The sequence below is a fragment of the Saccopteryx bilineata genome, chromosome 7 (assembly GCF_036850765.1).
Source record: "Saccopteryx bilineata isolate mSacBil1 chromosome 7, mSacBil1_pri_phased_curated, whole genome shotgun sequence".
Classification (NCBI taxonomy): domain Eukaryota; kingdom Metazoa; phylum Chordata; class Mammalia; order Chiroptera; family Emballonuridae; genus Saccopteryx; species Saccopteryx bilineata.
The window spans coordinates 102240490-102312578 of NC_089496.1; the positions used below are offsets into that span (position 1 = coordinate 102240490).

Sequence of the window (72089 nt, forward strand, 5' to 3'; positions counted from 1 at the left end):
GTCAACCTAGTCCCTACTGCCCACTAATAGGTATTTCAGCTTTCATTGTGGGCGGTAGCAGAGCAACCAAATGACACCGCCATGAAAGCTGGAATGCCCACTAGTGGGCGGTAAGGACTAGGCTGACCAGCATTGCAAAAGTGGGCAGTTTTTTTTTAATTTTTTTATTTTTTACAGAGACAGAGAGAGTCAGAGAGAGGGATAGACAGGGACAGACAGACAGGAACAGAGAGAGATGAGAAGCATCAATCATCAGTTTTTCGTTGCAACACCTTAGTTGTTCATTGATTGCTTTCTCATATGTGCCTTGACCGCGGGCCTTCAGCAGACCGACTAACCCCTTGCTCAAGCCAGCAACCTTGGGTCCAAGCTGGTGAGCTTTTGCTCAAACCAGATGAGCCTGTGCTCAAGCTGACAACCTTGGGGTCTCGAACCTGGGTCCTTGGCATCCCAGTTCGATGCTCTATCTATCCGCTGTGCCACCACCTGGTCAGGCAAGTGGGCGGTTTTTATAAAAAGTTTGACTATCCCTGGAAAGCATCTCAATTTTAATAGTCCTTTGTTGCTAAACACATTCTTCATGCCAGAGCTTTTGGGTCCTAGGATTTAATTCACTCACTCCCAACTATGGAAGGACACAACAGCAGCCTTGCTTCTAGTAAATACCATTGCATACCCCCTCCTCCCACCTTTGCTGGGCACCTTCCTCAAAGTCACACTTCTTGTGAATGCCATCGATGCCCAAAACAGAAAAGGCAGCAGTGTGGGACCATGGCCAATAACTGCATCCCTGAAGCTTGAACATCAAGCCACAAGAATCCATCATATCCCGCCTGTGTGCTCAGCATTCTGCCAGCCACCGTGGGGAATTCAGGGAACCGGGAGAGGTCACTCCCCAGTCTCTCCTGCTGGATATAGAAACAGCAGAGTGATTACAATCACTTAGGTTGCATTTTTCAAGATTCTCAAAGCTGAGGCTCCTCCGGGCACAAGAGACATTGTCTCACCTGGGGAATAGGAGAATTGCATCATTGCGGTTTAGAGAAAAAAGAGGCTGTCAAAGCATGGGCTTCCCAGTTCTCTGAGTAGAAGACGTGGAAGTCAAGCCATTTCCATAGTTCTAGTCTCCTGGTAAGCCAAGGGACGTGCTAATGAACTATCTGTACAACATTTGAAGTGTATTTTCCAAGGCGGGTGAGTGTATGTTGGAAAGGGGGATCTCTATATTTTATCAATACTTGTTCCTATCAGAACGCCTCCCAGTGAAAGAGAAAATAAGATGGCAGCTGCAGAAAGCTTGGATAGCATCTTGTTTCTATGACAACAGTATCTGCTCTGCTCCCAAGCTCCATCTGGTATTTTCAGGCTTAACAGCCAGGTAGCATCTAAAAGCCTAATGTAAAAAAAAAAAAAAAAAGGCATCGATGGAGATTCTTCAGATCAGGCACAAATGAACACAGCATCCCCACACCCTTGCTAAGGAAAAGAGTGAATCACTTCACCAGCAATGGGGCGTTAGGAAGACAGTCCACTTAGTGTAGAGAACGCGCTGTGTTTTATGGGCCAAACCAGCACAACATGCACATAAGATGACAGGAGCTGTGGGGGCTGATGGGGGTGGGGGTGGGGGCTTTTTCCTAACGGCAATCTAACGAGGCTCCCATGGGGTGATTCCCTCCTTCCTTAACTGCTCTCTTTCCTGGTCCTGCTTTGTGGAGCGGTGTGCGCTTTAGGTAATGTGGATGCAGCGGCTCTTACCTGACCTTCCCTTCAGATTTTATCCTTGCTGATTACCAGCAGCTCTGCAGAATTTATGACAAGCTGCATTTCAGCCCTCCTCCGTGGGCACTGGCTCACAGAAAAGCATGCTTTCAAAACAGCACAATACAGCACCGTCGGCTGTCACCTTCCCCTACCTCCTTTTAGAACACAATCTAGTGATAGCACTTCCTCTTTTCATCCCTGATAACGCCAACATCGAGAATATAACATCTACAAAGGTATGATTTATCTAAAATACGATGCAGTGTGACCTTATAGCTAGGTTGTCATGCAATATTTGGGACAACACTTACGGTATACTAAACAATTATTCATTGTTTATCTGACATTTAGCTTTAAACTGGGCAGCCTGTGTTTTTAGTTGCTAAATCTGGCAACCCTATTTATACACAGAAATACAGGCCTTTTCAATTCGATTGATCACTTAGACTTCGATACAGTATCGTGAAAGGTCAGTACTTTGAATTGAGTATCGGTTTTCAGCATTTTCTGGTTATTAAGGAAAATTTACCTGTTCATTGTTTATATTTAAAAATGGTTGTTTACATCAAATCTTTGCATACATTCATTTTTCCTTTCATTCACCACTGTTCTAGGAGCCGGTAATCAACGGGTACACAAGACCACGAGGCGTCCCTCACGGAGCCAACAATCTGTTGTGGCTCCTGGATTTTATTTCAGGACGTTTGCCTACAAGCACTTTCATAGACACAGACCCATCAGACATGGTCCTGCCCTCTAAGAGCAAACACACTGTTCCAGATTAGTTGTCCTTTACCCATTGTAAAATGTCCCCAAACCTCATTCAATCAGTCCCAAATAGTTTCACGGGTGTTCCACTCAGAGAGGAAATCCAAATTGTCATTTTTCACTTCCTTTGTCCCTGACAACTGACCCTGAAAGAGTGGCACATTAGCTGGTTCCACCCCGCCACAGTTTCTGAAATTGCCTGGTGCCCTCGCTGAATTCATCCACGTGAGGCTCTTTACTCTGCCCTCTTCCCTCCTCAGCCCTCGAGACTTGGACATGAGTGGTATGTACATTCTTTCTCTCTCTTTCTCTCTCTTTCTTTCCTTACTGTCCCAATTCTTTTGTCCTTTTGACTATTTCATCTTTTTGATACCAATAACTTCTAAACCAGAGGAGAAAATTAAAGGTCTACAGAAAGTTCTTGAGAAATGGATCTATTTTAAATTTTTTCTATATGACTCAGATTTTTTTCCCCCTCACATCGCACCTTTTTGACTATGACATGCTCGGTTTTATTTTATGAGAATTCTAGGTACCTTACACACACACACACTCATACACACACACACACACACACACACACACACGGGTATGATATTGAAAATATAGTACCACTGTGGCAGACAGAGTAATGGCCCCCCAAATCTCTGCATCCTAACCCCTGATACCTGGACTATGTCATCTTAAATGGCAAAGGGGACTTTGAAGATGTGATTTAAATTAAGGATCTTGATAATGGTGATACCATCTTGATTTATCGAGGTGGGCCCAATATAATTACAAGGATCCTTAAAAGAGAGCGACAAGGATATCAGAGGGGAGAGATTGGAGGATGCTGCATAGCTGGCTTGAAGATGGAGAAAGGACCAGAGCCAAGGGAGGCAGGTAACTTGTACAAGCTGCAAAAGACGGGAAATGAATGATCTCCTAACAGGTGTCCCCAAACTATGGCCCGCGGGCCGCATGCGGCCCCCTGAGGCCATTTATCCAGCCCCCGCTGCACTTCCGAAGGGGCACCTCTTTCATTGAGAGGAGCACTGTATGTGGCGGTCCTCCAACGGTTTGAGGGACAGTGAACTGGCCCCCTGTGTAAAAAGTTTGGGGACCTCTGTCATCTCCAGAAGGACAGCTAAGTCTTTGTTTTTAGACCAGACTCCTTTTGGACTGCTGACCTCTAGAACTGTAAGGTAACAAATTTATATTGTTTTTAGCCACCAAATTTGTGGTGATTTGCTCCAGTGGCAATAAGACAATACACCTATAGGCCCAGGAAGTGAGAAATCAGCTTGGACCCTGAGCAGGTATTAACCCTTAGTTGTCAGATTGGGGAAGATCTGCGTAGTCAGGAGTTGAAACAGCCCCGTGGTTGGCCCTGGGGGGCTGGAGTCAAGGTTACTTACCACTCACTGTGGGAATAGTTCAGTGTTTTTACAGTGGGTGTACCAGTGAGGTTCTGCTGTGTGCACACTTGTGTGCAACTAAATCTAAAGGCTGTTGAGTGGATTCTGGCATGGATCTTGAATTTTTCTTCCTGAAGGCCCCAATATTAACTTATAACCACAATGGCCAATGCAATCAGTTTAGTAGATTTCTAGCTCTTTTATTATGTGTCCTATCTACATTAGGCTTCTCCAGATTGTGAACTGGGGTGACTCCTTTTCCCTTAAGGGCTTTTATTACTGATTTTGTAGTTGTTTGTTTATTTCAATTTACTAACTGAACTTTTCATCAGTAAGTACTGAGTATTATTTTTTCCCATATTTTATTTTCCCCTTTATTTTACTCTGCCTCGCTTATCCTCATTTGAAAATAAGTAAAATATGAAGAAAAGCGAGTCAGCGACTTGTTCAAGGTCCCACAGCTAATTATCAACCGAATGGAGCCTTAGACCTGGGTCAGCACCCTCCATCTCGATTCAGGGATGTGAAGTCACTTCTCCACCAAGAAAACAGTGCCCGTGGCCATCGTATTATCCTTAAAATGCAATCATTCCCCTACAGAACTGTCTTATGGCCTTCTGCTGCATTTTGAATAAAATCTGAACTCCTTCCATTGCTTTCAAGGCCCTGCATGATTGGCCCTGAACATTTCATCAACCCCATCTGTGCAACAATCCCACTGGCTTCCTCTCTGTTCTTCAGACGTCAGATCTGCCCAGCCTGAGGGACTTAGTGGAAGCATAAATGTGTTGTCCACATTGCCTGTGGCATGTCTCTGCCCCACACTGCTAGATTTTACACCAACACTTACCCACGTGTACTGAATCAATGAGTGTGTTTGTTTCCTGTTCCCCTGAAGGCCTCATGAATACAGAGGGCCTTCGTCTTATTTTTGTGGCAGAACCCGGTACACAGTAGTTCTTCATTGCCCACTTAGTGAACGATGTTCATGGGCATTCCTCAGGACCTCATCTTAAAGGCATATCACCATTGGCGAGGCCCAGAATTCCTAGTTCATCCTGTAAACCACCAAGACAGGCAGCCAATCAGAGGCTGGGACTGAATAACGGAAAGACAAGTTGGCTGGTCCCTTACTTCAAACAGCATCGCGGGAGCTTAGAGGGAGTAGAGACTAGCTTTCTGATCTCTGCGGTGATCAGCTTACACTGGGAAGCAGGAGATTTGAATCCCTTTATTCACTTCTAGATGAGAGTATTATGTCTCATTTACAGTTACAGCCTTCTGGACTGAAATATCATATTCTATGAAAAATAGCATCTGTAAGTAAGATAAAAGACATCACAGAAGAAAACGAAAGCATTTAAAATACAACAATCACCGAAATAAAATCATCTTTAGGACATTCTTCTGACAAGTTCTCTTCGGTTTTATTAATTTCTGGCCTACGAATATCACCATGAGTCTTTTTTATGAGTGTTTGGATCCTGTGTACATGATCCTTGCATTCGCTCACTGGAGGCTAAGACACAATGAAGTGCAGGAGTTCGGCTGCTCCTGCCTCTCTGGGTTCACACCTTGAGAAAGGCAAAGGCAAAGCTAGATTATCAAAGGGCTGAGGAAACCCTGCATGGACACATTTATTATAAGTAGAATGATGAGGTATAATAGGCACAGAATGACAAGACTGCCAAATTTCAAATGATGATATATACATGACTTCAGTAATTCTAATATTTTTGTGATATTTACTTCTTTGTTTTCAGATGTTGAAATTCCTTTTACTCTCTTTATTTACTCCTTTAAATTTCATTCCAAAATTGCTTACGATTGCCTATGGAATAATCAGCTTATTCTCTGTTTGAAATAGTTCTTGGTGAGCTCTTTTATTTAAATGCTAATTGTTTTCTTTAACCATCTTACAGATTTTCCATATTCTATTATCAACACACCTGCAATGTCAAATAAAAGATAAAGTTTATGAGCCATGTAAACTATGATAAAACATTTTGAATTGTCTATGGCATTGTAAAGGGAAAATGATGGCACTGTCTGACTTTCATAATATAATACTGTTGTCCTAAGGCCACTAAAGTCATTTTAAACATTGAAAGCATCAAGTAGTTTTATCTTGATAAATGAGCAATTTTTAAAATTGTGGTAAGAATAAATAGGATTTATGGTTCACTCTGCCTATACACGTATTTGTACATATGCTCATACAATTTTTTTTCAAACTTTCCAGAGTCACTGTGACTCAGAGATAGTAATAGAAATATTGATATTTATTCCAGATTTCCAAATAGCCACTATGAGTAATTCACTCAGACTAATACAAATCTTCATAGAAATTTAGAGAATTAATATATTAATATATAATATTAATTGATATTAATATTAATATATCTATATATTACCATGTTTTCCACTCCATAAGATGCACTTCCCCCCCCCAAAAAAAAGTGGAAGGGAAAATGCCCGTGTGTCTTATGGAGCAAAAAATATGGTATCTTATTAAATTTTTTTTTTTTTTCATTTTTCTGAAGCTGGAAACAGGGAGAGGCAGTCAGACAGACTCCCACATGTGCCCGACCGGGATGATGCTCTGCCCATCCTGGGCGTCGCCATGTTGCGACCAGAGCCACTCTAGCGCCTGAGGCAGAGACCACAGAGCCATCCCCAGCCCCCGGGCCATCCTTGCTCCAACGGAGCCTCGGCTGCGGGAGGGGAAGAGAGAGACAGAGAGGAAAGCACGGCGGAGGGGTGGAGAAGCAAATGGGCGCTTCTCCTGTGTGCCCTGGCCGGGAATCGAACCCCGGTCCTCCGCACGCTAGGCCGACGCTCTACCGCTGAGCCAACCGGCCAGGGCCTTATTAAATATTTTAACACACAATTTAGTTCAAAATACTTTTTTTCTTATTTTCCTCCTTAAAACCCTAGGTGTGTTTTATGGTCAGGTGCGTCTTATAGAGCAAAATATACAGTAATACTTGGGTTTAAATTTAGACTTCTTCAACAACTGAAGACTCATTTATCTACTAAGTAACCATGTACTTATTAGTTAGGCAAGAATACTATAATGACTAAAATAAGTAACTGGTAAGAAAAAAAACACCTTAAATTTCTCTTTTAATTCTTTCTGTCCTTCTAAACCATTTAAATTTATTGTCATGGAAACTACAACTTGACACAACCTGATTTCAAGCCCCTTATTTTCTTCATTTTTGTAATCCCAAATTCTAACGGATTATAATACAAGGTGGAGAACAGTGGTTTTTAAGTTTTGTTTTCTTTTTGTTTCCTGGGAGGACAGACTAATCTTCTAGGCAGAGCAGCTGGGCAGTCTTCCTCAGCCTCAAGCAGGGCTCTGGGCTCCGACAGTGTGGAAATCCAAGTACACCAGCAGCGCTACATCTCTTCTTCCAAAGATTTTGAGTTTTAATGACTCCTAATGTGTTAATAAAATTTCTTTGTGCGATATATCTCACAACTAAAAAAGTTTGGTTTCCTTAATCCATAATTAAGAATTGACAGTTTACTTAAATTTCTATTGTAGAAGCATAAAAGTGAAAATAAAATTGATACTTTAGGCAGTTATATCAATACTTGCATATAAATGACTTTACATATGTGAATCATATATATGTGAATCTAGATATGTATATGTATATAGGTAAGCATGTTTTCTCTTTACACATCACTCTGTTTCTGTCTGTCTCTGTCTCTCTGTCTCTGTCTCTCTCCCTAACTTTATGTATGTATGTATGTATGTATGTATCTATCTATCTATCTATCTACCTATTATCTAGCCATCTAACCTCCTTAATGGAGAAGAACTCCTTCAGGTGAATTGCCCCAGGCCAGCTCTGTATCCTAGCTGTTATATTCATTCTTCAAAATCTTACTAGAGAATTCAATATAGTAAAATTATAAAAGACATTTTTTTGTGACAGAGATCAAGAAAGGGACAGACAGACAGGAAGGGAGAGAAATGAGAAGCATCAATTCCTCACTGTAGCACCTTAGTTGTTCATTGATTGCTTTTTCATATGTGCCTTGACTGGGGGTGGGGGGGGTTACAGCAGACCGAGTGATCCCTTGCTCAAGCCAGCCACCTTGGTCTGGTGAACCTTGCTCAAACCAGATGAGCCTGCCCTCAAGCTGGTTACCTCAGGGTTTCTTTTTTTTTTTAATAATTTTATTTTTTCTGAAGTTGGAAACAGAGAGGCAGTCAGACAGACTCCCACATGCACCCGACCGGGATCCACCCGGTATGCCCACCAGGGGGCGATGCTCTGCCCATCTGGAGCATTGCTCTGTTGCAACCAGAGCCATTCTAACGCCTGAGGCAGAGGCCCATAGAGCCATCCTCAGCGCCCAGGCCAACTTTGCTCCAATGGAGCCTTGGCTGTGGGAGGGGAAGAGAGAGACAGAGAAGAAGGAGAAGGGGAGGGGTGGAGAAGCAGATGGGCGCCTCTCCTGTGTGCCTTGGCTGGGAATCAAACCCAGGACTCCTGCACACTAGGCCGATGCTCTACCACTGAGCCAACCAGCCAGGGCCAACCTCAGGGTTTCAAACCTGAGTCCTCTGCATTCCAGTCTGACACTCTATCCATTGCGCCACCGCCTAGTCAGGCAAGAGAAGTTGTTTTAACTGAAGTCATTGAAAGACGATAAACAAAAAAGATCATTCAGGAGGAATTAGGAGGGAATTCTAGACCTAGCTTGGCATTAATTGCCTGCGTAATGTTGAGGAAGGCCATCAACCTCCACAGCCTCAGTGTTAACGTCTGTAAAATAAAAATATTGTCAAGATGTTTTGTCTAAAGTCCATTAAATGATTAAAAATAATTTGATTATAATAGAAACAAATCAGTCATTAATTGTTTTTAAATTCATAACTATTTCCTATAAGTTAACTTTTTAGGTTAACTTATGGGTTTGGTACATGGGTTGAATTATGTCTTCAAAAAGATATATGGAAGTCCTAACCCCCTAAGAGCTCATAATTTGACCTTATTTGGAAACAGGGTTGTTGCAGATGTAGTTAGTTAAGATAAGGTCGTATCTTTCTCCCTTTGCTATGTTCACATAGCACAAAGGTGAGACTCTTACACACATCCTGCCTAGGAGTTACTTGGGCATGCCGTGTTCCCTTTTGATTGACAGGTAATGACCTCCAGGAGGGTGAGGCCTGTACCTGTCAATTTTGTATTCCCCACAGTACCTAACAAAGATTTTACACTTAGTAGACACTCAATAAATGGTTGTTAAACTTGATTGAACCCACATTTTTTTTTTCTTTTTGGCATGTGCCGTAAGAAAAACATACGATAAATGAATTACTTTTCTTCTTTTCATTGCAATATATGTGCCCTGGGCTAGTGGGTATTTGCAAGCCTGGTTCAGAATTTAGGGAAGTCATCAATCTACAAAAGAAGAGGCAATGCATTTTAAATCACAAGAGCTATATAGCCTTATATAAGGCCTTCTAGCAAAGCAATTTTGGATGGCTCAATTACCCAGGTGCTAGTGTTATTATGAACAAAAGTTTGAGGTTGAGAGACAATGAGTGATCTTAACTTTTGTACTCCATAGGTATGCAATTCAATGAAACACATACAGATGGAAAGTTTAGATCTGAGAATTATATGTGGGTATCATAATGCAAATAATTGGCTTTCTTTCTAAAGAACATCTGTTGAAACATCTGAAAGCAGTTGTTTATACTGCTGCCAAAATGCTGAAAAATATAATAATTCTCCAATGAGGTTAGAAATATCCAGGGGAAGAAAAATACTTTTTATGTACTTCTGTCTTTATTAAATCCTGTTGTTGTTTCTCTAATACGGCTCATAGGAAATGCCCAATAATATTTGTTGAATGAATGTTGAGTGAATAGCAGAGACTCATTAAACAGTTGTTGAATGAATCATTCCTTTAAATTTTTTTTTAGATTTATAAGATATATTTTCGCAAAATAGTATGTCCTAGTTTTACCATGTCATATATCATTTTTATCTGGCATAAATTAAAGTAATGCAACACTTGGTCTGATGTGTATCTATAAGGAAAAATATCTTAACTCTATAGAAAAATGTATGAATAAAACTAGACATAGAATAGCAACATTTTAATATCTTAATGGGTTACTTTTACTCATTATTATGAGACACTTAAAATTTTGAATTGTGAGCTTGCATAATCATGTTTATTTTAATAAATAAAAATAAAACAAAAAAAACCCCTGCTAATGTCTCTAGTTGTGGTTGCTCCAAAAAGACTAGAACTTAAGGTTTAATAACACCAAAATATTCTTGGATTGGAAGAAGACGGCCAAAGATGAAGAAGCTATTTCTCCCCATACCCCTTCCCAGATTTTCCAACAGCTCTCTCTTCCCTATTCCTGTGTGAATGAGGCAACTGGGCTCCCTAAACGCTGTCCACCTTTCCCTCCGCCAGCTTGCAGTACAGAAAGCGCATGTTAAATAATAAATGTGAGTTTGAGTGTCACTAATAAAATTAGAATGTTAAAGAGCAGCATGCTTTTGAAAATCAGCCTCCTTAGGAGGATCCTCCCTGTGCAAGTCCGTGGGAAATAACTTTGAAAGGAGCGATATTAATTAGTAATACAATTTATCTTCCGGAAGCCCGATGCTTTGATGACCGCCGTGGCATAGTTCATAAGCCTCTAAACGAGTGCTCAAAGAAAATGGTTCAAACCACAAATTCAGCTTTGTTTTCTATCCTTGAACAGATAAAAGAGTCAAATTGATTTCAGTAGATCTAAATTTTATGTGGGCATCTATGTGATGGAGGATTATGAAGTTGTAAAAAATGCATTTGTGAAAAGTTTTCAATGAAATGCTAACTAAAATGCTTGTGATGTAAAAAAGGGGAAAGGTGCAAAATCCAAAATTAAATTCATGGCCTCGGATCTCAGCTTTCTTGATGTCTGAGTTTGCTCTGTCATGTACTAGATATGCAAATTTGGTAAGATACCTGTTCTGTGGCTCCTGTGTTTCCTCAACTCTAAATTGAAGGCAATAGTTAAAAATTACTGCAGAATAGAGAGTGGTCTAGAATAGTGCCTGGCAAACACTCTATAAAGAATAATAATTACTATTACTTATTTTCTAGTTTGTAAAAAAATAATGCAAGGTGAGGAAGATTACCTGGAAGGCAGTAACCCAAATATTGTTACTGTTTGCTTCTGAACAATATGTTTGTGGGCAATTCTTTCCTGCTTCATTGCACTTTGCAATATGTATTCTTTCATAATAAAGTTTAAAAATTAAGTTTTATGCATACATGGCTTGATGGAAATGAAGGTGGACATCTGAAATAGGTTAAAATTTATAACCAATTTTACTACTGCATTAATGAAATATTAATTAAGTCTATTATACAGATGGTGTGCCAGGAATTACATTTACCTTCTTTTACTTAATTCTAAATACGTTCTAACTAGAAATTACTTTCTCAAGTTTAGCCAATGTCAATTTAGCATTCCGGAAGAAAGTCAAATGTTTATTGTAATCTTACTATTTTGACCTACTAAAATTAAAAAATATTTTATTTTTTAATTAAAAGAAAATTCCATGCGAAAGCCCCAAAGATGCCTTTCGTTTTTAAACTTTAATTAGCATCCACTTTGGTCTCTGACACATATTGCTTAGATATGGAAGTGTTAATAGCATGGCCGCTTGATTACAAAAGGCAATGATTAATTTTATAGCAGACAAAAAGGGTATGCCCTGATTACAAAGGAATGATTAAGGCGGAATGTCAGACATTGCCCATTTATAGCAATCTTTGTCATCGTCAAAGGATAAGACTCTGTAAAAGTTTATATTTAGAAACACAGATACTTTGTACTTGACACAGTCGGGAGTTTGTGCCTGCTGGATGAATCACCCAAGTCCAGGAAAGGCCTGAGACCTTCGCGGGCCACGTGGTCATGGCCAAACACCCTAATGCAGAGTGGGCCTACGGGGCCACCGTAGTCTCCATCCTCCTTTCGCTGCGAGTCAGAGCACTTGGAGGGCCTCTTCTCTCTAAAGAAAGAGGTGAGAGCGGAGGACGGGAAGCCAAGGGCGGGAAAGGGCAGTCTGGTGCCATTGTCACACGTGCAGCAAGGGCGGGTGGTGGGTGCGGGGAAGCGGGCGTGTGTCCTGGAGCAGGGGAGCCGGCCGGGAGAGCGCTGCGGGCCCGGCCGGGAGCACCCCTCGGATCCTCCTCCTCCTCCGTCACCTGCTCTCCAGGATCCTCAGGACTCGGCGATAAAATATTTAAGAGCAAACTCTGGATCTGGGAGCCGGGGCAAGATGAGCTTAGAATCCCTGTTTGAGCACATCCTCTTCTCCGAGCATCGGGCCGAGGAGGGCCGCCGCCTGATGCGGGAAGGTCCGCGGGGGCCCCAGGGGTCGGGCGTGGGGCCAGTGTCTTCTCCATGGGGGGGCGGTGTCTCGGGGCAGGAGGAAGGCCCCAAAGCAGCGGTCCCGGCTGTTCCAGGAGGGAAGGACAGCTGAGAGGGGCCTCGCAGCACAGGCTACAGAAATGGGGACTGCAGAGGAGATTGGGATGTGCTGAACGATTCCATGTCTTACAGTCAGGTCGGAAATAAACAGATGTCGTGAAAAAATTAAGACAGCAACCGAGGAGCTGAATGAAGAGAAAACCAAGCTGGAATCTAAGGTATTTGCAGGGAGAGCATGCGCATTAATACTTGAAAAGGCGTGTTAACTTGACTTTCTGAAGGTATTTTACTAAGTTAATTGCTGAACCTTCAAGTAGGAAGCAGGCTAGTAGGCTGGTTAGCTAGTTCCATGTTGCCTGGGGGTATTTCAAGTTGTGAATCCAGTGACGCCTTCCAGTCTCATATAATGTCTTAAATAAAACTAGCCTAAGTAATAAAGACTCTATTGTCCATATTGCGTGGTTGTTAAAGTTTTTAAGAGTACAATGTCTTCGGAAAAAATAATTGTTCCATAAGTAGTTGGTGTGGCATATACATTTTGAATCATGAATAATTTAAGAAGTGTACTATGTTGATGTAACAATTGAAGGTAACTTTCAAACAAATCTCTGCCTTTTTGTTTTTCAATTCTTTGCTACATTTTGGACATACCTTTCATCCAAAAATATGTTTTCCACTAACCTTTCTCTCTTATCTGCAGTATTGGTAAAGTTTGGTTGTGTTTTGTGGTGGTTGTTGTTGTTATGCGTATCCAGGGGTCTCAAACTCGTGACATGCGGCCCGCCCACCAATTTTTGTGCGGCCCGCAGACTGGCCCGCAGATTAATCGACGAAGTTTGATTAGTCTGCGGGCCGCACAATTAGTCTGCGGGCCGCACAAAATTGGTGGGCGGGCCGCTGGGCCGCGAGTTTGAGACCTCTGATAGACAATTTTAACAGGGTGACATTGATCAACTAGAGTACAGTGGTATCTTGAGATACGAGTTTAATTCATTCTGTAACTGAGCTCGTAAGTCAGTCAACAAATATATCAAACAAATTTCTCCCACTTAAAATAACTGAAATAGATTTAATCCATTCCAGCCCTGTGAAACATCCCCAAACCATCCTAAATTATGAAAAAAGACATGTTTTTAATTAAGAAACACACATGTATACTTTACCAGTGCATAACAAAATATATGAAATAAAAGAAAAAGGTGTTATTTAGTACTGTATTCTTACCTTGGAGACAGATGAGTGTGGCTAACGGAGATGAATGGCGGGGGAGGAGGGAGGGAGAAAGGGATGCAGGCACTGTAGACACGTAAACTAAAACTAAACTTTCTTAACACTAAATGTAAACTAAAACTGCATTTTCTTTAAACAAAACTAAAACTGCACTTTCTTTACTTAAAATGAAACCACAAAAGCTTGATTGTAAAAAAAAATGCACTTTCTTAACTTTAAACTTAACCTAAGCTTAACATTACATATTTTTCATTTAATCATCACCTGCTTTTGCCTTTCTGGCTGCACTTTCAGTACTTTCACTTGCAGGACTTTTGAATAAAAATCTATCCAAAGAGGTTTGCTTTTGCCTGCCTTTTAAAATGTTACAGAAATGTGACAAACAAGTGTCATTAAAAAGTGCTGAAGCACAACCAGTAGGAACTTTTTCTGGCTGTTTCTTTTCAATGAAACTTAAAAGCTTCTCCCACATTGCCAGCATGTCTTTAATTTCACTTGTAGAAATCACTTCCTTGGACTCTGCCTCCTCCTCACTACTAATCTCTTGCAGAAGCTCCGTATGTTGCATCATCTGTAGCTCCTTCAACTCCTCAGTTGAGAGTTCCTCCTCATGTTCCTCGACGAGCTTGTTTACGTCACCCTCATCTACCTCCAGACCCATCAACTTTCCGAGGGACACAATCTCTTCCAGCGCTTCTACCTTGGTCTTGGTCTTTGGTTTGAATACTTCGAAGTCCCTGTCTGCAACAACATCAGGCCATAACTTTTTCCATGCCGAGTTCAAGGTTCTTCTTGTAACCTTTTGCCATGCCAAGTCAATAATGTGTAAACGATGTTGTAGTGATCTTTCCAAAACTCTCAAAGGGTTAGAATTGTATTCTCAGTCATCTCAGAGCAGCGGTGGAACGAGTGCTTTGTGTAAAGCTTTTTAAAGTTGGAAATGACCTGCTGAGCCATAGGTTGCAAGATTGAAGTCATGCTGGGTAGGAGGTAGAGGACTTTCACAAATTTGAACTCATCGAGAATGTCATCTTCAAGACCAGGTAGGTGGGCTGGAGCATTATCAAGGATTAGTAATGCTTTCATCAGGAATTTATTTTCTTGAAGATATTTCTTCACTGCAGGATGAAAGACGAGATTTACCCATTCAATAAAAAACTGCCACATAACCCATGCCCTAGCATTGGCACGCCACATAACCTGCAGTTTTTCTTTAGGAATCTTGTGAGTCTTAATGGCTTGAGGATTTTCGGAATAATACACTAGCAGTGGCTTTACAGTCACTGCTAGCATTTGCACACAACGCAAGGTCAGACGGTCCTTCATGGGTTTATGGCCTGGCAGCTTCTTCTCCTCTGTGGTGATGAAAGTCCTCTGGGGCATTTTTTCCCAAAACAATCCTGTTTTGTCACAGTTGAACACTTGTTGGGGGATGTAGCCTTCCTTTGTGATAAGCACAGCAAAACGTGCGATGTACTCCTCAGCTGCCTTAACGTCAGCACTCGCAGCTTCACCATGCCTCACCACCGAGTGGATGCCAGATCTCTTCTTGAAATTTTCAAACCAGCGTGACTTGCCTTAAACGTATGTTCTGCTACCTCTTTTGAGGTTGATGGTTCTTTCTTCTTCAAGTTACCATAAATAATACGTGCTTTTTCGCATATTACAGTCTCCATCACTGTATCTCCTGCCAGCTCTTTCTCTTTCACCCACGCCAGCAGAAGCTTCTCCATTTCTTCATGGATATTTGTCCTTAATTAGGACAGAATTGAAGTTCCTTTCACTGGATTTGCGCTTTTGATGGCATCCTTTTGTTTAAGGAGGTACAAATTGTAGATGTATTGCGGTCATACAGCCTTGCCAATTTAATCACTCGTACACCACGCTCATGTTTTTCTATTATTTCTTGCTTTACTTCTATCTATTCATTTTAGAGAGGAGAGAGAGAAGGAGAGAGAGACAGAGAGAGAGAGAGAGAGGAGCTGAAAGCATCAACTCCCATATGTGCCTTGACCAGGCAAGCCCAGGGTTTTGAACCGGCAACCTCAGCATTTGCAGGTTGACGTTTTATCCACTGCGCCACCACAGGTCAGGCGCTTTACTTCTATCAACATCATTCTCTTCTTCTCACCACTGTCCTTTACACTTACTTTCTTCGGCTCCATAATAATACACAAAAAAGTTAGTAAGAAATTCAAAAATGATGCAAGAACGAGTACAGCGCATGAGATTCGACTTGATTCTGCGGGTAACATGTGAGAAAGAACAAGATGGTGGTGTTGTGCTGCTGATACTGGACCCATGTGCCAACATGCCAACTAGAGGCAGCTTCCCGAATCACTACTCGTATCTCAGAATTTCGCTGGGATCTTGAACAAAAATACAGACTGAGTCGCAGCTCGTATCTTTAAAAAAAAAAAAATCATATGTTGGTTTTCTCGTATCTCAAGGCACCACTGTATACATAGTTTAAGTTTGGTTGTTTTAAATAGAAGCGAGGGATTCTGATGGCTTCTTGAAGAGGATTTGGCAGGGTGGGTAGACTTTGGGAGAGAAGCATCTGGGGCCAGGGAGGGCCTGAACAAAAGGAGACATACCCATAATTGGGAGAAAAATCTCCCAAAGCAGAGGGACGTCTGGGAGTAGGGGAGGAGTAAACTGTAGCGTGTTGATTGGGGAGCTGTGGTATTCAAGTCATTTTCAGATGTCTCTGAGCTATGGGAGGGAGGAAGCTAAGGATATCATCAAGTGGATCACAATGAAGGCCTTGCTGTGGACAGGGGCAGATGGTCATGAAAAGTGTTTGTTCAACTCCTAAAGATACACTATGCAAGCAGTGTGCGATGGGAAATCTGTTTGAGGAAGTCTGTTTTCTTACGCTGTGAGGAATTCCCAGTTCTCTTTTTGAGTAAAGTAATCATAGAGCCTTGTTCCACCTGGAGAGTTGGGGCTCTTCCTTCCAAGTCTTGCTCAAACATCACCTTTGAAGCTCCACCTTGGATATGTTGGAAAAGGTTTTTTTTATAACATTCAGTTCACCACTTTACAATTAAACAATGCATTCTTGTGTTTGTGTTTGGATCCTTCACTATTTTCTGAATAATGTATCTGGAATTTTTTTCTTACCTCATTTTTTATTCCCACAGCCTATATCCAATGCCTCACACAGAAAACATGAGTGTTTTAAATGAATTAATGAGTACCGATAATGAGATAATAGGGAGAATAGTGCTGTCTTTTAAAATAAAATTTGGAACTATTACTTGGTGAAACCCTGGGTCCTGTCTTGTCTGTGAAGAGCAGATCAATGAACTAACAACAGTGGCCAAAGCTGATGGGATGGGCAGAGCATTAAGAATGTTGTGATGGAGCTCGCTTTTTCTTAAAAAGAATTAAGATACTTTCAGGATTAGTAACTAGAAGCTATTAGAAGTAATAGGCAAAACATATACAATTAGGAAATGTATAGCTAACACTGAGCACTTTCTATATGCTGGGTAGTGTTCTAAATGTTGCAACTGTTAACGCCTTTAATTCTGGCAGTAAAATCCTGTGATGGAGCATCATCAGTTTTTAAATTTTATTTTATTTATTGATTTTAAAGAGAAGGAAAGAGAGAGAGAGAGAGAAACATTGATTTGTTGTTCCACTTATTTATGCATTCATTGGTTGATTCTTGTATGTGCCCTGACCAAGGATTGAACCCACAACCTTGGGATCTCAGCACAGAGTGATGCTCTAACCTACTGAGCTACCTAGCACCATGATTAATTCCCCTATCTAGGGAAAGAAACCAAGAGGTTAAATAACTTGTCTGAAGCATATAACTTAAACTACCACAATGAAATTGCGACATATTTTATTAAAACAGGTTTTCTGAGCTCATCTTAAACATTTTTTTCACATATAATAATGTATCTGAAGCTTTTGCATCTAGTTTAGGGCAATGTTTTTAAAAGGTCACTTGTGTAAGTTTTTGTACAAAATGTATTTTTCCTGGATTCATGAAGCTATTGATCTGATAGATAACAAATGTTAAAAAAAATTACTCAGAATATTTCTTTGGAAAAAAAATTAGGCTTACTTCTTGTAACATTTTCTTTGTTAGCAGCCTGTTTTGCTGGAAAATGGAAATGTAATTTGTTGATAGTGTACACACACATAAAAAATGTTGACTCAAATATTTATACTTGAGATAAGAGAGAACATCCCTAATATTGTTTAGAAACATTTTTTGAAATTACTAATTAATATAGTCTCACAAATGTGCATTGCTTTTTTTTTTTTTTTTTTGGTGACAGAGACAGACAGAGAGAGGGACAGATAGAGACAGATAGACAGGAAGGGAGAGAGATAAGCATCAATTCTTCGTTGCGGCACCTTAGTTGTTCATTGACTGCTTTCTTATATGTGCCTTGACGGGGGGGGGGGGAGGGGGGGGCTACAGCAGACTGAGTGACGCCTTGCTCAAGCCAGCAACCTTGGGCTCAAGTTGGTGAGCCTTGCTCAAACCAGATGAGCTTGCTCAAACCAGATGAGCTTGCACTCAAGCTGGCGCCTTGGGTCCTCTGCATCCCAATCTGACGCTCTATCTACTGCGCCACCACCTGGTCAGGCACTTTATAATCTGGTCATATATGTGGGTAATAATACCATTGTATCTTACTAATAAAATTAACATATGAGGGTCACAGTTCATATAATACTAATTTGTAATTGAAATAATTTGAATTATAATATAGTGAAATGGTTTAAGTGTATATATATGTGTGTATAAAGGTTTTAAAAGTGGAACCACAATTATAATGTAAATGACTAATGGGAAGAACTGAAGAAGTAATCATAAATTGATTTCTTGTTTCTTTTATTCTCAGAGTTAATTATATGTCTGCCAATAACAATGAAAATATATTTGCTGGCATATTTGACTTGGCAGTTATTGGCCAATTTATCAAGTAGAAGCAGCACAAAAAGAAACTAGAACATCATTTGAATAGGCCAGTACTTGAGCTATTTGTACAGTGAAACATGCAGAAAATAGTCTGGGCATTTGTTTTAGAAGTTGCTTGTGGTCAAAGAAATGTATTTAGGAAGTACAGGATTCACTTTTCTTCTGTTCTGTAAAACCCAGGTAGCATGTAATTAGAACTTGAATAATAGCATTTGCCTTTCAGGGCTCGATGAGTTCTTTAAATATGTGGTTGCAAAAGTCTCAGATTATACAGTATGAGTCCGTTGTGAATTGGACAGCTATGGTATGCCTGGTTAGGTTTGGTAATGTGAAAACAGAAAGACAGGAACATGCCCTGGGTTTGCGTTAATGCTTACCAATATACCTAGAGCTGCTGAGTGTCAGAGAGGTTTTATCGTATTGTTGACAGCAAATCAAAATTAAGGACTCACAGAATATTTGTAGTTTCTTTTAAGCACCTATAAGAGTTTTTGTATGTTTAAAAAATAGTGTATGGCTAAAACTGGGGCATTTATTCTTTCAAAACATAAATATAAAACCTAACATGGTACCATAGTTCCTGAAGAGGAAGTGAACGAGGCAAAGTCTGAGATGATTTTGTGAGTTATTTTCTTCTCCCAGTTTTACTGCATAGATATCATAACAATAATAAAGCTCTGGCTGGACAGCTCAGTTGGTTGGAACGTTGTCCCGGAGCGCGGAGGTTGCCGGTTTGATTCCCTGGTCAGGGCACTTACAGGAGCAGCTCGATGTTTCTGTCTCTCTCCCTACCTCTCATAAATAATAATAATAATAATAATAATAATAATAATAAAATTTCATGAACTTTTAAGTAAAATTATATCGGCTCATGCAAGCAAGGTAATAATGAGTTTGGAAAAGATTTTTGATAATCCTTTGTGCTGCTCATCACTAATGATCCATCTCAGTAAGACAGCAGGTCAGGATGAGTAAGATGTGCCCTTTGCCCTTGAGGGACTTCGAGTCAAGCCAGAGCTATTACCACTTCTTTCGAGGGGAGGCTCTAGCAGATGTGGACCAAAAAAGGTGCTCTGTAATAAATTTAACCAAAAGTAACCTCACAGGGTGATCTGATGATAATAAATTTCTAACTGGGAAGGTCATGATGGGTATTCACACCACAGGCCTTTAATTTCCCTGGAGAGTAAGCCTCGTCCATTGTTTTTGTGCATTTAGATGAACACACCTTTGAGATGACTCTTTTTCTCAGACCCCTTGGATGGATAATCACCTTCAAGAGAACACACAGTCTTGTTAATGGCCTGTATTGCAGTCCCTGCCTTCCTGTAATCTTCCTTGTGTTCACTCTTTAATTCCAGATGTGTAAGACAAACTGGAGACATTCTTGGGCATATTTGAAATCCTGCTTCCTGGTATGTCATCGGTTTGACTTAAATAAACTCATGAAAATTCTCCATGGGTTTGGATGTTTCTTATGTTGACACGGTTTAGAGTGTTTGTTCTTGGTTGCAAGTAACAGAAATTCAGTTCAAAATGGCTCAAACAATATTGGGAAGCTATTGATTGATTTATATATTTGAAACTCAACAGTTGATTCTCTTGGGTATTCCATCTAAGAGGAGACTTTCTAGGTCTTTATTTACAGTTCCCTAATGACATTAATGTCAAACATATTTTCAGGGTGCATATTGGCCATTCAGCACCTCTATTTTTGACAGGAGCTAATTAATGATTATGTACATGGGTACAGTTTTTTTAAGGGGGAGAAAGCTGGTCTCTGAGAAGTAGCAGTCTTTCTTCATATTAATTGAATTGAAATGATCATATTTCTAAATGAAGTGAAATATATTACACATAGTGTAAGATATTTTTCCCTGCCAAGAAAAGGAACGGGGCTCGGAGCCGCAAAGTGTGGAATAATAAACAGCTTTATTGAGTACAGAGCGCACACCCCACCCGGCAAGGTTGGCCCCGAGGAAAGAAAGAGAGATGGAGGTGCAAGATGGAGGTCAGGGAAGTTGCACGGATTAAACCGCGTGGGAGATATTTAAAGGGTCCCTCTAGGGAAGTGGAGCTACTATGACGTGGTAAAATTTCACTGGCTGGCAGATGATCGCTTCTTTCCAAATGGTTCCTGGGAAGCTTCCTTTGGCGGCTTGATTGTGGGCGGTCCTAGCCAAAGTGGGCGGGTCTGAGTTCCCCACGTGACCATCCCTCATCCAACGACCTTACACATAGCATTTATTAGAATCCTTTCCCTCAACTTTGGTTTCACAATCTTAAGAAAAATCTAGCCTAACCAGGTGATGGCGCAGTGGATAGAGCGTCGGACTGGGATGTGGAGGACCCAGGTTCAAGACCCCCGAGGTCACCAGCTTGAGTGCGGGCTCATCTGGTTTGAGCAAGGCTCACCAGTTTGAGCCCAAGGACACTGGCTTGAGCAAAGAGTCACTTGGTCTGCTGTAGCCCCCCCCCCCCCATCAAGGCACATATGAGAAAGCAATCAATGAACAACTAAGGAGCCGCAAGGAAGAATTGATGTTTCTCATCTCTCTCCCTTCCTGTCTGTCTGTCCCTATCTGTCCCTCTTTCTGACTCTGTCTCTGCCCCCCCCCCCAAATCTAAAGACTATTTCATGTAATAACAGTCTAGAGCAAACTCGGTAACAGTATGCCAGATAGACTTTCTGTTTGTAAGGCTTATAAATCACAAAAGTTGCATACTTCCTAGTTCGGCTCCATAAAGTGCAAAAGCTACTACATTGTTTCCAGTTATAAAATCTGTGCCTCTGTTTCTTTTTTTTTCTTTCTTCTTTAAATAAATTGTCTAGCCTGAAATGTTAGAAATGTTTTGAACAACAACCAAAAAAACGTTCTTTTCCAGGAACTGAGAGAAGGGCCCTCTAATTAAAGAACATTATGTTTGTGGTGCAGTCTATAGCAAACACGAGGTTACAGTTTCGTTTGCTAGCCTGGTAACACTATGCAGCACAAAAGAATGCCATGTAAGACGTTTACCTTTTGACAGTTGATTTCTTGGAAAATCAATTAACTATGTTCTTCACTTCTCCTAAATATCTCCAATCACACATTGGAGAATTATTCATTCAATGAACATTTGCTGAACAACTTCTAAATCACCCCATGAAAAATTTACATAGCATGTAACAAATGTGTGGCTTAGAGCAGTGGTCCCCAACCCCTGAGCCGTGGACCGGTACCAGTCTGTGGGCCATTTGGTACCGGTCCGCAAAGAAAGAATAAATAACTTACATTATTTCCGTTTTATTTATATTTAAGTCTGAACAATGTTTTATTTTTTAAAAATGACCAGATTCCCTCTGTTACATCCATCTAAGACTCACTCTTGATGCTTGTCTCGGTCACGTGATACATTTATCTGTCCCACCCTAAAGGCCAGTCCGTGAAAATATTTTCTGACATTAAACCAGTCTGTGGCCTAAAAAAGGTTGGGGACCACTGGCTTAGAGGATTGACATCAAGCAACTACATATAAACTATTAGCTCAAAAATTTTGATGTTCTCATTTTTAAAAAATGTTTGTAATTACTTTTCATTTTCTCTATGTATTGATAATTGTGTAAAGAAAACCTTATCACTTGTGTCATGAATAATTATCTAAAACATGGGAATAGAAGAGGTTGCCAGATGTCCTCTGCGTGTAGCACTGGGCATTTTCTAATAGCTCACCTACCTGGGGATACTCTGGTTTTCTAGGGGTTTGTACCTTTGTTTTTGTTCTTGAGTGAACCAGCCATTTTCTGACCTCAGGACTTTGTGCTCTGCTGCCTGAAATGTTTCTTTTCTCAGCCATTAGTGTTTTATGCACACTCACTTCTTTTGGGTCTCTTCTCGTAGGGTGGCCCACTAGTCTGGAACGCGAGACTTTCGGTTCTAACACAAGAGCCCCGTGCAAATCTTGGTGGTTGGTGACATTTGCCACTTTAGAGCTGTGGTTCTCCAAGTGGGATTTGTAGATCCATGGGTGTTCCCACAGGGTATCACTCTTTGCCCTTGATTAAAATGCAAAAAAAAAAAATGTTACTTTGAGGCTAACCATTGTTTTTGTTTATTTGTTTTTAATGTGTGTGATGAGCGGGGATGCTCACGCAAAGTACTTCTGTGTTCCAAAGCCCAAGGATTGTGTCAGGGGAGAGTACTCGGGCAACTGAGTTGCAGCATGAACGAGCTATTTTTCTGAAACACCATTTTTTCTTGAGTAATGACAGTCAAACCATAGTTAAATAAACTTGAATATTTTGTAAAATTTTCTCAAAAATGAGCTAAGTGAACCAGACGTTGCAAGAAAACAGCTGAATATTGTTGTTTTTGGTGGTGTTATTTTACCAATGATAATATTCAACCTTTTTAAGAAAAATTCAAATTTTGGGAAACAGATTTGTCATGTAACATTGACAGTTTTATGATACTTAAGGATATTTCTTACGAGTTTGTTAGTGATATTAATGAATGTTATTTTTAGTATTGTATTATGAAATTTATCAACATTTGGAAGATCTGAATAATTCAGTGAAGCACAATTTTCCAGATGACTAGTGCATAATGATACAAATTCTGCCTGGATGAAAGACCCATTCAGATTCCACGCTGCAACTAACCTTTAAGGAACTACCACTTGTTGAGAAGAATGTGCACAATCATTCCGATTCCAACTACACATCTTTGAGAGGCTGGGTTTTCTTTCTTGACATCAACCAAAAAATCATATCGATTACAAAATATTGAATAAAGAAGCAGATATGATAATCTAGCTGTCTTCTATTCAGCCAGACATTAAAGAAATTTGCAAAAACAAAGTGTAAAATGCAACTCAACTCTTTTATTTTTTTGTTTGGGAAAATATTTTTTCATAAAAATATATTTATTTTAACATGAAGTGAGTTTATTCTTAAAAGAATTAAATGTTTAGGAAAACATTTTAAAAATTCTCAGTTTTAATCTTTGACACAGAATATATTTATAGCTATAATCCACAAAAAAGTCAAACAAGTCAATAATTTTTTAAGACTATGAAGTCTTAAAGACTGAAAACATTGAGAATGCCTACCTTAGGACTCTCCCTGACCTTCATATATAAAATAACATCATCTCATCCCATCTCTTTCTACCTTTGTTCTTTATTTTGCTTTTTCTTTGTAGCACTTAATGTGTCTTGATGTATTTTATATTGATCTATTTATTATTTGTTGCCCCTAGTGGAATGTACATGTTACAAGGAATACAAATTCATGTATTTCTTTTACTGCTATTATTCCCGGTATCTACAACAGTGGGTGTTAAATAAACATTATTGAGCAAATAAATTAATTTAAATATCTTCTCATAGAATTTGCTATTTTCTGTTTTCCCCTTTAAACCTGTGACCTCAGCGTTCCAGGTCAATGCTTTATCCACTGCGCCACCACAGGTCAGACCCCTTTAAATTTTGCTTATTTCATTTAATGACGTTCTTCTATGGTAGTGCATTTCCTTATGAGCTTTGAAATCTTTTACTGTAGACTTATATTTAACCAGGCTTTTCCTTGGATTCCTGCATATCCCTTTGATAAAAAGAAAAAGTCCCCGAGGAGCTGTTTCACCACTGCTTTTTCTTGTCTGGGACCGGTTGTAGGTGAGTTTTTGAGCTCAGGATTTCCTCACATCCATGAGCTGTTCAAGCCTGGGGTGGGGGCGGGGAGTTTCTTGGGTTGGACTCCTCTCCCACTCATGGCTCAAAGGAGGCTGATCCCTTGCATGCTGCATTTCTAAGCCCGCAGGTGGAGATGTGTTCATCCACTTGCATAGCTGCCACAGACACTTCTGGATTCTTGACTTTATCTAATGAGCCCAGTTCCAGCTCCCTTTGGCCTTGACTTTTGGTCTTATGTGGGCATTGAAAGCCCTACCCTCTGATGCCTCTATCCAACCTCAAAGATACCCCTGGGACTTGAATTCTATCGTGATGATCTCTGGCATGATGATTTCTCTCTCTCGTTTTCAGCTTAGCTGTATAAATGATGTATATCTTAAGTTAGTTATATTTTATCCTGCATTTCTCTGTGTTTGACTAGAAAGTGGATCTTTTCCATATTTGCTTAGACTGCCATATTAACCAAAATTGTTCACTGTAAAATTCCTTAATGCTTGAACTGCCTCATTCTTGATTTCTTATTTTTATTTATATTTTGCTGAGTCTATATAATTGTTCAAGTAATTTTTTCAGGAAGAATATGTACATGATGGATTTTTTTCTAAGCCATTAACATTGCAATTTCTATTTTCATACTTGACTGAAAGCTTATCTGTATAAAGAATTCTTGACTCAAGCCTGCTTTTAAATAATTTTACAGATCTAGCACTATTAGCACTCTTGCCTTCTAAAATTTATTAATGCAGAGGAGAATTATTAAAGTCAGCCTAGTGTTTAAAAAAATGTTTTAGGTAACCTGTTTTGTTTTGTTTTTCTCCCTTGGTTGCTTGTAGAAACTTTTTTATCCTTATAATTCCAGATTTGTGCATAATTATGTCTATTAATTTTGTCTCAAGTGAGGATGAGCTCCCCCCCCCCCATTTTAACCTCAACTATTATATTCTGGTATCTTTTTCAAGTATTCTATTTCTTATAGTTTAGATCTTTGTTCTCTCTTCTCTGAATCTATGTCTTGGACAACTTTTTCTACTTTCCATCACGGATTTCATCATTTTCAGTTAGTTCTGTTATTTAATATTCTACATATTTAAATTCTGTGTTTGTCTTACTTTTTTTACATTTTCCTAATTTTCTGATTTCATTTTTAATCTCAAGCTGGTATATCTATCTCACTCTCGTATGTCCTTCCTTACTCTTGCTTGTCATGGACATATCTTTGTTTGCATGCTCTTGAGGGCATCAGGTAATTGATTCACAATTTTTTTGTATCCTATTGTAAAGTATAGAGATATACAATGCTCTTTCTCTGTAATCTTTTGTGTGATTCTCGTTTCCTCTTCTGTTAGTATTTTTTTGATAGAAATTATGTTGTTATTCTGTGAGAACTGCTCAAACTTACAGTTTTCCAACAGATATAATGTATAAATTGTTCTTTTTCCCATTCTTGTTTTCTTGAGTTCTTGAAGAATGAACTCTTCTTAAAGCCAGAGCTGCTGGCTGACAAGTTGATGTGAATATCTTCAACACAATTTCTAGTGTTCTTGTAGAATACTTGACTAAGGTATGGTCCTTTCTTGTTTGTGTGCCAGATTTTCTTATTATAAGGAGGAAATATGTATTTTAAGGACTCTGACATTTTATAGTTCTTCTATTAAAAGAAGTACATGAAAAATCACTACTGTAAGCATTCCGTTGTTTAATATCCTGACAGAATAGGAAGATGTAGTGACAGGCAAGGTTAGGTACAACCTCCTGAGGTGTCAAGTAATACAGAAGTCACCTTATTGCAAAGTATCTCCCTAGTAGGAGTCTTTCAGCTTAAGGCATCTCATTACAAAAGAATACTTCTGTTTTACCACTCTTTCCTCAATCAGCAGTTCTCTGAGAATGGGAGTTTTATTTGAGGAAACAGGAAGCATAGTTTTGGAGAATGAGAGTTATTTTGAGAAGGGAAGATTTAGGTTGGCAGTGGACTTTAGAATACCAGATGGGTTCAGAAAAGATGAATGAAAGAGGTCAAGGGCAATCCGGGTACTTCTGGCTGTGCCTGTGAACTTGATGCTGCTGGACAGAATTTCTCTTATAGCCTTTGGTTTTTATGTGGTCTTATGAATTGTTATTGCCTGAATTAATATTTCAAGATAAGTTGAAAGGCTTCCTGCCTCCACTTCTTTATTCATACTAGTTACATGGCTTTAAATATAGTTTTTTTTCTTCTTTAGTGATAGGCAATGTATAGTTATGTGAGAAAGAAAACTCACATGTCAAGAGATAGGAATGATTTCTTTTTCTTCTTTGCTAAGTGAGAGGAGGGGAGATAATCTGAGAGACAGACTTCTGCATGTGCCCCAACCAGGATTCACCCGGCAACCCCCATCTGGGGCTGATGCTCTGTTCATCTGGAGCTGCTGCTCCCAACTGAGCTATTTTTAACACCTGAGGCAGAAGCTCCGCTGAGCCATCCTCAGCGCTCAGGACCGATGTGCTCGAACCAATCAAGCCATGGCTGCGGAAGAATAAGAGAGAGCATGAGAAAGAAGGGAGAGTGGGAGGGATGGGGAAGCATATGGTTACTTCTCCTGTGTGCCCTGGCTGGAATCAAACTCAGGACATCCACACACTGTGCCTATGCTCTACCACTGAGCCAACTTGCCAGGGCCAGGAATGATTTTTTTATTATCTTAATTTGATTTAATATTCATAGCCATGAGAAAACAGAAAAGAGGAAGGAATCAGAGATGCATGACCATTATAGTAGGAAAATAGATCAGATTGTTACTCTAACATGGTCTTTTTCTCTTAATCATGAGCTCTTCTTTACCTCTTTTTCTTGTTGTTTTTGTTTTATTTATTTTGTTTTTGCTGTTGTGAGTGGCATCTTTTTCATGCTTTCTTTTTTTTTATATTATTGGTTACCAGAAAAGATATTTAGTTTTTGCTATTTATTTTGTTTCCAGCCTCTTTACTGAATTCTTTTTAATTTATAACCATTTCTTGGTAGAGTTTCTTAGATTAGGTAAAGAATATTAACACTTGGCCAAACCAACAAGAGAGAGAATTGTGTGTCAGCTTTTTGAATAATTATATGTCTTATTCTTTTTTCTTGCCATATTGCATTACCAAGAACTTGCAGAACAAACTTAAATAACAATGGTCTTACCAGGCAACTGGATAACCTCAAAGTAAAGGTGAAAGATGAGCAAAGACTTGACGTAAAGGAAGGAGCCATGAAGAGTCTGGGGAGAGAGATTTCCAGGCAGAGAACAGCGGTGCAAGGGCCATAGGGGGAAGTATTCCTGGTGTGTTCCAGGAATAACAATGAGGACAGTGTGGTTGGAGAGGAGGGATTGAGGAGACTGGTTGAAGGTAAGATTGGACAGGGAATAAGGAGTAAGGACTAACATTTGCTAGTATTGAACTTCCCTTACTTACTCCAGTGTGTCCGTAAAGTCCTGATGCACTTTTGACCAGTCACAGGAAAGCAACAAAAGATGATAGAAATGTGAAATCTGCACCAAGTAAAAGGAAAACCCTCCCAGTTTCTGTAGGATGATGTGGCAGCATGTGCGCATGCGCAGATGATGACGTAACACCGTGTAGACAGCGGAGCAGCCCACGACCATGCCAGTCGAGATGTGGACGGTACAGAGGAAAGTTCAGTGTGTTCTGTGGCTCACTAAATTCCAATCCGTGACCAAAGTGCAACGTGAATATCGGAGTGTTTATAACAAAGCGCCACCACATAGAAATAACATTACTCAGTGGGATAAGCAGTTGAAGGAAACCGGCAGTTTGGTGGAGAAACCCTGTTCTGGTAGGCCATCAGTCAGTGACGAGTCTGTAGAGGCTCTACGGCAGGGGTCCCCAAACTACGGCCCGCGGGGCCACATGCGGCCCCCTGAGGCCATTTATCCGGCCCCCGCCGCACTTCCGGAAGGGGCACCTCTTTCACTGTTGGTCAGTGAGAGGAGCATAGTTCCCATTGAAATACTGGTCAGTTTGTTGATTTAAATTTACTTGTTCTTTATTTTAAATATTGGATTTGTTCCTGTTTTGTTTTTTTACTTTAAAAGAAGATATGTGCAGTGTGCATAGGGATTTGTTCATAGTTTTTTTTATAGTCCGGCCCTCCAACGGTCTGAGGGACAGTGAACTGGCCCCCTGTGTAAAAAGTTTGGGGACCCCTGCTCTACGGGATAGCTACCTAAGGAACCCTAAAAAAATCTGTGCGTGAGCCCGCATCAAATTGCCCTAAATAGGTATGAAACTGGGAGAGTTTTCCTTTTATTTGGTGCAGATTTCACATTTCTATCGTCTTTTGTTGCTTTCCTGTGACCGGTCAAAAGTGCACCATGACTTTATGGACACACTGTATATTAGAATTACTGTCCTAGTGAGTTATTCCTTAGGCTTTGTATCTGTGGTGAAGAAATGTTTTAATAAAAAATGAATCTAATTTTTTGAAAAAGCTTAATATCTTCTATTGATACAATATTCATTGATGTACTCGAGTGTTTAAAATGTCTTTTATCATGGTCATAACAAACACATTTTTCCCCAACTGCTATGATCTTGCAAATGTGAACTCTTTTTCATAACTCTTTAAGTTTTCTTATGTGAAGTTACCTGTTAATACTTTTGGGCAGAGCTTTCAATCAGTTAAGTGTCAGTTTCAAAAGCTGAGATTATTTTAAACAATAGCAGCCACAACAAAGAGTAGCTTTGTGCTTTGCTTACTCGGACCTAAGCATTAATTTAATCAAGTCATTTTTTATTTCAAGTTTACCTGCTAGAAAAATACCTAAAGGCAAGCAGGCAGCAAGAATAGGGAAGATCACAAATCATGGTGGTACTGCAACTGACCTACTTGACCAGGTAGACTGTAAGCTCTGGTGAAAAATCAGATATCTCAAGAGGAATAAAACAGGGGAAGGAAAAAGAAAATCTTTATTGCTGAGAGAAGCAGAATTAACTAGAGTGTTGGCACTGCTGTAAATGAAAATTTTCCACAACAGCAATATTTTCTGACAAAACTTGGCTATTTGATTCTAGAGTATAATTTTAAGGCTGCATGCAGAAAAAAAATTTTTTTCATTTGTAGTCATAGAAACAAGAGAGATGAGAAAGACAAATTTGTATTACTGCTACTAGGAAACTTCCACTCTTTTTTATTGTTTGTAGCCCCTTGGGATCCCTGTGTAACTTAAGAAATAGAGTCAATAATGATTTTACATCTCTTATACTGTCTTCCCAATTCTGATCCCCACCCATCACCATGCAACAAAAGAGGAGTAAGAGAGTATTCGATATTTTACTCTATGATGTGACCTCAGCTTGTGATCCTAACAATATATTCAAGAATATTTACCTAAATTTTATACATCGGTAAATCTGGTTTTCAAACCCAAGAATGCGAGAAATAATTTTAGGAATTGGTGGTGATAATAGAAAGAAGAAGGGGAACAATGAGAAATGCATTCTGCAGATAGGTGGTCAGGGAAAGCTATTTCAGTTCGTAAGAGCTACTAACTTACACTTAGTAGAGAGGACCTGGGCAAATCCCAGTGTTTGTCCCTTTAGTTGCATTGAATACATAGGCTCTCTGTTAGTATATCAGACCCTGTAGCTCTGCTGCCCTGCCCTCCTGCGGCCCACCCTCCACCTGTAAACCAGCTCAGTGTAGCCACCTGTTCCTTCCTGACATTCCCGACCTGAGCTTTCCCAGATTCCCACCTCGTTCTCTACTGTGCTCTTTACTCTCCTTGCTGATTCCTTTTGGTATTAAATGTGTTTATCACAGGTCCTAAATACACTTAAAATGGATGCGTCTATAATTTTCCTGTGGTTGTTGATTCTCTGGGGTTTTTCAGGTTGATTAAAAGAGGAAAGTGTGAAAGTAAAGGATGAAAACAGTATAAGACAGAAGATGGGGATGAGAAGAAGTAGACTGATAATAAAAACAAAGCAGCAGGAAGACCTCGACCTGCAGAGTTCACAGGGGTTTGAGAGAGAGGAAATGGTAGATGTAGCCTTCTCATAAATCTTTTCAACAGCTGTCTGCTTTTCAGTTTTGACTATATACTTTTCAGTTGTCAGCTTATGATAAAATATTCTAATTCAATGCCAAAATGCCTAATAGCTTTCTTTAATATTCTTTATTTTTTCTTTTAAGAAGGAGAATGTCAGCTCAGTGGTAATTTAGTTCTTAGTTGGTGATAGCTGAAATAGAACACCTTAACTTTTGAATCCTTAGTAAGGCTTTTCTGAACTTGAATAAATACATTTGCTTAATAAGTCATACTTTAAAATTTCTTAGTTTGATAAGTAGTATTTTGTCAGTTTGGGGGTTTCAACACAGGAGTTTTAGGGTGGGACATAGATAGGGACAGGAAGGGAGAGAGATGAGAAGCATCAACTCATAGTTGCAGCACCTTAGTTGTTCATTGATTGCTTTCTCATATGTGCCTTGACAGGGGGTGGGTGGTGGGTGGGTGGGCTCTAGCAAAGTGAGTGACCCTTTGCTCAAGCCAGTGACCTTGGGCTCTAGCTAGTAACCTTGGGGTAATGTCTATGATCCCACCCTCAAGCCAGGGACCCCACACTCAAACTGGTGACTTCACACTCAAGCTGGATGAGCCCGTGCTCAAGCCAGCAACCTCAGGGTTTCAAACCTGGGTCCTCAGTGTCCCATGCCAACACTCTGTCCACTGTACCACTACCTGGTCAGGCAACACAGGTCTTTTTCAACAAATCAGTGGCAGAAACAGAATCAGAATTCAAAAATTTGGGTTCTGAAAGACTTAATACATGGAATATTTTATCAGATTAACTCAAAATTATCCAGCCCAATATGCGGTCTCAACGCATTTTTGCAGCCGTTCATGCTTACTATTAATAATAGCAACTCTTGAGAGTTTAGACATATACTGCCAACAACCTTCTCTTAATAATCTCTAGTGGGTCTAGTATTCTATAGTTATTTTTCTTGAACATATTTTTCAACTTACACTGTTATCAGAGACTGAAGTCCCTTTGTAGCTCTAGAAGTATCTCTGTTTCTTTGAGACAGTTCTAATATTCCCATGTTAACATCATGATTTACAAACAAGGAAGTCAGAAGACCTGTAGTTTAGTCCTGGACTTGCCTCTAGTTATGTCATCTTTGTTATATAGCCTTTGTTAATTATATAACCTTTGCTAAGCTATTTGACTTCTCAGGAACTTTATTCTCATTCATACAATATATACTAAATAGCTTGAAGTAATTTTCATTCTAAATAAATGTGATACAATTCATGATCATACTCTTATTTGCTGTTGTTACCCATTTCCATTCGATTTTATAGATCTGGACATGTGTTTTCTAATGTCTGTTTTTTCAGACAGCGAAATACTAACTGCCCCATTTTCTCCCCCCCCCCCCACTTTTGAAACAACTTTCTGAATCCCTTTGGTCTTGTCAGTTTCACCTGTCTAGTCTCCCTCTCTTGATGCCTTTCATAAGATAAAGAGTTGGGGAGAGCCCCCTGGTGGGCGTGCCGGGTGGATCCTGGTCGGGCACATGCGGGAGTCTGTCTGACTGTCTCTCCCCGTTTCCAGCTTCGGAAAAATACAAAAAAAAAAAAAAAAGAGTTGGGGAAAACAGCACCCGCTGGTGAAGGTGTGGGCAGACATGCTATGGTGACTGATAAATGGGAGCTCATAGTTTGTTTTATTTAGACAGCAGTTTTAAATGCCAAGATTTGTAGGACTTTTGAGCCATATCATTTCAAAATGTCTTTTAGACCAATCAGTAGCCTCTGGACCAGACTATTTCTAAGCTCTCTTTACCATTCAATATCTTCAGAGACTGAGATTTCACAGCCTGTCTTCCCTTGAGGAAGTTCTTATAGCTAACATAAATCTTGCTTTCTGCAATTGAAGTTGAATTTGTTTCTCTTTTCCCTGTGGAAGGAGGAACAGCCTCTAACTAGGAGCGACACTTTCTTATGAGGGCCGGTACTGAACGAAGTCGGAAGGGTGCTTCCATCCAGCATTGGTTCGAGCTTTTATATTCTATATGTATTACAGCTCTCTGGCTTTCATTGCAGTACTCGTGCTCTCAAGAGATGCTATTTTTTACGACCCAAGTGAAATAAGTTTCATATCTAACATTAGTGTTGACTATATCTTTTGCTAGTTAGAACCAAATGAGTACTAAAATAAAAATAAAAAAATCAATTCTCAAAACCCACTTGAGGGTTTTAGATTTATGTTTTATTTAATATCACTATAGTCGTGGGATTCACTTTTGGCTTACAGTTTGTGGATTTTATCTCATTGTTTTATTAGTCATATTGTGTATGTGGTTTATTCATCCATATCTTCCTTATAAGTGATGAGAACAGAAACGTGTTCTTCCAAACAAGCTGTCTGGAAGCAGATTTCCACGTATGTAGTCAAAACCTTTGGTACCTAAGTGAAGAAGTGTGTTAGATGTGGAAAAGGAAAAAGAAATTCTCTGCCCTTGATGAGCCTACAGCAGGGGTCCCCAAACTATGGCCTGCGGGCCACATGCGGCCCCCTGAGGCCATTTATCCGGCCCCCGCCGCACTTCTGGAAGGGCACCTCTTTCATTGGTGGTCAGTGAGAGGAGCGTAGTTCCCATTGAAATATTGGTCAGTTTGTTGATTTAAATTTACTTGTTCTTTATTTTAAATATTGTATTTGTTCCCATTTTGTTTTTTTACTTTAAAATAAGATATATGCAGTGTGCATAGGGATTTGTTCATAGTTTTTTTTATAGTCCGGCCCTCCAACGGTCTGAGGGACAGTGAACTGGCCCCCTGTGTAAAAAGTTTGGGGACCCCTGGCCTACAGTCTTATTAGGGGAAGAGATGATAAAAATTGTAATTATAAAGCACTCATGAACTATTATAAGAGAGTGCATATAAAGTAACATATTTGTATGAATTATGTTTTGCATTTTGAAGTAAATTCAGAACATGTTTTATATTATATAGATCTGTCCTATTAACGCTAAGCTACCCTACAGTGTCTAATTGGTTCATTCTGATTTCTGGGTTTTTTTTTTTTTCAGGTTCAGCAGTTTTCTGAAAAATCCTTCCTCTTAGAGCTTTTGAAAACTCGTGAAAATGCCTTAGAAAGACAGTGCAGTGAAATTACAAACCAAAGAAATGTGCTTCTTCAAACCTTTGTAAGTCTCCAGCCACTTAGAAAAATCTGTTTTACTAGCTGCATCTAAGTATTTAAATACACTTAGGTGTACTTTAAAAAATTATCCATATGCATATTGGCAGATAGTCCTGTTCAGATACAGAAGAGTATTAAGTGCTGTTTAAAAACAGTTGGTAGAGTAATATTGTTTGAAAGAATTCTATTGGCAGGGATGCAATGTGGAAATCATTTGCAATTGTAATAAGCATAAAAGAAACAGTGAAACTGATTCGAATTGCTCAGGCTTCAAGACATTGGTTTTAATGCCTTTGTAAAGCAGAGAGGTTTACACTATAGGCATGTTTATGGATGTGGGTGAAAAGATAGATTTTGTTTACCTTTTTATCATAAGTCAGAGCCAACAGACACAGCAGTTTTAAATGACAAGGCCAGTTTAGGAACATGACTTTTACTTAATTGACATTTCAAAGAAAATACATTTTGAAATATTAAAAATATATATCTGAAGTCAACAGTCAACCACCAATGGTTTATACATGACATGGCCAGTTTCCAAATATACCTAGCTCATAGTTAGTTGACATTTCTTAGAAAAAATATAGGAAAATGTAGTAATGTTTAGCTGCTAGCATTGTCAAAAATGTAGGTTCTAGCATTGTCCAAAGTTTTTGGAAATTCTCATTTCTAATGCATGTTGATATTTCATAAAATATAAACTATTATTTAGAACTGAATTTGCAATGAATATATAATTTTACATTCATCATATACATTTTAAAAGATTTCCTTGTTTGTTTTTCTATTTTTATTTTTTTATAAAGCAGTAATTCCATTGAGCATAGATTTTTACTTTCAAGTTTGGTCATTTAATTATTTTACCACCGAAATTATACTGTAATGACAAAATGGCATGAATGGTTTTAAGTTTAATACACAGACACATATATAATGATGAGTGGTAGAATTTTTGCATCAATAATTCTCCAAAGCATTAATAATAAATCTTTCATGTGAAAGTAGTTGATTGTTATTATATAATAACTAGTTTTTATGAATATTGCTGGAGGAGTAAAGTATTTCTGTGACAATACCAGGAAGTATAACGTATTTTGGTGTTAATAATTCCAAATGATTGCATTTTAAATCATGAAAGAAAAATATTGCGATTAATATCTGTATTTGATTTTATATTTCTTTTTTTTCAGGAAGCTACTAAGAAAAAAGTGATGGAGGAGGAGGAAAAATTTATTAAGGAAATTACAGACTTCAATAATGAGTATGAAATAACTAAGAAAAGAAAGCTTTTGATGAAAGAAAATGTCAAGATCGCAATATCTGACTTAGAAAACCAGGCAAACATTTTGAAAAGGGGTACGAATACGTAATATCACTTCATTGATCTGACACTAATGAGATTGAGTTTGTCTTCAGATACTTTTAGTTGGACATGTCTATGAAGTAAGTGGATGGAGATACCCAGGAGGCAGGTGGAAATTTGGTTGTGAGGCTGACAAGAGAGAGCCGAAATCCCTTTGATAATATTTCCTTTAAGATTTTTTGCACCAATATTTACAAGTGAGGTTAATCTTTTTGCTAGTGTTATGTTGAGTTCACTGGAAGAATGTAAAAATGTCCTTTTCCCTCTAGCTGGAAACAGGTAAATAATAACATTACCTGTTCTTCCCAGGTTTGAAATTATTCACCGGTGACACCATGTCTGGTGCCGGTCTCTCCGTGGTGGTGTTCACAGTTCTGATGTTAGAGCCAGTTTCTTCCCCGGCAGCTTGAGTTTCCATTTGTCTTCCTTGCTGTCGGGGCTGCTCTTCCATTCCCTCTTCTGACTCGTGCCACCACGTCTGTTATATCCTGACACCTGGTTTTCCTCCTGTCTCTTCCTCCTTCCCTTGGCGTCCCCTCCTGACCATTTCCATTGCACTTTTACCCATAACTATGATCAGTCGTCCAGTTTCACTGGGTTTTGAATAATCTTCATCTTCAAAATCCATAGCTGTTTTATTATTTTCTACTACTTGGACTCTTTTTTCATTGCCAGACATCTTTGATTTATATTTTTAACCCAGAGCTGGATTCTGTTCTCCCTCCTTGAGAGTGCCAAGATAGTAACACCCACGTATTTTTAGAAGAAATTACTGTATTTTTCACTCCATAAAACGCACTTTTTTCTCTCCCAAAAGTGGAGGGGGAAATGCCTGTGCATCTTATGGAGGAAAAAGCATGGTATTTTATTAAATATTTTAACACACCATTTGGTTCAGAATATTTTTTTTCTTATTTTCCTCCTTAAAACTCTAGGTATTGTCTTACGGTAAGGTGCGTCTTATGGAGCAAAAAGTACGGTATTACTGCTGGACTATTGTAATGAACCTCTTAATTTATTTCTATTTTGTTTAAAAATACCATGATAAACATAACAAACGAAGTACCTCAACTCATCTGGCCAGCCCTGCACACCTCTTGCCCCCTTCCCAGCATTTTGAGCAGAAGGCACACTGACCTCTATTGTTCTCTAGATTGTGCTATGCTTCCTCCAGCCTCAGAACCCACGCTATGCTTTATGCAGGGGTCCCCAAAGCTTTTTACACAGGGGGCCAGTTCACTGTCCCTCAGACTGTTGGAGGCCACCACATACAGTGCTCCTCTCACTGACCACCAATGAAAGAGGTGCCCCTTCCAGAAGTGCGGCGGGGGCCGGATAAATGGCCGCAGGCTGTAGTTTGGGGACACCTGCTTTATGGGAATACTTTTCTTATTCTTTATCTATTTAAACCAGTCATTCTTCTGATCTCAGCTCGTGTTGCTTCCGGAGAGGAAACCCTCTGTGACACATACCCCTCCATCCATATTAGGTCAGTTCCTCTGATTATATTCTCCTATGGTTCTCGCTAGTATTTTCTTCAGAGCGTTGTAATGACTTACATATTCACTTGATTCATATCTATCTCCCCTACAAAGATGTAAACTTCTACAAAGACAAGAATTATATGTTTTACTTGCAATGTATTTCTAAAATGTGTCTAGTACATTGTATTCATTCAATAATTATTTTTTTGTGTGTACGTTGTTGTGTGTCAGGCACTGTTAAAGGCATTGATGATATTGCAATGAGCAAAAAGAAAAAAAATTTCTTCCCTCATGAAGTCTATGCTCCTGTAAAGGAAGACAGACATCCATGTTCCAACCTGTTGGAATAGAAAGATCTCACTAAACAGAACAGTCCTGCCTTAGTAGTAGAATTAAATTAGCCTTAGATTTAAGGCCATTCTAGACCCACTGTTAAAAACAATCTTAAAAACAAGGTTTGTATCTGATCCATAAGTTGTTTAACCACCTGCCAAATAACAGATATCAACATGCTTTAGGGGAAGATAGCAATATTCAAACATTTAACAAAATTATAAACACAGTATCTTGTATCTAATCAAAATTCACTAGACATTTGAGGAAGCAGCAAACTATGTATAACTCATAGCAATAGCAAAGAGGAAATTAGGCCAGCTGAACGTACACATAAATGACAGATATGATGCAATTAGTAAAAGGGAACTTTAATCTTACTCTTATAAATATTAGAAATATACTCAAAAACACGGATATAATCGAGATAAAGACATACAAAAAAAGTAACAGAAGACACAGAAAAGCACCTGCCAAGATTCAAAATCCTTTTGTGATAAAAACATGAAAAAGTTTGTTGTGGGAATGAAGGGAGGAAGGTATTCTAGGTAGAAGAAACAATATTAGCAATATTGTGGAAGCTTGTAGCCATATAATGAATACTATGCAAGGTCACTTTAAATATGCTTTAGGTGGGAAGGATAGAGTTTTTCTTTTTTGTCTCATTGATAAATTTGTTTTACTTAGTGATGTTACATTATTTTGAATTCTCTGTTGGTAGTCTAACCATCAAATAACATTCTTTTGTATCCAGTTGGTACTTAAATAAATCCTGGTCAGTTTATTAGAAACAGTTTCTAGGTGGCCAAGGGAAGCCAATCCAGGCTTAAAATTGACCCTATGCTGCTTAAATTTTTACTGCCCGAGAAAAAGTTAAGAAGTGCTGACATATATGGCAAAACCTACATAGCTAAAATAATGGTTTTTGTTTGTTACTAGAAATAAAGTCAATGGAATATGACAATGGCCAGTTAAATGAACTTCAAAAACAAAAGAGTGAATTAATGGAAGAACTATGTACTCTCCAGAGAAAACTTAAAGGTAGGACTTTTACTTGTTCATCTATTTTGCTGATGAGTATATTCCTATACATATGGTAGGGTCCTATTATTCTTTCAAAAGAATAGCCCGGTTGGGATATAGTGCTATTATTGGTATATAAAAAAAGAATAGGTAAAACACTGAATTGATCAGTGACATACCCGAAATTTTTAATGTCTCAAATTTTGTTAAGACCTTTTTTGTGCTTTCAAGCACTATATTAAAGCAGAAAAATAAAAAATCATTAGTAAATACATTTATATGATGCAGCAAAAATTAGAAGATTGTTCTTAGAAATGAATAAAGATAAACTTTAATTTTTTTAAAAGTGTAAGAATATTTTTAATTGTTTAGTTTTTGAAGATAAAAAGAATGAAGCCATTTGTACTACCAAATGCCTAGAGGCAGAAAAAATAAAAATCAATGAAAAGCCTCAGAAGGATGCTGAATGCTTAAGGTAAGAATTGCCTGTTACACTTTGGTTTGCAATCTGGTAATTTTTTAAGGTGTTGAATAGATTTCAGCATAAAGCTGAATGCATAGATTTTTTTTTTTAAGTTCGAATGAAGACATTGTTTCCTTCTGTATGTATTCTGAGATGTCCTAATAAGCAGACACTTCACTGCCTAGAAAGTGCTATCCATAAGTTTCATGGGTTGATAATGCTGGAATCAATTTTATCTTTTCTTACTCCTTATGGACTGTGTTCTTTGCGTCCTAATAGCATAAGACAAAGTGTTGATTCCACAACTCTCCTTTCCTGACTTTTCTTTTGGAAAGGATTGAAATTATTTTTTATGTTTCTAGATTTGGGGGGGAGGGAATACCCACAATCTACTCTTTTGCTTGAAATATGTTACTCTGATTATGTGCTTAAGAATGAAACTGTATTTTCTGTATGGAATATTCAGATGCTTTTGATGTATTTGGATAATGAGAGAATGGCTGATGTTTAAAATGAAATAGTCATATACATAAGGAGGGGAAAAGCCCCCAGTTTATTTATTTTACTGTATTAATAAATCAGCGTTATATTGGCTGGCTTAATTTTAAAGACGTTTCTATACTTTCTAGGCTTAACCAGGCTTAGTATACCCAAAGAAACCTCATTACTGAGTCTGTGAAGAAGGAAATGAAGCTTCTTTCACATAAATCATAGAGGAAATATGGCCACTAGAGCTGAACAAATGCTTCATATTAACAGTGAATTGCCTCAGGCCATAATTTTAGTAGATTATGAGAAAATATTTGCAATTTAATTTTATGTTAAGTTTGGTAAGCATGAAATATCAATCTCTTGGGTGATATGTGTGATGCAGAATGAGTTTCTGTAATGACAGTCTGCTCATTGATTTTTTTCACACTTTTAAAAATGGCAATGCCCGCTGGTATCATTATAGCTGGTAGAGTCAGGGCTTCTCATATGAACTCCAGTTCTGTGGGTTTATCACTGAGTCGTAAAAATTTGCCCTGGGTTAAAATGAAACACACAGAGTCTGCTAGGAGTGTGTTCTCCTTCTCTGTTGATGACAGAGGAAATCTGGATGGAAAGAAACATCGGTCCATGTACCTAGTCCGTTCTTTGGATTTTAGCAGCTGTTAAATGAAATGCCAATATTTTTCAGTTGCTATTTGAATTCCTTGATATGAGTTGCTTAGTTCCCCCCTGGTATGTTCTATAAAAGTTATTTCAAGTATGAAGAATGAAGTCAAAGCACTGAGTGTAAAAATTTTAGGAAAGAGGGTCGTCCGTCTTATAATTAGTGCAATAATAAGAAGCTAATGATGGCAAAAAATGATAGACATTTATTCAACTTTATCATGAAGGCCAAATTAAAATTGGTTTTTATCCCTAAATTTTGGAATAGAATAGTCTTTTTCATCTCTGTGTTCAAGTGCATCCTGAATATTTTTTTTTTTTATCAGAGACAGAGAGACAGAGAGCAGGATAGATAGAGACAGACAGACAGGAACGGAGAGAGATGAGAAGCATCAATCATTAGTTTTTCGTTGCAACACCTTAGTTATTGATTGTCTTCTCATATGTGCCTTGTCTGCGGGCCTTCAGCAGACTGAGTAACCCCTTGCTCGAGCCAGCGACCTTGGGTCCAAGCTGGTGAGCCTTGCTCAAACCAGATGAGCCCGCGCTCAAGCTGGCAACCTTGGGGTCTTGAACCTGGGTCCTCCAAATCCCAGTCCAATGCTATATTGCCACCGCCTAGTCAGACGCATTCTGAATTTTGTTATAGTTGACTGCCCCTTAATTTCCCAGATTTAGCTGCAACTGGTATGGATGTTCTTTTTATAGGAGGAGTTCTCAGAGTTGGCAATGCTGGCATTGGGGCCAGGTTATTCTCTGTAGTGGGGCTGCCCTGTGCGATGTACGGTGTCTTGCAGCATCCCTGAGCTCTGCCCACTAGATGCCAGTAGCAGCCCCTTGCCCCCCAGTTGTAACAACTGAAAAAATGTCTCCAGGCATCGCCAAATGTCCCCTGGGCACAGGAATATGGGAAAAACCATCCCCAGTTGACAACCAGCTTTATTTTAAGGTTATTATAATTATACTTTTATTAAACTTTAGTAAGAAAGCAATTACAAAAAATGAATTTTAGTTCATCTCTATGAGCTTATTGTTTCTACTTTTAATAATTAGTGAAAATAATTCCATTGATTTAAGAGAAAGGAAGAGAGGAAGGGAAGCAGAAAGAGAAGCACCAACTCATTGTTCTGCTTAGTTGTTCCATTCAGTTGTGCACTCACTGGTTGTTTCTCACACGTGTCCTGACTGGGGATCAAACCCATGACCTCAACACTGGGACTAGGACTACGCTCTACTTCCTGAGCCACCTGGCCAGGTCCATAAAAAAATTTCTCTATATATCTTATTCTGTCTCATAGTTTTTATGATTTTAAAGTTAAGTGGCCATGCTTAGGTTATTTGTAGAGCTCTATCTTCATGTCACCCGTGAAGGTAGAGTAGGGTCCCTGTAGTCGTGATGGTGTAATGGTCTCTGCTTTAGCTGATCTTTCCCTGCTGATAAATACCAAGATGTCTGTTAGTTAAAGATTTTTATGTTGAAGTGTGCGGGTTTATTATTTCACACATGTTAAGGCAGCTAATTTATAGAATATTGTTATGCTTGACCCTTAAGCCAGAGGCTGGGTAATTCCTAAGAAGCCTCCCAAAGGCTTGTGCACTCTGACGGAGCTAGTTTCCCATGTAGTCCAGGGGCCGGAAGTGATAGAACTTCGGTCTCGAGAAGAAGTAAGCACATCTGTTGAATCCTAGCTCTGCTGTTTACTAGGTTAGCGTCTTTGGAGAAGCAGTTGTCTATGCTCAGTCTCCTCATTCCTCCTCTATACAGTGAAGTTAATAATTAGCACCTACCTCGCAGGATTATCGTTAAAAAAGAAAGATGACTTAATTTATACAAATCCCTTAGAACAGTGCTTAGCACACAGTAGATGCTCTAGAATTACTAGATATAATTATATAATTACTTATGACTTCATTTTTTATTTCATATTAGCCGTGAGGATTGTATGCCTTGCATTCTCCTTTCTCAGTTTTTCCTTCTGCTTGCCCATTCAATGGCTCCCAGAAGGCTAATAATTACTGACTGTCTTCCTTTTGTACTCTCTGTGGACAGCCTCATCCGGTCTAATGATTTTGGTTGTCATTTACAAGTTGATGTCCCTAATCCCACTTTCCTAAACTCTAGTCCTAAATTCCCAGCAGTCTAATAGAAAAGGAGAGGCCCTGGCCGGTTGGCTCAGCGGTAGAGCGTCGGCCTAGCGTGCGGAGGACCCGGGTTCGATTCCCGGCCAGGGCACACAGGAGAAGCGCCCATTTGCTTCTCCGCCCCTCCGCCGCGCTTTCCTCTCTGTCTCTCTCTTCCCCTCCCGTCCATTGGAGCAAAGATGGCCCGGGCGCTGGGGATGGCTCTGTGGCCTCTGCCTCAGGCGCTAGAGTGGCTCTGGTCGCAACATGGCGACGCCCAGGATGGACAGAGCATCGCCCCCTGGTGGGCAGAGCGTCGCCCCTGGTGGGCGTGCCGGGTGGATCCCGGTCGGGCGCATGCGGGAGTCTGTCTGACTGTCTCTCCCTGTTTCCAGCTTCAGAAAAATGAAAAAAAAAAAAAAAAAGAAAGAAAAGGAGAAATATACTGCTCACAAACATTAGGGGATATTTTATTGCTTCATATTTATTTTGAAATATCCCTTAATGTTTGTGAGCAGTGTAGATCGAAAGTGACGCTGCCCTGTTGAAACAAACAAACAAGAACAAATTGTCAGAAGTTCAAGGGCCTTTATAACCAACCTGTGCTTTGTCTCCTTGTGTTCCTATCACATGCCTCTGCCACTGGGCCACCCGAATACTATCTGTGGAATTCCGAATTAGATACGGGCCTCCACACCTCTGAGTCCTCTCTCTCTTCTCCATCAGTTAGAACCCAACTCAGCCCTCCAGGCCCAGCTCACATGTTGTCTCTGCTGGCTTTGCTCAAGGCCGAAAGTAGCAGGCATTTCTGACATGTCTACAAATCGGGTCATTCTCAGCCTACCCCAGTCCAGCACCATGTTTTCTTGCTTTTACTCTCCAAATACTTCTTGACTCCCTCAGCTTCTCTGTCTCCATCGCTAACATCCTGGTTCCAGCCTCCCCCTCTCCCACCCGGATCACATTGACAGCCTCTCTTCCACTTCCCCCTCGTCCATGCTTGCACTCTCCACTCCTTTGTCAGTGGGTCGTCATCCCCCTATTAAAATCGTTCAGTGGCTTCATCATGGACACCGTGAAACCTGAAGTCCTCAGTGTGGCTTTCATGACTTGTCATAATATGGCCTCTGACCACTTTACTGATGTTATTTCAAGCACAGTCCATTCTCACCCCGCTCCCTCAACCATTCCAAGCTTTCTTCTACCTCAGGACCTTTGTCCATGCCTTGCCTTCTCCTAAAATGATCTTTTCACCACTCTGCCTGCCTGTCTCTAACTGGTGGGACGTGCTCCATCCTTTAGGCCTCAGCTGAAATGTCTCTTCAGATAAGCCCTCTTACTCTGTGATGTAAACTGTGGAACCTGTGATTTTTTCTAACAGCACTATTTTTTCCTTAGAGCACAAATTCTATTTCGTAATTACATAGCTGTTTGCTTTATTTTGTGAATATCTGTCTCGGCCATGTGCTCAGTAAGAGGAGGTATCTTGTACCATTATATACTGATGGTGTAATACTTGAGTACAGAGCCTGGCATATAGAAGGCATCGAATGGAGGAATAAATGAATGTATTGAATTATGAAGGTTCTCCTCTGCTGTTCCGGTCTCTGTGGTCATAGAGACTATGCTTGTAACTGCTACATCAGTAATCATATTCAGTGACAGTGTGTGTAGCACTCTCTCCCGCTTGGCTGGGAACTCCCTCCATTGTTCTTGTTCTTGTTCTTTTTTTAATTAGTGTCCTCTTCTAGTGCAGCAAAGGAAGATAGTGTGCAAAATATTTGTTCCAGTGATTGAGTCCACATAATCAGTAGTGAAATAATTTTATTTTCACTACAAGGAAGATAACAGTTCATCATCTGTTTTCAATGCTGTGTTCAAAAACATGGTGTATTCTAACCACTGGGATAGCCTGAAGGGCTCCCTTCTACTCCCGATATTTTTCTTCCACATGGAAGACGCTTTACTGGTTCATCCCTCCCAGCCTTCCCCCGGCCCCCGTTTCCCCCTTTCTTATTCTAAGGCAGGGAGCCGTGGCGCAGTCTGATTGGTGAGTTTGGAAGGGAACACTGGAGCCCAGTTTATCCACTCCGTTCCTCTGCTCCTTACGTTTTGCAGTGGTAGGTGTCCGTGAGTGAAAGCTTGTAGCCTTTAGTGGTGTGTATGTTAGCCTAGTTCGGGGGTGCAATGTTAGTAAGTCCTTTCCTTTCAGATATAAGCCACATTCTCCACTGCCCACTATATTTGTAGTAAATGTGGTATCTAACCTCCCTTCTGCCTTATGTTTCTTTTGGACAGAATTCATGCAGAAAAGACAAATGTTATATATTAGACCCCCAACACCAATTATTTTTATTATTATCCAACACCAACCACTAAAATATAGTTCTAGATCAGGATTTGTTATTTACTCCAAGTGCACTGCTCACAAAAATTAGGGAATATTTCAAAATGAATATGAAGCTATAAAATATCCCCTAGTTTTTGTGAGCAGTGTCGTGACTATCCTGAATAACTTGAAACATTTCAGGCATTTTCCTTACCCACAAAACTTCTTTCTAGAATGGTTTTATAATATTTTATAACCAATATTTGTGATTATTTAATGCAACAGGAAGTTTGTTCCAGAAATGAAGCAGTCAAGTCAAACAGCATGGGATTTTTCCTTCTGCACATTTGAACATAGTATGGTTTAGTGACGAGCATATTTCCAATGAAAACTACACAAAAGTTCATGTATATCTGCTATTGAGAGACTCTATGCATTTATATGAAGTATTAAATCAGTGCTGCTACCTCTTCAGTGAAGAGTAAGTTGGGCATAGAGGTCACAACAATGGTCCTTTGATTTATAAGAAGCTGTAAACACATGCTAATACTCAGATACTTCCAAAGACCCTAAACGATATATAGATAAAAATGTATATTTATTTACACATGCATATTTTTTATTTTACCAAATAGGTATAGATATTTTTCAGTTATGACAGTAGGTTATATTGATTGAAAAGATTTAAATGCTGCAAAATTATAAGATATTGATTGCCCCATTCCAGAAACCCTCAGAATAACCATTATTAAAAGTTTGGGCCCTGGCCGGCTGGCTCAGCGGTAGAGCGTCGGCCTGGCGTGCGGGGGACCCGGGTTCAATTCCCGGCCAGGGCACATAGGAGAAGCGCCCATTTGTTTCTCCACCCCCACCCCCTCCTTCCTCTCTGTCTCTCTCTTCCCCTCCCACAGCCAAGGCTCCATTGGAGCAAAGATGGCCCGGGCGCTGGGGATGGCTCCTTGGCCTCTGCCTCAGGCGCTAGAGTGGCTCTGGTCGCGGCAGAGCGACGCCCCCGAGGGGCAGAGCATCGCCCCCTGGTGGGCAGAGCGTCACCCCTGGTGGGCATGCGGGAGTCTGTCTGACTGTCTCTCCCCGTTTCCAGCTTCAGAAAAATACAAGAAAAAAAAAAAAAGTTTGGCATGCATCCTTCCGGAGTTTATGTATCTGTGTGTATGTGTGCGGGCGCATATGCAAAAGAAAGGGTCACACTCACTGGGCTGTAATTTGTTTGTTTACTTAGCCCTTCCCCATGTTAGTTTGTATTGATCAACTTCATTCTTCTTTTTAAAAGATTTTATTTATTGATTTTACAGGGGTGGGGGAGTGGAGAACAAGAAGTATCAACTCATAGTTGCTTTACTTTAGCTGTTCATTGATTGCATGTCGTATGTGCCTTGGCGGAGCCAGCCCAGGGTTTTAAACCAGTGACCTCAGCATTCCAGGTCAATGCTTTATCCTCTGTGCCACCACAGATCGGGCAACTTCATTCTTTTTAATGCCAGGGAATGGAAATGCCATACTTATGTTACTTTTTCCCTATTGATGGATGTATATACAAGAGCTTCTAAATATTCATAATTAGAAACATTTTTATAAGTGTATCCTTAAATACATGGGGGAGTGTTTCTGTAACATTATCTAGAATAAGCATCATTTAGCAGTGCGGTAGGAATTATTACCCAAGCTACATTAAAAAAACAATGCACACGGTAGAGCGTCGGCCTAGCGTGCGGAGGACCCGGGTTCGATTCCCGGCCAGGGCACACAGAAGAAGCGCCCATTTGCTTCTCCACCCCTCCGCTGCGCTTTCCTCTCTCTCTCTCTCTTCCCCTCCCGCAGCCAAGGCTCCATTGGAGCAAAGATGGCCCGGGCGCTGGGGATGGCTCTGTGGCCTCTGCCTCAGGCGCTAGAGTGGCTCTGGTCACAACATGGCGACGCCCAGGATGGGCAGAGCATCGCCCCCTGGTGGGCAGAGCGTCACCCCTGGTGGGCGTGCCGGGTGGATCCCGGTCGGGCGCATGCGGGAGTCTGTCTGACTGTCTCTCCCTGTTTCCAGCTTCAGAAAAATGAAGAAAAAAAAAAACAACAAAAAAACAATGCACAGTGACTTGGCAGTATCTGTGTAATCGACAGTGAACTCAAAGTGGACAGCTGTAACAAGTTCTCAGTTTTAACATTTCTGGAAAACACTAGTCAAAACAATTATGTATCTGTGTCTGATCCACATCATCTCTTTTTTTAATATTAAAGCTCCCATTTAATTCAATGTTCATTCTTAGTTATGTATTTTGTTCAATATTTCTGTGGACTCTGCATCTTTTCTGATAAAACTTCATTATTTATTCACTAACAAGTATCTCTACAGCATTGATTATGTTAGCCCTCAAGCTAATAGAGATCCCCTGTTTTGTGAATTCTTGCCACATACTATAGTTATTAAAGCTTCTGTGTAAATATAAGGGAAATGTTGATGGCAGAATCAATTGATTATTTAAAGATTTTTATTCTGATGTCAATGTGCCTAGTTGTATATATCCCTAAACTTTGAAATTATTTTGCTAATTGTATGAGCCATATATAATATTAATCATTTCCAGAATGTATTGGTATCTTTGATATCATAATAAGATTAAAAACTTGCAAGAAGTAGAGATAACTACTTAATAAACATCTGGTGTGACTAAGGAAACCAAAAGGGATAAAGTTAACAGACAACTTATAAGATTTAAAATCCCATCTGTCAAAAAAGTCATCAAATTGGAGTGGTAAACTGGGAGCAATTTATACTAATTATGACAAACAAGGGATAACAGTTTATCAAATAACTAATAAAAATAAACAAGAAAGCACTAAAATCAATAGTTTTTCATGGCCCTGGCCGGTTGGCTCAGTGATAGAGCCTCAGCCCAGTGTGTGGAAGTCCCAGGTTCGATTCCCGGTCAGGGTACACAGGAGAAACAACTGTCTGCTTCTCTACCCCTCTCCCTTTCTCTCTCTTCTCTCTCTCTTCCCCTCTTCCAGCCATGGCTCAGTTGGCTCAAGCACATCGGCCCCATGTGCTGAGGCTGGCTCTGTGGGGCCTCTTCTTTAGGCACTAAATATAGCTCAGTTGCAAACATGGCCCCAGATGGGCAGAGCATCAGCCCTAGACAGGGGTTGATGGGTGGATCCAATTGGGTTGTCTGTCTCTATCTCCTCTCTTCTCAAACTGGAAAAGAAGGAAAAAAAATTTGTTATTCATGTATTTATCAAAAAACATGTATTAAATGCCCACTTTGTATCATGCACTATGCAAGTTACTAGGAATACCAAGACAAACAAGACAGTTCTGTTAAACTGCTTATCATTAATTCAATGCAAATTAAAACCACTGAATATAATTTTTCTATCAAAATTTGAAAGATATTCTTAAATAACCATAATCAAAATCAGCAAGATTGTGGTACAGAGCTAATTTATACATTGTTTTGGCAGTATATATTGTATATGTTTGGAATGCAATTTGAAGCATATAAATTATTATAAGCATCTTAAAAATGTTTATGCCATTTGACCTAATAATTCTACTTATGAGCTTTCTTATAAGGAAAATAATTCTAAGTGCAGAGGAAATTTTATACATGGAAATGTCCACATAAATGTTATTTATGGTAGGAAAAAAAGGAACAATTTAACTGTGGTGTAGCCATTTTGACTACTATGTATTTATCTTTAATGGTATTAATTGGAATGCTTAATTAACTGGGGGAAATGTATATGATAAGCATTAAGCAAAAGCAAAAGCTAGGAGGCAGTATTATATAGTCACTGGTAGAAACAAAAGACGGTGATGAAATATACTTAAATCTTCATAGGATTTGTGCTTTTGTACTAGGACTGTGGGTGAATTTTTCCTTCTCTCTACTTAAATAGTACTTTTATACAGTTCTATAGCTAAAAAGAATATTCTTCCATTAAGGCTTTTTTCTATGACACTTAAAAATTTTATATGGCACTGAAAAATATTGGTAGACTGTAGAAAACCATAAAAATATATGGAACATAAGTTTTGCCAAACTAACCAGCAGTGTTGGCCATTCTCATCATTAATTGATGATTCAGAGAAAGGAGACAATAACCAATGCAAACCGCCCTTAGTTGTGCAGTAGGGAAGGAAGTCCTTTCTGACTCCTGTAGGCAATCAGTCTATGCACTGAAGCATGAGATCGGCTTCCCATTATATAGCTTTGGCTAGCTGCAGATGTATTAATATTCATACCATTATCATCAGCCTCTTTTCAAGCTAGCAACAGCAACCTTTTCTTTAAGTGCCAATCTAAATTCTACAGCTTGATTATATATGCTGAATAGTGAAATACTTCCTATAATTTGCTCTAAATGCCCTCCTTAATTTCAGTAGTTCTCGTTCTTACTGTTAGCTAACTAAAAGCCCAAGTGGTCACCACCCAATTCCGCTGGTCATGAAAGATCTTACAGAACACGTGGCCCATTTGCGCTGAAAAGGGGGAAGGGCAGGTCTTGGTGACATGGTGGGAAGAAAGAGCCTTACCGTTTTATTTGAAAAGATATATTGAAATAAAGCCTTAAGTACATCATATAGCAGTGCTAGAGAAGGCAGTTAAGAGAGTTAACAAAAGAAAAGGGAACCCTGGACAGGAACTGGCATCGTCCAGTCAAATGGAGCAAAACATTCTTCCTGGAGTGGACTAGGCAGAAAAAATAGCCTCACACCCACAGTGGGGTGGAGAACTGGCAGTGTCCTGCTGGATTGGTGGGAGGGGGGAGAAGACGCAAGGGGAAATCCCTTTACTGAGTGCAGCACAGCTGGAGCCAAAGTGATGACCTAAAGGGGGTAGGGCACAAGCCTGGGACAGATCAGATCAGGGCCCTGGCGAGGTAGCTCCACGGTCGGAGTGTCCTCCTGATACATCCAGGTGGCCGGCTCCATCCTCAGTCCAAGGACATATAAGAATCAACTAATGAATGCATAAATAAGTAGAACAGCAAATTGATTGCTTTCTCTCTCTCTCTCTTTCTCCCCCTACCCTTTCCTCTCTCTCTCAAATCAATTTAAAAAAAGAAAAAAGATCAGATAGGAGAGCAGCACCAACCCTGGGAAATCCAGGAAAGAGGTTTGACAGGAGAAGGGCACCTACGCAAATCTGGGAAAAGCAAAGAAGAGGTTGGAGAGTTTGGCAGAAAGCCTGCTCCCCCCCCCAAAGGAAATATAAAGAAACCCAACAAAGAACCCAGCACACCTTTCCTTCTTTGGGCACATACTGTACTTTTTGCTTTTTTTCTCCTAAATTCTAAGGGTCCCCTGACATTTGCAACTGGGGAGCGGTGAGCAGGGCTGGAGTGCTCTCCTTTTGCCTCTGTAACCTCCTTCCCTGACTCCACATTTTAAAAAAAGCAAACATCTTTACATATTATATTCAAACCTCAGAAAAACACAGATAGAGAATCATGAAGGAAGGCAGAGAAAGAAGAGACAGAAAGACACAATACAGACAAAGGGATGAAGATAAAAATTACAGTAGGCTTCTCATCAGAAATCATGCGGAACAGAAGACAAAGGAATGATTCTTTAAATATTAGAAGTGAGAGCCATCAGCTCAGAATTCTCAATGAAAATGTATTTTATATATAAAGGCAAATTAAGATGTTTTTAAATAAGTATGAGCATAGAGAATTCCTTGAGAACAGACTTCATTACAAAAAAAGGTATAAAAAGTTTTAAAGAAAGAAAGAATATAAAACCAGATAGAAATTCAGAACCATGCCAAGAAGTTGATGCTCCGGAAATGGTTAAAATGAAGGTAAATATAAAAGCCTGTTTCAATTTTACTTGCTCTAACAGATGAATTACTTATTAATACTAGCAATATCCTTTATGTTTATAGTAAATGTAAAAAAAGAATATGTGGTAACAAGGACAAGACATAGGAGGGAGTAATTGGAAACATACTGTTGTAAAATTTTTATGTTGTAAGTATGGATGTGTGATATTATTTGGTAGTGCACAGTAATAAACTGAAGATATATATTATGAACCCAGTGCAAGCATTATAAATATTCTAAAAATATGTATATAAAAAAGTCAACTAGTAATAAAATACAATCAAAGACTGAAATCAATCTAAAGCAGGAAGAAGGGCAGGAAAAAAGGAACAAAGAGCAGATGGAACAAGTGGAAAACAGCAACATTTTTAATACACCCAAATAAATAATTATATTAAATGTAAATGATCTAAACATACCAACTCGAAAACAGAGATTATCGTATTAGATAAAAGAGAGAGAAACAACTATATAGTTCCTACAAAAAAAATCACTTTAAAAATGAAGACATCGATATGTTAAAAGTAAAAGAATGGAAAATGGTATCCTAGGCCAACACTGTCTGAGAATTCTAGTTCCTTCATATCTTTGTCGATACTTAGTATTGCCTGCTTTTCATTTTAGCTATTCCGGTGGGTGTGTAGTGGCATACATTATACTTTTCTTTTGTACTTTTTTTCTTCTTCTTTTTTTTTTTTTTTTTTTTTTTTGCATTTTTCTGAAGCTGGAAACGGGGAGAGACAGTCAGACAGACTCCCGCATGCGCCCGACCGGGATCCACCCGGCATGCCCACCAGGGGCGATGCTCTGCCCACCAGGGGGCAATGCTCTGCCCATCCTGGGCGTCGCCATGTTGCGACCAGAGCCACTCTAGCGCCTGAGGCAGAGGCCACAGAGCCATCCCCAGCGCCCGGGCCATCTTTGCTCCAATGGAGCCTTGGCTGCGGGAGGGGAAGAGAGAGACAGAGAGGAAAGCGCGGCGGAGGGGGGGAGAAGCAAATGGGCGCTTCTCCTGTGTGCCCTGGCCGGGAATCGAACCCGGGTCCTCCGCACGCTAGGCCGACGCTCTACCGCTGAGCCAACCGGCCAGGGCGCTTTTGTACTTTTTTGATGACTAATAAAGTTGAATACCTTTTCAGATTTTCTTAGCCATTGGATATCTTCTTTTGTGAATAATCTGGTGAAATTGTGTGTGTGTGTGTCTGCGTGCACGCGCGCATGCACCCATTGTCCATTGTACTATTTTTTTATTGACTTGTATTCTTCATATCTGTTGTCCATTTTCTCTCATGACCTTTACTTTTAGTGGCTTGCCTTCTTGGGTACTTGGTGATCTTTGTTAGCTCGTTATTTGCTCTTAATCTGTGGGAAGCCTATTAGCCTAAATAATCTTAAACTTCCTTTAGAGAGGGTTCTTTCTTTCTGCTAGAATACAGGGAGTGTCACTGGCCTAGGACCCCTACATTCTCCCCTAAGCACAGGACTCAGCCAAGGTTCCAGCTGATCTATACTTTTCAACTTGTGGCTGGCCCGACTGGGTTAGGTTTGGGAGAGCAGTGTTGCTCTCAGGATCTGTTCTCAGGGCGGCCTCACCCTGCATGCTGACCAGCTCATGGCTTTCGCTTATTTTGTTTATTTTTTGGAAAGAGTGTTAGTCATAATGCTAAAAATAGAAGACTGTTATATTACTATTTTTCACATGAAATATGGGCATAAAATAATTTTTTACAAAGTAATTTCAGAATACTCAGAATTAAAGACAATTGGGGAAAAGAAACATCAATATTTTTCATTCTCAAAACATTTTAATGATATATATGTATTACCAAGTTCATTTATCATTTTAGAGCAAGAGGAAATCTCAAAGATCACTTATTTTTCTGTACTTAAAATTCTAGGTGAGCTTCAGAGAGGCTAAATGATTTAGCCCAAGTTATTCTGCTTATTAGTAGCCAGGACTGAAATGGAGGTCTTCAGATAATACTCTAGATTCCCCAGTAAATCATGTTTTTTTTAATTACCCTAAAATTATTAAGTATTTAATATTATTCAGTCTACCTTATTTTATTTATGGGAGTATTTTACCCAAAATTTTATGTAGTCCTTACAGAGTTATAGAGAATTAAATTTTCTTTCCAAATTTTTTAGCATTAACTTGATATTCTGATGCTAGAGCTGCAAACCTGCCCCATTCATGTAATAAAAAAATATATTGTACAAGTGAATTGCTGAACTAATGTGAATTTTTCATTTCAAACAGACTTAAGAGAGAATTAGAACTTTATAAGGAAGATGACATGCAAAGTGTTTATGATGCTCTTCAAACAGAAATAGAGTATTTGGAGTTGGTAAGCCATTGATGACTCTTTCACTTCTAATTACCATTACTTACTTACTGGTAAGAATGGTTTTAATGGTATACATGTCATTGGACTGGTGTTTTGCTGTTCACATGGATTTGTACTAGATACAAAACACAAAGTAGCAGCAATGGAAAAACTAAGGTCAAGTTATAAATCTAAACTGTTCTGAGTTCCTGGGATGTTAGGGGCTACATAAGATAAGGCAAGTTATATTCAGCAAGAATATGTCCAATTTCCAGCTCAGCAAAAAAAGATTTCAAACCTGACCACACAACATTCCCTGGACTGAAACTATCAATATTATTAGAGGATGAATGCACTAAAGGAGTTTAACTATCATAATGCTAAAAGCTTTTTGTTTCTGATAGGTATAAATTATACTTTTATTATATTTGATCCTAAAACTTTCTTATTATGGATTTTTATGATTGCAAGAACTTGGGATTCAATTATTGGAAACTTATTTCCAGATTGTGTGGGAGCACTCCAAATTGCTTTTCCCCTCCTGCTTTGGTTGTTTATAAGATGAACACAGTATTTGCCATGCTCTATTTTAATTGGAGACATGTACAGCCAGCCTTAAAGTATGTTAAACGTTACAGACTTAATTTAATAGGTTACATTTTGTTTCATGTTTATTTTCTTTTCTGTGTACATTTTTTTTGTTTAAAATGCTCAATAGGTTATGTTAGGATTTATATTTTTTATTAAAACTTTTTAAAATAATTAGAAATGCCCAAAGTTGTGTTACATTTACATACATTTTATGTAATGACTTTATTAAGAATTTCACTTTCCTTATGAATAATTATTACATGTTTTCCTTTCAGACATTGGCACAGAAAGACCTTCAGGAAAACAAATAACTTGTAGAGAATCAACAGCTACCTGAGATTTGATCCTAGCATCTTAGAATCACATCTTTGTGGTGAACGATACGCTTTACAATAGATTCTGTGAAAAATGTCAGATCCAGAATGTTCAAAGTTGTTGACATCTAGAACTGTTTCATTAGCATTTTTTAAAAAGTAACTTTTTTGAGTTATAACTTGCTGGGACTCTAATGGATCTTGTGCTTTTGCATTTGTTGCTAAAGGAAGTAAAAGGAATAGTAGTAGATATTGTGTTCTCAGGCACCTTGTGTCCCCCGACCCTAAAGCGGATCCATACTTTCTGATTTGTTCTTTCTTTGTTGCAGCTTAGCTTGTGTGAAATCAGACACACTAGGAAGAAACACTCGGGTTATTGACCTGATTTTGTCAGTGCCGTTCCACCAACAAGGTGCTCACCTCCATTTTAATCCTTCTCTGATCATAAGATGCCTGTTGACAGAGGTCCTCCGGGGTGTTTGATCTGTAAAAGCCAGTTTTCTCCACTTTTCCCGAACTGTGTCTGTGGAGTTAAGTCGGGGCACTCGCCGCTGTTCCCCAGCCCTCTGCCTGCTAGTCTTCTTCCCAACGCCAGCTTGGGTTAGAACGAAATAAGTCACCCACTTGGGCAGGTTCGGGGTCTCCTGACGGCCATCGGGACTCTTTTTCGCTGGGGGCTTGAAACATTGCAACTGAACACAGTGTACTTACATTTGGATCAATAGTTTGGTATCACCACCAAATTTCTAACATCACGTGTATTTTCTGCTGTTAGCAATCCTGACTAGGAGGAAAGGTGTATTTTCAGTAGTTTCTTAAAAAGTGTGTTGAAACTGTTGAGTAAGGCCCTATACTGCAGTAGCTGGGGAAGCAGAACAAACCTGCTTGGGGGGGGGGGGGTCTCAAAGTCCTGAGTGCAAATACGGGACTGATGGGTTTCTTTGTGGTTGTAGTTGAATTGGTTTAAGAGCAAATGTGAGATGTTTACAAATGCTCTATATCTACTGCTGTTAAAGTAGAGCAATTAGGTGTCATTTCAAAGCAAGTCCTACTCTGGTGTAGTTCTTTTGTGTATGTTGTTTTACACCCTTATTTTTATTTTTTATTGTTTACACCCTTATTTTCTTATAAATTAGCAAAGCTAAAACTCTCCTTTGAGATATGTAGCAGTTGCCGTCTGTTTAAATAATTGCAGTTTTAAAATTGATTTCTATTTTCTTTCAATATTTAATAGTAAATTATTTTTGCTTAGGGAGGAAAAAAATGAGAGACCAAGGAATCACACCCTATTTTGTATGCAAATATAGAGTAGGATTAGCTATAACGTCAATTCTGTCTTATTTTAATCCATTTATTTACCCACAGTCTAAGTTCTAAGTCTTGTGAATATCTATTAGTAAGTATATTTTATATTAATAATATGTAAATTGAGTTTACGCATAGCCGTTTTCACTTAATAGTAATTTTTCTTTATTACAGGTTTTATCACTAAATACTAATGTGAACTAGAGAGTTGCCACTTATTTGTATAACTACCACACAATGGCATATATGCAGAATAAACTTACTGATAATATCAACTGTCTTTTTATTGGTGTGTTTTGTAGAGTATCTAAATCAAATATTCAATAATGGAATTAGGATTAGTATGAATTGAATTGAAGAAAAAATAGGCGGTTCAGTATTTACGTTATTGCAAAATGCTGAAAAGGCATATTTTAAGATTTAAACTAATTTTCAAAGTCAAAGAACAACTAACTATTTTACAACTCACAGCAGAGTAATACAGATCACTACCAATCAAAATAACAGGCTGTTGGAATCAGGGCAGTCAGTGGAACCAGCTCACTGAGTACAGGAAATACAGCAATCAATGGAAATCACAGTGTATCAAGCTAAACTGCACTGTCAGTGTACAATATCAGCAGTAGAGTAGGCCCATTTTTAGTTTTTTTAAGAATTAGTAATTCACAGAACTCTTAAGTAGGGAAATAACAAATTATCTGGGTACAAATATGTCTCAGACTGACCTCAGTTCTTCTGGGAGTAGTCTTTGGCTATACAGAAATGCAATTCTTCAGTAAATACTCATTCATTAAGTAAATTCACTGAAATTTCCCTATCGTTAGTTGTAACCGAAGCTCAAACTAGTGCAGGGTAATCCTACTGCACCGATGTTCTTGGCAGGCTATCATAGTTGTTTACTGTAACAAGTTCTTTCTGAAGCAACTTTCTAATTCTCGGTTCTCTGTTGGGGATTATATTAGGATGTATAGATGGCTTGCTGCATACTTTTCCTGCTGATTAATGGAGCTATTTGGCCAAGGGAAAAACAACAAAATTATAGGTTACAGAGCATGACCACTGGACTAGAAACCCCTTCCTTCCTTCCCTGGCCTAATTATTGAGAGGGGAGGAAAAAGGAAAGAGAAAGAAAAGCTCTCAGGCATGGACAGTCAGGAAGATTTCTATGCTGTTCATTGTCTTGTCAGTAGTGGCGTTTCCTTCCATCGAAGAGACCAAAATCAAGGTGTGTTTTGTCTGCTTGTCTTCTTTTCCCCCCTTAAAACTTGAACAGCCATGCTGAGGTTCCTATAGATCCAAAATAAGGTTGAAGTCATTGTATTGTAGCAAATTGGACTCTAGAAGAAGCGTCTTAAAACGGTGTCAGTTGGAACTGGTAATTTCTCGGAGAGTGGAAATTATGCAGTGAGAAGCCTGTTGAATCTCTGACCAGAAGGGCGCTCAGTAATTCAGTGGGCTGGCCGCAGATGGACAAGCCTCCCGCGCTGGTCAGGCCTTGTTGTGAGCTTATGCTGAAGACAAAGTCCCTTTCTGTTTCATACCAATCAATCACAAATAACTGTGTCACATTATTATGAATCAGTCGTTTATCTGAAGTCCAGAAAACAGTAGCAGTTCAGTGACGTGATTAGAAGTAAATATGGTACGATTTTTAATCCTGGGCATACAGGGTAAGGTGTTCTGTTGTTCAAAAATTAATAGTATTAAGTTTGAAATGTGAAGTGGTCTGATGTACTAAAAAGTATTTTAATGTTGAAACTGATAAACATATTTTAGGTCAACTTTTATGTCTGTTCTTGACTCCTCTTCTCTAGTTTGTCATCCAGAAAAACTTAAAGGGAGCCAGAGCATTTGCCTTTTAGAGCCTCGTTCAGAACATTTTCTGTCAAGGGAGTTTACTTTTCAGGATGTGAACTAAAAATGAAAAATATTTTTTGTCATTAGCCTGAAGCAGGGATTAAGTCTTGGAGTTTTGTGGCCCTTTTATCTTAAGACAACAGAACTTTTTTTTTTTCTGATGAAAGAGCAGGAAGGATGAAGCTATTTTTGAAAATGTTGAAGGTGAGAACGCATAATTTTTAGCATTTGTGCTTTCTAAACATTGTATTTTCAAGTTACATAAGATTTTGCTTGGGCTGCTGATCAGATCAGCAGACCAGTAAAGGAGCTTAATTTTCTTACTTACTTTACTGACAATTGACAAAAGAATAACATTGAGATAGCCGTGACTAATATATGAAGGAAATAATGTAATAACTCTCCCTGTTCTAGACGTGAAAATCGAGATTTCATTTCTTTGTTGCCCATTGTACTGAGAATCACATTCTAAACAGTAGGAAACATTTTGCAGGGTAAGGCTGGTTGTGAGAACTTGTTTACTTACCTTGGAGGAAAACAAGAAACCATAACAAAGAAAGTCATGACTGATGGTTAAAATGCTCTCCTAGCTGCTGCTCTCAAAAGTATCAAGAGCAAATCTGTCAGAACCAAACGCTTATTTAAACAACTGCTTTTGATACACAGCGTATTTATCTTTAAAAGGCCTTCATGAAATTGACAACACCAGAATTCAGTTGTCTGGGAAAATAAAGAGTAAGTAAAAATGTGAAATTAAAAACAATGGCAGAGCCAAGTAGCAGTACAAATGGGGCCTAGGGAAGGGGAGGAAATAGTATGTTGTTTTCTTCTTACAACCAGGAGAGCTGTACTAATGTATAACGCTAAGTTAATTATTTTCATACTTGTAATACATTGTCATTCTAATTAGCTGGCAAATAAAATCTTGTTAAAATAAAATCCTCTTAATCAACATTTAATAGATACAACTACAATTGCTAATGAATATTTCTGGATATGGCTTTGTGATTGCTGAGGGAGTGTTTGTGAATTCCAACCACCATTAATTATGTGGTTGTTGAGTTTTTGTTGACTTTAGACAAAGAAGTTCCTGGTTGGGAATGGGAGACATGGGAGTCGTCATAAGGTCAGTATAAGGTCAGCTCTAAAATCTGCCAATTAAAATTTGTAAAATACCATAGTTATATTTATAAAAATATTTGTATCCAATATAATCAACTCTTTATTGAGACCCTAGTTGGAGATGAGCATAGATCCCAGTTTTTGCTGAAGGAGCAGAGATTTTGATTGACGATGTGACTTGTGGGAAGTCATGGGACCATCGGCCTCTTCATTTGTATTTTAATTGTGTGGGCTTCACTTCGAACAACCTTAAAAGTATATTCCTTCTGAATATTGGTTTATAATAAAATCTTACACAACACAACAGGTAAATATTGGAAGATAAGAGAAATTTGAGAATCATTTAAATCACTCCTTTGGTCATCAAAATCAGTGAATGTGACTATTTAATAAACTAAGAATATCTTTTCTACTCCTGAGGCAAAAGGGCCAAATCAATACCAAACAGACTTAAATCAAATATTGTTGAAAATTCGCCTTCTGGGTAGCTCTTGAAATTAACACCTATTCATCTCACTTTATTACACCTTCTACAGATTTTTTTTTTCAGTACCACTCTGTGGTTACTGACAATTTAAGGTGATAACCCAAGGGATGGCACATTCTTAAAATATCAAAGAATAAGAGTTCTATTCATTTTTCAGGACTTACTGAGGCAGGGATGTGGACTGATAGAATCCAGAAAGATCACCATATTAAAAAAAAAATCTCTGATTAACCTGAAATTAGCACTCCTATTTGTTTCTTTATTTTTCCCTTCTAATATTTTTTCCATCCATCCATCCTGGCTCCTGGATCTCACGTCACCTTCCTGTTCTTTGCACATTCCTGTTGGGCCGCACTGGCCTTTCTGCTTTCCATGTAGACCCTCCTGGCTCTGGCCTGTGGTTCGTTTCCGGAGCTGTGTCCCCTCTGCCTGGGATGCTGCTCCTCCTGGCCTTTAGGTGGCGGTCTGCTTCTGTCATTCTGAGATGTCACTTCTTTGGAGACACCTTCCTTCAAACAGTCAGTCTAAATCGGTGTTTCCCAATGTGGGGCGTGGGCAATTTGATAGTTAAGGGGGGCAATTTGAAAATGGACTCCACATGACTTTAACTCTTTCACCCAGGGCCATTTAAATGCAATGCTAGATATCGGTGCCAAATTTAACAAAAAATGCAATTCTTAAATAATTGCAGTAAATAATTATTAAGTATAATTTCGTTTGATGAGACCAAAATATCAACTGGGTGATTGGCGTCGTCAAGTAAACTTCGTCCTGGGTTCACCGTGGAGCGTGCCGTCTGCCGCGGGGAACCCTGGACGTTTTAAAAACTTGCTAAACAATGCAGTTATTCTCACCTAATTGGCCCATCGCAACTTCTGTAGTGTTTCACATCATTCAGTTGGTGTTAATTTGAAATAAGTGTCAGTCAAAACTGTTGTAAAAGCTTGTTGATTTAATAAATATACATATATATATTGTATAGATATAATTGGTATTTGATTTTGTTTTTATCAATATTAAACTATTAAGTACTTCTTGCATCGGGGCTAGAAAGCAATAATATTTTATAAATATTATTGGGGCTATAATAGTGCATGCACGACAATTTTAATTTTAGAAGCATAACTTTCCAGAAAATTTTGTCAAGTGGAAAAAATATAGATACCTTTTGATTTGCGGTGGTAGTGTAGTAAATGTGTTATATACATTTAAATAAATATGAATTTTTAGTATACGTTTACTCTGTCACATTGAATATATTTTAACACATATTTTAATAATAGTTTTTAATTGATCTTATTTTTATTATAGCCCATAGTAAAATGAGTGGTGCAAACAAGAAAAAACTCGTCAATATTCGGAGGAATATTTAAAATTTGGGTTCATACCCGCTGTTCACAATGAGCGGATTCCTTTTTGTCTTTTATGCCAGCAATGCTTGACCAACGAATCAATGAAACGAGGTCGTCTTGAGGCGCATTTGAAGGTGAAACATAGTGCTCATATTAATTCAGATTTGAGTTACTTTAAAACTTTAAAGAAAAATTTTGAAAAAAGAACAACATTAAAGTCTGTATTTACTGCTCATACTTCAACTAATAATCGTGTTCTTGAGGCTAGTTAGCAAATTTCTTTATTCATCGCTAAAACTGGAGAAAATCACACTATAGGAGAGAATTTAATAAAACCGTCAATATCAGCATTTCTTAAAACGGTTCTTGAAAAAGATGACAAAGATGTAAAAGCTATACCACTCAGTAACAATTCTGTTAGCAGAAGAATAGACGAAATGAGTGAGGATATTGAAAAACAACTTATTGAAAAGCTGAAAACAAGAAAATTCTCCTTGCAAATGGATGAATCAACTTTGAGAGACAGTGAGGCAGTATTGATAACTTACATAAGATATATTGATAAAGGACATTTTGCTGAAGAAATGTTCTGTAAAAGATTAGAAAGCACCACTACCTCCAAAGATGTATATAATAAGCTAAAAAACTACTTAGATGTCAATGATATACCAATGAAAAATATAACATCTTGTGCTGCAGATGGTGCTCCCAATATGATGGGCAAGAAAAATGGCTGCTTAAAATTGATGAAAGATGCGAATCCAGAAATGATTCTTGTGCATTGTGTTATTCATAGGGAAAACTTGGTAGCTAAAAGCATCTCGCCTGTTCTGAATGAAGTATTACATACAGTAATAAAGTGTGTTAATGCTATTAAAGCTAGTGCCAAATGTGAGCATCTTTTCAAGCTATTTTGTGAAGAACAAAATGAAGACCATGTGAGACTTACTTCATACTGAAGTAAGATGTCTATCTAAAGGAAACTGTTTGAAAAGATTTATGGAACTATTTGATACTTTTAGTGATTTTTTAAGCGACAAATCTGAAATGAAGTATCTGTTAACAATAGATGGTAAAGCATTTGTGAGTTATTTAGCCAATATCTTTGAAAAACTAAATATATTAAATAAGCAACTTCAAGGAACAAATAAAACTCTGGTCGATGCAAAAGCAAAGATATTTGGTTTCATTACCAATATTGAGTTATGTCAGAAACATATTAACAACAAAAACTTTAAACAGTTTCATTGGCTCCAAAAATGTGAAGTAACTGATACCGCTTTACTTGTTATTGTCAATCATTTGAATATTCTATCAGCTGATTTAAAAGAAAGACTTTCTGATTTAAAACAAATTGATTTCCCAACATGGATGATGCAGCCAATGTTAGTGGATTTGTCTGATATATCAAATATGCAGTATCAAGAAGAACTCGCAGAATTGCAAAATGATGAGTCAGTTAAAGCTTTATTTAATATCAAAGGGGCGATGGCATGGCTTTGTGAGGAAACAGAAATCAAATACCCAAATTCAACCAAATGTGCAAGAAAACTATTGCTACCGTTTCCATCTTCATTTTTAGCTGAATGTGGATTTAGTGCTGTAAATGATTTACTGGTTAAAAAAAGAAATCGGCTGGATATAACACAACGTGGAGACTTGAGACTAAAGCTAACCAAATTGGAACCTAATATAAAATCTCTGTGCAGCAAGCAAGCATCAAGCGCAAGGATCACACTAAATTAAAATAATAAATTAATATAGAAAAATCTGTATTAAAATTATTTGGAATTTAAATTTCTGTTTTTCATTATATGTTTTGAAATTTTACTTACTGTGTTTTGTTAACAATTTCATAGTGATTTCTTCCTAGAACCTATCATTTATGTTTATTAAGTAAACAAATCAATTTTTTAATGTTAAAAATTATGTATGTTACATAGGGGGGGACATAAAAATTTTAGAAAGGTTAAGGTGGGGCATGGCACAAAAAAGGTTGGGAAACACTGGTCACTCTGCTTTAACTCATTCATTCTTCATACTGCTTCTAATTTCTGATACCTTTCTTGTGTATTTTTCTTTCCTATTTATCACCACTAAAACCTAAGTTCTGTGAGAGCAGGGGTGCTGTTTGTAATCTTAAGCACCACTTTTTTCTCAGCACCCAGAACAGCGTCAATACAGGAGGTGCTCAATATGTGTATGTTGAAATATGGGCAAATTAACTGGTTCATTTAGCCCATATTTATTAATTGAGGATTTAAGCATAAATTTTTAATTCCCTAGTTAAAGAAACTGGCTTTATTTATTGGTTGATTCTCTTTCTTGATTGAATTAGCCTGTCTTCTCATTTCTTTCTCTTTCTGAGCCTGTATTTACTTGGTTGAAAAATGGTAGTAATAATGTTTGCTAGTTCCAAGACCTGTCTATGTAGAACAGCCAATAAAAGCATTGGAAGAAAGAATAAACTAGAATTAAGTAATGATCCATATCCATAATGGAAAAAGTTTGTGGGTCTTACAGTGGTCACTGACAACCTTTCATTATCCAGCTGTTGATTGGCGTGGCAGGTAGTGGTTATGAATGCTCCCTTTCCACCAGCTGCTAGCCCAGGAAGTGAAAATTGTAAGCTGCTTACAGCTACGAATGTGCATGAGTACAGCTTAAAAGCACTATTTCTTCATGGTAATAGAAAATTTTAAAATGCGTTTGCTTCTGACTATGATTTATTCAGTCTTTCTGTTCTGAAATACAAAGTGTAGGCAATCCTGTTTTTATTCAGCATTGTATTTAGAAAAATGTATGAGTGCCATCTGCTGGCTCTCTGCTACCAGCTTGAACAAGATGATAAAACAAAATGGGGAAAGTTTGGGAATGGCGAATTATTATAAAAGAGTGACCCACCCTTCCTTTCCTCCTCTCCCCTCCCCTCCCCTCCCCTCCCCTCCCCTCCCCTCCCCTCCCCTCCCCTCCCCTCCCCTCCCCTCCCCTCCCCTCCCCTCCCCTCCCCTCCCCTCCCCTCCCCTCCCCTCCCCTCCCCTCCCTCTTTCCCTCCTTCCTTCCTTCCTTCCTTTCTTCCTTCCTTCCTTCCTTCCTTCCCTCCCTCCCTTCCTCCCTCTTTCCTTCCTTCCTTCTTTCCTTCCTTCTTTCCTTCCTTCTTTCCTTCCTTCTTTCCTTCCTTCCTTCCTTCCTTCCTTCCTTCCTTCCTTCCTTCCTTCCCTCCCTCCCTCTCTCCCTCCCTCTTTCCTTCCTTCCTTCCTTCCTTCCTTCCTTCCTTCCTTCCTTCCTTCCTTCCTTCCTTCCTTCCTTCCTTCCTTCCTTGTTTCCTTGTTTCCTTCTTCCTTTCCTTCCCCATTTATGTAAGTATAAATTTTAAATCTCAGTATTCAAAATTTTCAATTGTTCATATATAATTTTCAAATATGTATTTGATACTAATTTTTAAATTAGTATTACATGTACCCTAGAGAAAAATAAAAGGTTTAAGGGACAGAAAAGTGAAATTCTAGTAATATTATAGTACTAGTTCTACTTAAAAGAGCCTAATTGTTTTAATCCATATATATTCTTTATTTTTGAATTAAAAAATATGTTACAGACTTTTACCCTAAAGTCTATAAAGAGTTGGTGTTAATGTAAATAATTATTTATATAAGTTCTGGGTGTGTTAACCTTGATTATTTAGTGTTTGTTTTTAGTCTTCAAAGATTCATTTGTGAATTGTTGATCCATTAAATGAAATGAAGTCATTCTACTTAGCATTCTTAGTCATTGACGTGCCAATCACCTTTATCACCAGATACGTGATTCCATTAAAGCTTTGCTTAAAAATTTCTATCTTCTTATCATTTAAAATCTACAGAATTTCTATTGTGTCATGAGTTAAGTGGTTGAAATATTTTATAGCACAGGTCTGTTGATGAAGGGAAATTAGGATGACTCTCTGTTGACTCCAAGAATATCTTAGTTGTTGAATATTTGATAGTCCTTCATGTGTCCAATTAGCCAATCTTATTTTTTTTCCTATTTTCAAAATGTCTGCAGAATCTGGAACTTTTCATCATAGCATGACTGCTGCCCTGGGGGAAGCCCCACCCCAACACTTCCTGTCTTTCTTTTCCGCCTTTCTGTCTCTTAGCACTTACCTTGTATATTTTAGTTATGTGTAAATTTCACTCTGTTCACTGTATGTTTCAGACTAGACTGTAACCCTCATGAAGACAGGGACTTTTCTCTCTCTCTCTCTTCTTTTTTTTTTTTTTTCAAAGATAACAAGTCCAGGTTATCTTGTCGTTCAATTATGTTGCATACCCACCACCCAAAGTCAGATTGTCCTCTGTCACCTTCTATCTTGTTTTCTTTGTGCCCCTCCCCACCCCCTATCCCTCTCCCATTCCCCCCTCCCCCCCGTAACCACCACACTCTTATCAGTGTCTCTTAGTTTCACTATTATGTCCCACCTACGTATGGAATAATACAGTTCCTGTTTTTTTCTGATTTACTTATTTCTCTCCGTATCATGTTATCAAGATCCCACCATTTTGCTGTAAATGTTCCGATGTCATCATTTCTTATGGCTGAGTAGTATTCCATAGTGTATATGTGCCACATCTTCTTTATCCAGTCATCTATTGATGGGCTTTTTGGTTGTTTCCATGTCCTGGCCACTGTGAACAATGCTGCAATAAACATGGGGCTGCATGTGTCTTTACGTATCAATGTTTCTGAGTTTTGGGGATATATACCCAGTAGAGGAATTGCTGGGTCATAAGGTAGTTCTATTTTCAGTTTTTTGAGGAACCACCATACTTTCTTCCATAATGGTTGTACTACTTTACATTCCCACCAACAGTGTATGAGGGTTCCTTTTTCTCCACAGCCTCTCCAACATTTGCTATTACCTGACTTGCTAATAACAGCTAATCGAACAGGTGTGAGGTGGTATCTCATTGCCGTTTTGATTTGCATTTCTCTAATAGCTAAAGGAGATGAGCATCTTTTCATATATCTGTTGGCCATTTGTATTTCTTCCTGGGAGAAGTGTCTATTCATATCCTCTTCCCATTTTTTTTATTGGATTGTTTGTTTGTTTGTTGTTGAGTTTTATGAGTTCTTTGTATATTTTGGATATTAGGCCCTTATCTGAGCTGTTGTTTGAAAATATCATTTCCCATTTAGTTGGCTTTCTGTTTATTTTGTTATCAGTTTCTCTTGCTGAGCAAAAACTTCTTAGTCTGATGTAGTCCCATTCATTAATTTTTGCCTTCACTTCTCTTGCCATTGGAGTCAAATTCATAAAATGCTCTTTAAAACCCAGGTCCATGAGTTGAGTACCTATGTCTTCTTCTATGTACTTAATTGTTTCAGGTCTTATGTTTAGATCTTTGATCCATTTTGAGTTAATTTTTGTACAGGGGGAGAGACTGTAGTCCAGTTTCATTCTTTTGCATGTGGCTTTCCAGTTTTCCCAGTACCATTTATTGAAGAGGCTTTCTTTTCTCCATTGTGTGTTGTTGGCCCCTTTATCAAAAATTATTTGACTATATATATGTGGTTTTATTTCTGGACTTTCTATTCTGTTCCATTGGTCTGAGTGTCTATTTTTCTGCCAATACCATGCTGTTTTGATTGTCGTGGCCCTATAATAGAGTTTGAAGTCAGGTATTGTTATGCCCCCAGCTTCATTCTTTTTCTTTAGGATTGCTTTGGCTATTCGGGGTTTTTTATAGTTCCATATAAATCTGATGATTTTTTGCTCTATTTCTTTAAAAAATATCATTGGAAGTTTGATGGGAATTGCATTAAATTTGTATATTGCTTTGGGTAATATAGCCATCTTGATTATATTTATTCTTCCTAGCCAAGAACAAGGTATATTCTTCCATCTCATTATATCTTTTTCGATTTCCCTTAACAATGGTTTATAGTTTTCATTATATAAGTCCTTTACATTCTTTGTTATGTTTATTCCTAAGTATTTTATTTTTTTTGTTGCAATTGTGAAGGGGATTATTCTTTTGAGTTCCTTCTCAGTTGTTTCATTGTTGGCATATAGAAAGGCTATTGACTTCTGTATGTTAATTTTGTATCCTGCGACCTTACTGTATTGACTTATTGTTTCTAGTAGTCTTTTTGTGGATTCTTTGAAGTTTTCGATGTATAGGATCATATCATCTGCAAAAAGTGATAGCTTTACTTCTTCTTTTCCGATATGGATGCCTTTTATTTCTTTGTCTTGTCTGATTGCTCTGGCTAGAACCTCTAGTACCACATTAAATAAGAGTGGAGAGAGTGGACAACCCTGTCTTGTTCCTGATTTAAGGGGTAAAGCCTTCAGTTTAGTGCCATTTAATATGATGTTAGCTGATGGTTTATCATATATGGCCTTTATCATGTTGAGATATTTTCCTTCTATACCCATTTTGTTGAGAGTCTTAAACATAAAATTGTGTTGTATTTTATCGAAAGCCTTTTCTGCGTCTATTGATAAAATCATGTGGTTTTTGTTCTTTGTTTTGTTGATATGGTGTATTACGTTAACCGTTTTACGTATGTTGAACCTTCCTTGAGATTCTGGGATGAATCCCACTTGATCATGATGTATTATTTTTTTAATATGTTGTTGTATTCGACTTGCTAGTATTTTGTTTAGTATTTTAGCATCTGTATTCATTAGAGATATTGGTCTGTAGTTTTCTTTCTTTGTGCCATCCTTGCCTGGTTTTGGTATGAGGGTTATGTTGGCCTCATAAAATGTGTTTGGAAGTATTGCTTCTTCTTCAATTTTTTGGAAGACTTTGAGTAGAATAGGAACCAAGTCTTCTTTGAATGTTTGATAAAATTCGCTGGTATAGCCGTCAGGGCCTGGACTTTTATTTTTGGGGAGGTTTTTAATGGTTTTTTCTATTTCTTCTCTACTGATAGGTCTGTTTAGGCTTTCTGCTTCTTCTTGACTCAGTCTAGGAAGGTTGTATTTTTCTAGGAATTTATCCATTTCTTCTAGGTTGTTGAATTTAGTGGCATAAAGTTTTTCATAGTATTCTACAATAATTCTTTGTATATCTACGGTGTCAATGGTGATTTCACGTCTTTCATTTTGGATTTTGTTTATATGAGTTCTTTCTCTTTTTTCCTTGGTAAGTCTTGCCAAGGGTTTGTCAATTTTGTTGATCTTTTCAAAGAACCAGCTCCTTGTTCTATTAATTTTTTCTATAGTTTTTCTGTTCTCTAATTCATTTATTTCTGCTCTGATTTTTATTATCTCCTTTCTTCGGCTGGTTTTGGGTTGTCTTTGTTCTTCTTTTTCTAGTTCCTTAAGGTGGGAAGTTAAGTGGTTCACTTGGGCTCTCTCTTGTTTGTTCATATATGCCTGGAGCGATATGAACTTCCCTCTTATCACTGCTTTTGCTGCATCCCATAGATTCTGATATGTCGTATTGTCATTTTCATTAGTCTGTATATATCTTTTGATCTCTGCACTTATTTCTTCTTTGACCCATTCATTTTTTAAAAGTATGTTGTTTAGTTTCCACATTTTTGTGGGATTTTTTTCCTCTTTTTTGCAGTTGAATTCTAGTTTCAAGGCTTTATGATCAGAAAATATGCTTGGTACAACTTCAATTTTTCTGAATTTGCTGATGTTGTTTTTGTGGCCCAACATATGGTCAATTCTTGAGAATGATCCATGTACACTGGAGAAAAATGTATACTCAGTCACTTTGGGATGAAATGTCCTGTAGATGTCTATCATATCCAGGTGCTCTAGTGTTTTGTTTAAGGCCACTATGTCTTTGTTGATTCTCTGTTTGGATGACCGATCTAGAGCCGTCAGCGGTGTATTGAGGTCTCCAAGTATGATTGTATTTTTGTCAGTTTTTGTTTTAAGATCAATAAGTAGCTGTCTTATATATTTTGGTGCTCCTTGGTTTGGTGCATATATATTAAGAATTGTTATGTCTTCTTGATTCAGTGTCCCCTTAGCCATTATGAAATGGCCATTTTTGTCTCTGAGTACTTTTCCTGTCTTGTAGTCAGCATTATCCGATATGAGTATTGCTACACCTGCTTTTTTTGGATGTTATTTGCTTGGAGTATTGTTTTCCAGCCTTTCACTTTGAATTTGTTTTTATCCTTGTTACTTAGATGAGTTTCCTGTAGGCAGCATACAGTTGGATTTTCTTTTTTAATCCATTCTGCTACTCTGTGCCTTTTTATTGGTGAGTTTAATCCGTTTACATTTAGTGTAATTATTGATACTTGTGAGTTCCCTATTGCCATTTTATATCTTGCTTTCTGTTAGTTTTGTGTCTTGTTTGATCCTTCTCTTTCGTTTTTCTATCTTTTGTTTTTATTTGGTTGTATTCCATACATCTTTCCTCTGTTGCTATCTTTTTTATCTCATGTGCTTCTGTGGTGGTTTTTTCAATGGTGGTTACCTTTGAGTAATGAAAAGGGTCCCTACCCTGTTCATTGTAGCGAACTATTTTGTGAGTACTTTTGCACTCCATCGTCCTTTGCTACTGTTAATCTCCATCTTCTCCCCCTCTTTCTTTTTGTTGTTGTCACAGTTTAAATTTGGTTTTATTGTGTTCTTCTTGGAGCTTTTACTTGTGGCTCTGTTTTTTTTTGTTCTTTGTATCTGATTGGAGAACCCCCTTTAGTAATTCCTGGAGTGGGGGTTTTCTGATGATAAATTCCCTCATCTTTTCTGTATCTGTGAATGTTTTTATTTCTCCTTCGTATTTGAAGGATAGCTTTGATGGGTATAGTATTCGTGGCTGAAAGTTCCTCTCTTTCAGGACCTTAAATATTGGGGTCCACTCTCTTCTAGCTTGTAGAGTTTCTGCTGAGAAATCTGATGATAATCTAATGGGCCTTCCTTTATATGTTGTATTCTTCTTTCCCTGGCTGCCTTGAGAAGTTTTTCTTTGCTGTTGGTTTGTGTCAATTTCATTATGATATGCCTTGGAGTAGGTTTGTTGGGGTTAAGAAAACTTGGAGTTCTGTTTGCTTCTTGAACTTGAGGCTTTAGTTCTTTCCACAGGCTTGGGAAGTTCTCATCTATTATTTGTTTGAGTATGTTCTCCATTCCATTTTCTCTCTCTTCTCCCTCTGATATACCTATTATTCTTATGTTATTCTTTTTGATGGAGTCAGATAATTCTTGTAGGGCTATCTCATTTTTTTTAATTTTTGAGTCTCTTTCTTCTTCTCTCTGTTGTGCCTCAAGTTGCTTGTCTTCTATTTCACTAATCCTCTCTTCTTACTGACCTGTTCTATTAGCTAAGCTTGTTACTTCGTTTTTCAGCTCGTGAATTGAGTTTTTCATCTCTGTTTGATTTGTTTTTATAGTTTCAATTTCCTTGGACATATATTCTTTGTGTTCATTGAGTTGTTTTCTGAGCTCCCTAAATTGCCTTTCTGTGTTTTCTTGTATATCTCGGAGGATTTTTAGGATTTCTATCTTGAATTCTCTGTCATTTAGCTCCAAGGTTTCCAATATATTAAATTTTTTCTCCATAGATTTTTCCTCATCTAGCTGTGTTACCTCTCTTTCTTTTGTATCCATGATATTCGATTTTCTCTTCCTTAATGGCATCTGAGGGTGGTTTTGTTGATAGTATTAATGAGATTTAATAAAGAATAAAAAGTTAAAAAAAAAATAAAAAAAATAAAAAATCGAAGAGTTGTTTTTTTTAAAAAAAATTTAATAATGAAATAAAGAAAAATAAAATAAAATAAAAATTAAAAAAAGGAAATTATTCCCCCCCCTCCTTTTTTCCTCTCCTCTCCTCTCCCCTCTTTCTTGAGAAAATCTTGTGGTGGACTGTGAATTATAACAAACAATGCCTGTGATGGAGGGCCTGAATTGGGGAAAAGTAATAAAGGGGCAAAAAAAAAAAAAAGGAAAAAAAAAAAAAGAAAAAAAAAGAGCATATGGACCCACAAAAAGCAAATAAGGAAAAAATTTGGGTCAAGAATAAAATGATTTGCTTTTAGGTGTTGGTTGTCTAAGAGTTATGATGAGAGGAATAAGAGGAAAACGGAAAAATGGGGGGACAAATTAAAAAATTACTATTGTATTTAGTGGAACAAGAACTAGATAATATGGAGAGCCAGGGATGGGAGCACTGCTAGTGAGTTAAAAAGGTGAAGTAAAAACCCCCCAAAATGCCACAAACATAGGTTTGAGTCCCAAATAAGATAATTTGTTTGTTATCGAGGTTTGAATGAGAGGAGATGTAAAGGAGAAAGGAAGAAACTAATATGGAGGGAGAAAAGAGAGAGAGAGAAAAAAAGAGGGAACCACTAAAAGAAGAAAAAAGAAAGGAGAGAGAGAGAGAGAGAGAGTTAAGGGTTTTGGAGTGCAACCCTCATAGAGAGAAAGGAAGAGAAGAGAAAAGATAATGGGAGATGTAACACTTATGGGTAGTGTAGTTCAAGGAGAGGAGAGAGTAAGACCGGTAGAGAGTTAATCGGCCAAATTGGAGGAGGAAAAAAAAGTATCAAGAATGAAGATAAGAGAAACAAACGAACAAATATAATAAAATGGGATAGGTTATAAAGTCTGCAGATTATTCTTGATTTTGAGAGGTTATCTTCTTGCTTTTTCTTTTCTCTCCCTCTTCCTGGTCGGTGACTCTGTACCCCGGGTTCTGCCCCTTTGGCACGCTCAGGTAGAGGTTTGCAGTTGATAAGTCTCTATGGCAATGTCATGTATTGTGCTTTAGTCTCGTTGGCAGTCGAAGCTCATTAGCATTTATAGGCTCCGACAGTGAGAGAGTCCGTGTTCCTGGAGCCTTTCTCCTAGTCTTTCCTTCCTCAGTTAGTAGCCTGATAATCCAGCTATGGGGTTGCTGCTGCCTCTGCCTGGATAGTAAGAGGCTCAAAGAGCTGGCAACTCCCCACTCTATTTCCACTCAGCACAGGGCTCTGGGTAAGGCTCAGTCAGTCAGAGCTGCTAGCATAATCAGGCGGGCTTTCCGCCCACTCAAAGACCTCTGGCTCTGCCACTCTGTCCGGTAACACAAGCGGGCGCCCACTTCCGGGGCGCTTGGAGGAAACTCTCACTCACTGTCTGCGACCAGGATATCCGGCCAGCAGTCTCACGCTCTGAGTGAAACCCCCAACCGCAGGGAAAAGTTGCAGCGTTGGAATTGAGTCTCGCTCCGTCCCCATGCGCGGCTTTTGCAAGGCGCTGGGGCGGCTCGAGATTCCGCTTTGGCCCACACAAAGGCCCCTGACTCTGCCCCTCTGTGCGATAACACGGGCGTGCACTGCCGAGGCACTCGGAGGAATTGTTCACTCCTTATCTGCGCGCGCAAACCAGGATATGTGGCCGGCCGCGTTTCCCTCTGAGTGAAACACCCTCCAGCACAGAAAATCTCCACCATTGGAATTAGTTCTCACTCCCTCCCGTGCGTGGCTTTCCCAGGGCGCTGGGGCTGCCCAGAGACTCTGCCCTCGGCCCACAGAAAGGCCTCTGACCCTGCCTCTCCGTGGGGCAACACGGGCACCCACTCTCGGGGCCTAGGAAGAAATTCTCGCCCACTAACTGCGCACCGACCAGGAGACCGGGTAAAATGGCCGCTCCGCTTGTCTTTCTTTGTTTGGGTTTGGTGCGAGTGTTAGCTTGTATTGCCCAGGTTGCCACAGGACCAGATTTTCCTCGGCTTGGATCTGGGTGCCACAGCCTGGTTCGGCCGTTTGTGCTGCGGCGGCCTGGATCTATTCACCCCCTTTGCCCGCCTCGGTTTCTATATTCACAGTTACCAGAGCAAGCCACCCTGTTTAGGTTAGTGAGGAAGGCGGAGCATTTCTTATTCCCTATTTCCTTCGGGGTTTGGTTATATATTTAGCCAATTTTTCACTCAATCATACCTTTGGGTGTATTGCGAAGCATCTGGAAGCTCCAAGTATAGGTTTTTCTGTTTCTGGTTGAAGATCTTGTTGAGTTTTGGGGGAGATTTATCGGTATCGCTTCCTACCCCGCCATTACTCTGACCAACTTTTCTCTCTTGTTCACTGTTCTCTCCCCAGTGCCTAGAGCAGTGCCTGACACATCATATGTAGTCACACAGCTTATTTCTTAAATGAATGGGTCTATTTTGAGTGACTTTTCTCTTTCTCAAATCTTTTATAGATTCTATTAGTAAATACATATTCTTGAGATTTCTGTCAACTCTAAATTATAATGTTCAAATAAATGTAATCTTTCTCATTCTGTACATATGTTCAGTATGACTCTATAGCACTACATTTAAAAGAAAAAATGAGCACCTACTAAACAGAATGTCATAGTAATTGAAGTAAAGGACCAGAGGTGACTAGCACCGGACCTTGTGCTTAGGGATCGCAGACAGGTATGCTTCCTTCTTCCTGAGGATTGCTCAGGTGTTGATGCGGAATGACAAAATCAGATTCAGAGCTGTTAAATTGATTTTTCAGTGAAATAAAAGGTGGGTTTGGTTTTCTTGCATTTTTCTTTATTTTCCTGAAAGGCATCAGTTCAACTTGGCAGTGATTCACTAGGAGGTCTGTGTATTTCCTGATCTGCACATGCTTGACTTGTGCGTATTGGTGTTAAGAGAGTCTGACTTCAGAGTTTCATCCTTGATCTCTCATGCTAGGTGCTTTACATAAATCATCTCTAATCTTCACCGTTATCCTAAAATATGGGAATATTGATTATTGTTTTTCAGCCAAGGAAGTGGAGGCTGCGATGCTAAGTCAATTACCAAGATAATACAGTGATGGTTTCAAATCAGATTTGAACCCAGGACGACCTGAATTTAGCTCTCTGATATTTCCTAATTCAGAATAGCTGGGGACTGATTTGCCTGTGCTTAGAAACGCAGCAAAGAGCCATTTTTTTCGTAAGGGCAGAGAGCAGTTTACTAGGTACCGGGCTCTTCCCCAAAGAAGGCACTGTTCCCTTCTGCCCAGCAAGTGGGGAGGGAACTGGAAGAAGAGTATTCAGATAGAGCACGGTGTTTCCTCCTCTGCCAAGTGTCCCCAGGTCCCAGCAGGCAAATTTAGCATGCCCTCTGTGTTCCCATAGAACTTCTCACTGTGCATTATAGTATTATGTAGCAATGGTGTATGTATGTTTGTATGTATTTATTTATTTTTACATTTATTTTGTGTGAGAGAGAGATAGGCAGGAAGA

At 38.8% G+C, this 72089-nt stretch overlaps 1 protein-coding gene across 1 annotated transcript; it reads left to right on the top strand.

Annotated features, from left to right (window-relative positions):
- Nucleotides 1-12256: 12256 nt before the first annotated feature.
- CCDC172 (coiled-coil domain containing 172) lies at nt 12257-52795 on the top strand. The gene is made up of 8 exons (XM_066238216.1): nt 12257-12335; nt 12541-12626; nt 33342-33458; nt 34645-34810; nt 37574-37675; nt 38030-38132; nt 51827-51914; nt 52760-52795. Exons 1-8 carry the CDS (start codon nt 12257-12259, stop codon nt 52793-52795), a joined length of 777 nt encoding a protein of 258 aa, XP_066094313.1.
- Nucleotides 52796-72089: the final 19294 nt, after the last annotated feature.

Bases quoted from the DNA above. Each gene is read 5' to 3' on its own strand.
- CCDC172 (XM_066238216.1), top strand. From the start codon at position 12,257: ATGAGCTTAGAATCCCTGTTTGAGCACATCCTCTTCTCCGAGCATCGG. The intron at 34,811-37,573 runs GTACGAATACGT...GTTTGTTACTAG, and splicing joins GGCAAACATTTTGAAAAGGG to AAATAAAGTCAATGGAATAT. The intron at 38,133-51,826 runs GTAAGAATTGCC...CATTTCAAACAG, and splicing joins AAGGATGCTGAATGCTTAAG to ACTTAAGAGAGAATTAGAAC.